Source organism: Bidens hawaiensis, unplaced genomic scaffold (assembly GCF_021521415.1).
Source record: "Bidens hawaiensis isolate Kalapana, Puna unplaced genomic scaffold, B.hawaiensis_p1.1 tig00004973_1, whole genome shotgun sequence".
NCBI classification, from domain to species: Eukaryota; Viridiplantae; Streptophyta; class Magnoliopsida; order Asterales; family Asteraceae; genus Bidens; species Bidens hawaiensis.
This window is the reverse complement of record NW_027491313.1, coordinates 493,100-556,242: the sequence shown is the minus strand read 5'-3', so window position 1 is coordinate 556,242 and position 63,143 is coordinate 493,100. Positions and strand designations below refer to the sequence as shown.

Here is a 63,143-nt window from a genome sequence, read left to right as displayed (position 1 = left end):
AACTTTAGATGCAGACCAGTTTTCAATAGCAAAAGCACACCATACAAAGTGGTTAGTTGATTGTAATTTCAATATGGTAGTGGTGCATATATGTAAGTCATTAGTATTGCTTATGTGTATTATATTAACAATGCATATATTTAATAGATTAGTAATACATATTATCGTGATACATGTTTGTTATAATGGTTGTTTTTTATTTGTTTACACAAATGCCATATTTTCTAATTATCTAAAATCGGTTGGACACCCGAAGGCGGAAGCTATGAGTCCAGCAAGGCCAAGAAAATTGAAGTTACCATGAGCAACAAAATATAATGTCATAGATTTTCGGACATCCGCGATGCTGCACATGTAACTGCTATTAAGAAGGCGACCAGGTTCATTGTGATTTCAGCATGGGTGATGTTGGGAAGGTTAAACAGATCAAGGTTCTTCAGGTGAAATATATAGCTCGCATATTGCTTTCGGGAGTAGACGTTGTTAAGAAGCATACGTTGGAAGATGCTAGGGAGTGGAAAAGAAAAACTAAATAAACGTTTATGGTTTAAAAAAGTCTCGTTTAAGGGTGTTCATGGATAATAGTTAATCAATATGAATGAAATAAATAACAGTTTTGTAAAAGCATAGGGCGTCAAGTCATTTATGATAATGTCAATTGGTTTGACATGAATGTTTGTTCGTTTGTTTGTTTCATACATGCACGTGAATGAAAATGGTTGAGCGATGTAGATGGAGTATGTTACGCGTTACTATGTATGTTTGTTTGATACATGCACGAGAATGTCAAAGGACTAAAACAAGTAACACGTGCCCGGTATGCGTGTTAACTATTTTATGCATTAATGGTGTATTGTTACATAAATTAGACGTGGATAATACATTAGATGTGCATGATGCGTAAGGTATAAACAGTAGACACGTATACGATGATCGACAATGTATGTAAAATACACAATGCATAAGTACAATACGAACATATAAAGGACGAGAATTTTACATTACATGGTACACTTTGATGTTTTAAAATGTAGATAAAACTCAAAAAATTGTATATATAAGCCACACAACATGTCTATAATATAAAAATATAACAATTTATACGTGGTTTGTAAACACGTATAATCATGTAGGACTGCACGCCTGCAACATTTGTATAAAACTGAACGACACATGTGTACAGTAGTGTGAACATGTATCTGTCAAAATGCGTGTAAATGATATATATCACATATGTAGTACGCACATATGATACTGAGTGGAGTTTGCATATGTATGCAGGCACATACACGGTGTTTAAAACGTGGGTATAACACTAAAATACACATTTGCATTACATTCATCAAGGTTTCAAGGGTCGATGTATCAATATTAATAACAATGTTCTCAAACAAAATATGCAACACACGTGAAAAACACACTTGTTTAATATTTGTAACAACGTGATGCGCATACACGTTGTAAAAGGAACAAAATCAGGTAGAAGCAATACGGGCCGATCGTCTAACATAACGGTCGACAACATGATCAGAAGATGACCCGGTCGTAGTGGCATTAGCTGCAGCAACATTGGCTTCTTTAGCAGTCAGGAACTTCTCGCAATTACAGGAGTCATGATCGGTTACATATTCGTGACATGCCTTGCTCTATCTTGATTAAGGAGTGCTTGAACATATCTTGACTTGTTTACAGCAGCTTTGCCCTCGTAAGAATCCAACACGAAACCTCATAATGCAAAAAAAAACATAATTAGTATAACAATAGTAAAATAATAGCTAGTAAAGCGCATAATTCAAGTAAAAGTTAAATAAACATGACAATAGTTAATTTAATTATTTACCTATCCAACCTCTTCACCATAGCAAATTAATAGCATCATTCAGGTGAAAACTGTTCATAGGTTTGTACCTGTGTTTTGCCGAGTGCATACCTAAACCAGATCGTTTCCCATTTATTACTGAAACCAGAATTTGAACCAGACTTGTTTCTAATACCGAAGATTCTAAACAGTTTTTGTAAACCAGGTTCACAAGTCTAACCCATAAGCTGCAATAGTTAATTCCATGTATAATGCATTATATTACATATATGTAGTACACAAAACATTATATTACATACATGCATTACATGGATCAAGATGTCACTTTGTTGTTCAACACAATCATATTGCAATAGATTTATGGTCGAGGTGCTAAAATTTGACTTTACATCTGCAAATGATCTTACATATATCAGGTTATTTATTTTTTAATTAACTATGTATTATTAATAATAATACATACACGTAATACTCAAAACTCGATATTAGACATATGTAATACCCTGTTACACACACACACACACACATATATATATATATCATACTGCATATTAGGGTATTTTTTTATTTATTATTATTGCTTATGTATAATACTAATAGTATTACACGTATGAAGTACTCTGTTTGACACATTATCACCCAGCTGTAATACTCAATTATCTCCTAAGAATCCATAACTCATGATTAATCACTTAAACTATCAAAGCAACACATGAAGCAAGCAAATTCTGTTTTTCCTTAGAGTAATAGCCGTTTTAACCTAGAATAAACAACTTTTGGTCTTTTTTTTACCTAGAATAACCAAATTCATATCGTTTTTGACCTAGAATCACAAATTATGGACTTACAGTATAATTATTGATTGTAGAGCTTGCAGATAAAACAATATCTAATCAATTTAACAGTCTAACAATGAGAATCAGTTGAAACACATATGAATAAGGAAGAGATACCTTCAATTGTCATGTTTAGTGGTTGAATCAAAGCTGGAGATACGGTTAAAGGTTGTATATGCATAATTACACACAATCAGATGATTGATATTCAATGATTTAGGGTTCTTAATCATCAACATGTGTTGATTCACGATCTGCAAGTCTTTTAGGGATAGTCCATCGCACTGAGGAAGGTTGTATAGAGAAAGGTCGTACAGGTAAAGCCGAATTATATTAAAACTATTGGAAAATCAAATTTACAATTATAGCCCTATAGTTAGGAGTTCTTCAAATTTACAATTATAGCCCTAAAAACTAACATTTACCCTACTCACAAAAAAACTATTCATCATTTTCTTAAATTTAAGCCACAAAATTTTTTATTTCTTTTTAATTCCTTTAAATTTGAGCCACAAAATTCTATTTATTTTAATATTGTTTTATCTCTATAAATATCTTTTACATATTTTGTTTTTCAATTAAAATTTTGAAATATATAATGTTTTCTTCAATATTATTTTTTTTGTTTTCATCAAGGAAACTTAATTTTTATAAAGACAAAATTTTTAACTTTATCTTTATTAATGTTCCCATCATAACACTTGGGTTTATGTTTATCAACGTTTCCGCTGCAATGCGCGGGAAAGTTTACTAGTTTGTTTTATTTCTTTTCCCCTTTTCTCAATGCCCTACGCCCCCTACGTACGCATTTTTTTCTTTTTTATTCTCTGTCTACATTTCTATCTAGCATAGTAGCATTTGTATTATAAAGGATTATTTTGTTATTACTTACACGATTGTGTGCTAAGACATAATTGTAAGAAAGTTACTAAATATATCTTAAACTTGGATTTTTTTATTAAGCAAATTACTTAAATGTTGTAGTTGGCCTAAAAAGATGTGTTTGGATTGTGTTTTAAGTTAACACACCACATTTTGTAAATGTGTCAAATACATTGAATAATTTTAAAGTTGTAATCGAATAAAGACAACGCAAAAGGCTCCTGATTTTTTACTTCGCTTTAGGCCTCGTAAATCATTGGGCCGCCACCGATGGGCTTACAGATAAAGTTAATTAGGACTTACCTTGTAAAGCCATAGCTAAATATACCACACTGTGAACGTACCCCCATGGTGCATATGCATCCTATTTAATGACGGATTCATAATTATTTTTTCTCTGAGGTCTCATTTTTTATGTTTAGATTTTTCATAAACAAATGTTTAAATTTTTGAATCGGTTGTCGATTTGGTCGCATCGTATGTTGTTCCTTGTATGTTTGAATTTTTTAAAGAGAACCCTCGTTTTCATTTAAATTAATAAGAAAATAAAAAAGATAAAAAAAAAAGTGGGAAGAGATTTGAACCAATGATCACTTTGCTTCGGTGATCGACATTGGGTGATGATGGAGGACTAGGCGTGTATGTGGCGTTCACTAGTTGAATCCTTGAATTGAACGAGTTTTACCTCACCGCACTATCGTGCCTTCGGGCGTGTTCATGGGCGTTGTTCTTAGGTGAGGATTTTCCCCGGATCAACATGCAAGTGTATCTCGATTTTGTGAATTTAGCTAGTAGCTGCTTTAGGTATAAATTTTAAGGATCCTGGCAGGCAGAATTCTTAAGGGAATCTTCGCAGTGTGTCAGGATCACAAACAAACGATATCCTCATTAAGTATTATTATAAACTACCATTATCCTTTTACAATTGACTTAGTCTTGCATGAAACTGTCAAACAATCAAATGCTTAGCTGAAGATTTGGTCAAATATTGAAGATTATAGACACTGGAGGTTGTTACAACGCGATTAAGACAAATATATGCAATCCATAAGACCATGAGTAGTCATAAAGCCCGTGATCAGGCATTATGCGCCACATGGCGCCCCGTCAGAGTTATGGCTTTATACAAAAACATGGTGTAGCTATAATGCGCCACGTGGCGCCCAGTCACTATTAATTTTATTTGTTTTTTAAATAATAATTCATTTAAATAATTAAATATATAATTAAAAAACTACATTAAAATTTAAAAAAATACATTAAACTCATAAATAAAAACAATCGGTTTCAACTGAGTGTCAAGACGGTGAGTCTATTCAACTCAACGGTTTCATTGCGGTACCGAAACTAAAAACAAAACAAAACAGAAGCAAATTTGGCATTCGATCGGTCTCTGACACGTTTGTTACGGTTTCAAAACAAAAACAAAATTGAAATTCGATCGGGTTTTCGTTAACCACCAAGACACCAACCCAACACCCACCAAGATACCAACCCAATATTTCTTTTTGTTAACATCACCTCTTCCATTTCATTCCAAAACCAAATCAGAAACCAAATGGCCAAGACACCTCCTCGTTATCACCTCCTCGTTATCACCTCTTCGTTGGCTCGTTATCCACCAAGACACCAGCCCAACACCCAAGACACCTCCTCCTCCTCCGCAGCCGCCTCCTCAGCCGCCGCAAGCTCGAAGCCAAATAAGAAAACAAGGTCTCCTTCCAACACCTCCTTCTCCGCCGCAGACGCTGCCGGAGTTACTCATCGGCGGTGAACGGTAACCCATCTCCAGAAACACTTCCACGGCTCCCTAGGGTAACCCCCACACCCAACGGATGGTTTTTTTGATATTTGAGCCAGATCTCGCGCTATAGTTCAAAAAAAAAACCCCAAAACGCGCGGGGGAGGGGGGGGGGGGGGTGTTCCCCTGGCGTTATGCTCCAAAACGCCGGCTATAAAGTGCCATTACGGATGGTCTAACGGTCCTAAGATCTTCGTCAAGACAATTAATGCCCATTACTACTAGTTATTACTGGTTATGACCATTATAACCATATATAGAAGATGTTTAGATCACATTAAGACACATGACACACACCATATGACACCCTCTTGTCATAGTAGCAATCGCACACTTCCCACACTTGTAATACTAATTTTTTTTATTAGGGAATATCCTCAAAATAGCCATTTTTGACCAAAGTTTTCCAATTCTAGCCCAAGACTAAACAAAATACCCAAACTAGCCAAAAAAAAATCCGTCGGATCCGACTAAAACCATTTCTGATTCGATTGAATTTTTTGACCTTTAAAATCGCGCCACGTGTCAACGTTTTGATGGATCCGACTGAATTTCTTAAAATTCTGTCGGATCCGACTGAATTTTAATGGGTCTAACTGAATTCTTCATCTTCTACCTCTCAAACCCTAAACCTCCATAACCAACCTCCATATTCATCTTTCAAATTTCTTTTCAAAATCAAGCAAATTAATACTGCAAATCGCTTAATTTTTCGAGGAGAACACAACCATATTGTTCAATTTTACTCTAGAACTCAAAATCAAAAACCTCCGAATAGAAAAATCTGGGGTTCATCAAACAAATTAAACAGTCGGATCCGACGGAAGCATGAACTTAACCGTCGGATCCGACTGTCTTCTACTCCGACGGTTCGTCCGGATAATCGGTCAGCCAGAAGCTTAAAGCGTCGGATCCTACGGAACATCTAGCCATGTGGCGCGTCGTGATAGGTTAAAAATTCAGTCAGAACAGTTACTGTTTTGGTCGGATCTGACGGAAGAATATGGCTAGTTTGGGCATTGTTTTGGTCTTGGGCTAGAATTGGAAAACCTTGGGAAAAAATGGCTATTTTGGGATTTTCCCCTTTTATTAAGATAATTGAGGCAGCGGGACTGTTTTCCCCTCCCGAGGTTTTTTGCGAGAGATCCTCTAAGGATTAAATGTATTTCCTCTCTAAATCGCTATGTCATGTTCATCATTTACTTACTATTTCAATTATATATATTCAAGCATCCTACCTCACATACAAAGATTGGTTACTTGATTATCCTTGTGTAATTTTTTACCAAAACAACAGTTTGATGCCCACCGTGAAACAAGCGGTGCTTCACACGCCCAAATTTTAGTTCTCTTGATTGATCACTAGCCTTTCATTCACGATTTCAATGTAATTTGAATAACAAGAATCCCATATTTATATAGATTGAAAGTTGTTTTTCCTTTTTTAACAACATTAAAACCTCAACATTATCGACTGAATATGTTCAATAAGGAAAATTACAAAATTTACAATATTCATTCCCCCGTCACATGTACTTTGTTGCTTCTATTTCACTTTTTAGATTTTGAATTCCTGTTGTTTATAAATTACATTACGAGCAACAATAGAGCTCTTTGAAGAACTTATATAGTTATATAATCCTCCTATTTTGATTGTGTACAAGAGTAGGCCTTGTTAACAATCTTTTCCCCAATGATTGGCCATCTTGAATCATTAAAACCACTTCCGACATGACTGGTCTTTGCGAAACAGGTGATTGGGTACACAACAACGCAATCTCAATGATCTTCATCACATGTTCTTGTTGATGCTGACTCAATTCCAATGTCTCATCGATGAACTTTATATGCGTCTTCTTCTCATACAATTTCCATGCCTGGGACCAACTCATAGTGAACGTCGTAATAGTTAAAACAGGAATAAGTAAAATAAGATAAAATTTCAACCTTCTTGTCTTTTATACTTTAAATAGATTATTTTATTTTGACTATGAAAAAAGTAGTTGATAACGTGCTAACAAATAAACTTTAGCATCTATTCTCAATTCTCATACTCCAATTTGCAAAGATATGCTGACAGGGTTGTTTGTAGGGGAACACTTACATATACTTTAATCACTAAGCCTTAATTAGAACTATTGATGGAGACGTTAAAAGATTTAGAGAAAAAAGGTGGTGACACTTTCATGACTATAAGCTTGAAAAGTCCATATATTATGTATGGCTTTTGTATATCTGGGTAAACTAGCAAGCACAAGATGCATGGGTGGCAGTATAAGATCTAGGTGTCGAAAAGTGACTAGATCTTATGGCATTGGTTGTAATGTATCAAAGTTGTTTAGGAGAAAGTGCTACTTACGCTAGCAGAGAAGTATTCAACAAATAAAGTGTGGGGACGCTCCAAACGATGCACGGTGCTGAACGCGGAAAGAAGCAAAGGTCCAAACATTGAGAAGTACCTCAACTTGATTTATATGAAGAACAAGTCTATTGGTGAGTTCAATAGGAGACTGAATACAATCATGGTCGGTATTGGCTCTGTTGGAGACAAATTTGATGTGACTACCAGGAAATTTCTTTGACTTGTCCTCATAAGATTCATACAGATTGTAACCTCAATCAGGCAATTTGTTGACCCAGGGAGCATGTCTATTCAAGAAATCATAACACGTCTAAATATTTACAAGGAAAGGCTTCGTGGTTTCCAACAACGAGAGGGTTTGTATGGTTTCCTGCTCAAACAAGTCACTCAAGTGGCTCACTCAAGATTACATGGCGAGAGAGATACTTCAAAGTGAAGTGGTGCAAGCCACACATGGAGAATATGTGGTTGAGGGCACGATAGAGGTCGAGATTATTACCATCTATAATATAATATGACTAGCTTTAAAGCTCATGTAATACACGGGATGATCTAAATAATTAAGTTACAAATAAATCAATACATAATGTATAAAGAAAAATGTATTACATTTATGTTTGTATCATTATACATAAATTGATTTTATTTATATCACAAAATGATTTTTTTCCAACAAAAAAAGAACTTAATAAATATATATAATGCATGTACAAAAACATACACCAAGAACACTCTGTCTATTGAAAATTTATTCTCGGTATCATGTATGTATAATTGAAAAAAATTTGGTTATGAACCAATTTCGGAGAATACTTCTCATAAAATAATAGTTTTGAGCCACACCATGAAAAAGATTTTGATAAGTTTGAGAGACTTCTCGACTTTGCTAATTGACAAAAAAAATAACATGTTAACTCGTTCAATTTTGTGAATGTTTTGCTTCATTTGAGCATAATTTTGTACGACATGTTTCACATACAGCATTTCGATCAATATTCAAGAAAAAATCAATGCTGACACAAATGTTTCTAATTTGATAAAAGTTAAAAGTATTGATAGGCCTGAATGTGGAATGTCAGAAGTGGTTGTCATTTTTTCTTAAATTTTAATAGTCATGTGAAAAATACTCAATATGCAAAATTCCGAATCTTTTGACTATTTCAAAAAATGTCATTAAAAACAAATACGAAACCCAATCACATTTAAAATTCTAACTTTCATTTGTTTTACATTTTCAAGTCAAAACTTTGAACCCGTAACAAGTTTGACGATAAATCTATTTGCATTCTCAAATTTTTAAATATATTCAGATTACCCCTTTTTACGCGTAACAAATTTGAGCCAGATGTCGTTAATTTATACCAAGCGATCTATTTATCAACTTTTAACCCGTAACTATCAAATTTAAGTTTCACAAAAAACCCGAAACAATCCATGATTAAAAAAACCTAAGAAACTAAATATGATAAACTTTATTATATTTGAAAGTGATTGGTATATAATATCCTTACAATTTAACACAAATATGTATAATCTACTAAATTAACTGAAAATATAAATAGATAGATTTAAATCATATTTTTATAATTTATAAATTTATATGACAATGTACAAAAAAACCAATAGATAAATGGATTTATTTTTAAATGAATGGATCAACTTTTAAGCATATAGTTAATGATTAAAAAATGACTTTGTAAATTGAAAGCATAATAGTGTTTTTTTATTATTAACAATTTTTAACAATATACATAGTATAATATGTTAATGATAACATTTAAAGTTATATTATTTTCAATATTTAATAAATATGGTTTGTTATTGATTTTTGGATTTCACCAAGTATGTTGAGAAATATATTCTAACAATGTATAATAGTATAATATGAATATTTATATTCATTTGTATAAATGTGTATTGTTATAATATAAATAGAGTTCAAAGAAAAGTGAATAGTTTAATTAGATATAATATAAATGGAGTGTAAAAGAAAAGTGAATAATTATTGATTTATGTCATATATTAATTTATAGGGAAAAACATTATGAGAATTAATCCCAAAATTGACGCGTGTCTACAATTATTTTACTTTATTAGAATAGGTAAATTCTAGTGGAAAGATATGCATATATAAGAAAAGGTAAAATGTTACTCTTGTGAAGATTTTGGTCATTTTACATCAGAATATCTAAATGAAAGGAAAATAAAGGAGGCGAAACTAGAATGAACTAGTAACAAGGATCAAGGAGGCTCCACTAATGATGAGGGAGAAGGTCATTCTAAATCTAATGTCTGGTTCTTTGACATTCAAGCAAGTGAATCTCCATCCTTGTATGCAACACATGAAGAAAATTAACTCGTCCAACCGTCTCCATGACATAGAAACGCTGAAAGAGTACAATATTCGGTATTTTGGAATAAATTCAGCATAATAATTATATCCGCATGATTTTTAAGGAAATAATCTGGTTGTCAACCTTGATCTATGAGAAAGAGAGCCGGAATTTGTCTGATGTTCGATGTTTTGACAATCAAGCAAATAACCAAATGAAAGGAACTAATACAAAGTTTCGTAACGTAACATAGAATATAACTTGGTTTGAAGAAAATTTAAAATAGAATGATATGCAAAGGCTTGACTTTGTTGGATTGCAAAATTAGAGAGAAAAAGATGTCAAGTGAGGTTTAGGTGGCTCTATTAAATGAGCAACACTTGTGGGCTAAAGGGTGGTTCAGTTTGATCTCAAAGGGGTGGTTTGGAGGAGATCATAACTAAAGGGACTTACAAGAAAACTAAGTCATACTTGGTGGATAAGTTTCCTTAATGGATAAGTCTTTTTAGTATCAATAATGGATAAGTATTTTTGTATGGATAAGTCTTGCTAGTAGATAAGTTTCTTTATTTTAATAGGATAAGAATTGGTGTAGGTTTCAGAATCTTACTAGCTAAGTTTCCTTACTCCTTAAGTTTTTGTTTGCCTATGTAAGGCTTGTAAGGTTTAGTTGTAGAAATATATCAAGTGCGTCTTGTATTGAATATAAGTTTGTCTTATATCTTTCTTTTCTTGTTTTCATATAATAAGAAAACGCTCGTGTGTTTGAGCAAATATTGTTAGATTGTGTATTGGGTCTTGAATTTCTTTATTGTTTCACTTGTTTAAAACGTAACAAGTGGTATCAGAGACAACCCATTAAACATGGCCGATTTTCAAGTTGTCGAAGGCGTGAAGAAATTGAACAATCAAAACTACAACACGTGGTAAACCTGTATGAGTTCGTATCTACAGGGTCAGGATTTGTGGGAAGTTGTTCAAGGGTCAGACACCACCCCACCGAGAATCGATACCAATGGGGCGATCAACAAGTGGAAAGTAAAGGTTGGAATAGCTATGTTCGCGTTGAAAACAACGGTCGAGGAAGAGCTTTTGGATCATGTCTGAGACCTAGCGACACCAAAAGAAGCATGGGATGCTTTGGCGACATTTTTCTCCAAGAAAAATGACGCGAAGCTTTAGCTTCTATCTCACGATTTCGCAATATTTTTGCAAGGTTAAGACCTTGTGTCGTGAGATTAGGGAGCTTGATCCGGAAGCAATAGTTGGAGATGTTAGACTAAAACGAATCATAATACACGGTTTAATAACCGAGTATCAAAGTTTCGTAGCTGCGGTTCAAGGATGGCCGAAACAACCATCTTTGGTCGAATTCGAGAATCTTCTCGCGAGCCAATAAGACTTGGCTAAACAGATCAGTGACATCTCGATTTCAAGCCCGAAGATCGAGACTGAAGCCTTGTATGCCGATCGGGGGAAGGGAAAATTTCGGCCAAGTGGGAATCAAGGACGAATGTGGAACGACCGATACAAGAAGTTGGATAACTACAAATCGGGACAAAGCTCAAATCAGCGAGAACCGATGAATGACACGAAGTCGGGAAAATCCGGTAAGCGATGTCCATATAAGTGTTATAATTGTGCAAAACGTGGACACATGTCCAAAGATTGCCCGTGGAAGTCGGCTAATGAAGGGAATGCGACCACAGTCCGAGAGGAAGCGGCTTAGGAAGCTGAAGCATGTGATGACCATAACCGCAAACACCGAAATCGAAGACAATTCTGTGGATGAATGGATTGTTGATTCCGGGTGTTCGAACCACATGACCAGAGAAAAAATGAAGCTAAGAAATCCAGTCAAATATGAAGGTAATCGGGTGATTGTAATAGCCTACAACTCGCGACACAAAATCGCCCACGTTGGTGACATACGATTCATACCAAATAAACAAGGGGAGTTTGTATTAAATGATGTATACCATGTTCCGGGTGTTAAAAAGAATTTACTATCGGTCCCTCAGATTACGTCTACGGGTCAGCATGTTGTATTTGGTCCAAATGATGTCAAGGTGTTCGATAAGTTTGAAACCTCGCCCAAAGCCATAATGTAAGGAAAGAAAAACGATACGGTGTGTTCTTTCCGCAGGAACGGCTTATGTGGAGAAAACCAAGACGGTCCAAAGTATCGGTCTTTGGTACCAATGTCTCGGTCACGTTGGGTACGATAGGCTTGTCTTAATGATCGAAAAGTTTCTTGTTGCCGGTATACCGAAGATGGATGTCCGGACAGGCGTGGTGTGCGCCGGTTTCCAATTTGGTAAAGCTCACCAACAACCGATCAAAAGCTCAAGTCATCGAGCCATGAAGCCCATGGAGCAAATTCATACCGATGTGTTCGGTCCGGTGAAACAAGCTTTAATAACGGGTATGAAGTACATGATTACGTTCATTGATGATTTTTCTAGATACCTTTGGGTATATTTTAGAAAGAAAAATCGAAAGCTTTTATGAAATTCAAAGAATTTAAAAGCATGGCGGAAAGGGAGACCAAGATCAATATTGAGTGCCTCCGATCCGACAACGGAGGTGAGTATACTTCAAAGGAGTTCGATGAATATCTCAAAGAGTGCAAGATTAAACGCCAATTAACTTGCTCAAATACTCCACAACAAAACGGAGCCTCCGAAAAAAGACCCGAACCTTACCGAGCTCTCAGGTAGTATGATTCACGACAAAAATGTACCAGGTCGGTTTTGGGCTGAAGTAATGCGAACCACATCCTATATATGTAACCGCTTACCACAACAAAACATGAAGAATATATCATCGTTTGAAAAGTTTTTCAAACTTAAACCGAAGGCTAGCCATATGAAGGTGTTCGGGTGTGTGTCCCGAGCCATCTTAGACACAAGATGGAAAAGAAAGCAACAAGGTGCATCTTTGTTGGGTATGATATAGAATGAAAAGTGTGGCGATCTTGCAACCCAGATACAGGGAGAATATATGTTTCTCGACATGTTGTTTTTGACGAGATGTCGTCATGGTGGTCCTGAAATCGAGAAATGTTACCGGATTCTGAAAAATTGAAAGAGAAGCTTGAAACCAAAGTAACTTTCAATCTTGGAGAAGTAGAATCAGAAAACGAGAAAGATGGGTCAGACCATGTCGAGAACATCGGGCCAGTCGAAACTAAAGATTCGACGAACTCTCCACCAAGCCGAAGTTCAAACCAAGGCCCATGGAAAACTGGCTGAAGTCCCTCGGCCCAACAATTCGAATCGTCGAGTTCCAAAGCGCATGGGTTAAGGCGATCGAGTCGTTAAAAAAAACAAATCCTCGGTATGCTAATGTGGCAACTGTGGAGAATGAAGAGGCCGAACCGGAATCTTTCGAAGAGGCAAAAGAAAACCGAAAGTAGATAGTGGCGATGGAAGAAGAAATCAAAGCCTTGGTGACGAACCAAACTTGGGAATTAGTTCCTCAAGTAGATAACGTAAACACGGTATCGTGCAAATGGGTGTTCAAAATCAAAAGAAAAGCGGACGGATCAGTCGAACGATACAAGGCACGTCTTGTAGGTTGCGGGTTTTCACAACAACACGGGCTCAATTATGACTAGAGACGTTTAGTCCGGTTGCAAAATTAACCACGGTTCGGGTATTACTTGCAATCGTAGCAAGTAAGGAATGAAGCATGTGGCAAATGGATGTGAGCAACGCTTTTCTATACGAAAACCTTGATCATGTAATTTACATGGATCAACCAAAAGGTTTTGAGAACAAAGAGTGCTCGGGTTATGTTTGCAAATTGAAGAAGGCGTTATACAACATAAAAAGTCAACAATTAAGGCATGGTTTAGGAAAATAGGAGAGTTCCTAGAACACAATGGTTTCGTGTCTACCGTAGCCGATACTAGCCTGCTCGTTCGGTCCAAGGAAGACAAAGTGGCGATTGTCCTATGTTGACGAATTGGATATCACGGGAAACTTGATTACCGTGATTGATCAGTTAAAAGAAAATTTTTGGACCCGGTTTCACATGAAAGACTTGGGAAGGTTAAGTCATTTTCTCGAATTGGAGTTAAAGTATGAATCGAATGGGGTTATGTTACACCAACACAATTATTCGGTTGAACTTTTAAGTAGTTTGGCATGGCGAGTTGCAAACCGACAATTACTCCAATGGAAACCAATTTACAACTTCGAGCGGATGAAGGAAATGAGTTGACGGATACAACTATGTATCAGAAATTGGCGGGGAGTCTTATTTACTTAGCACTTACTAGACCGGATATCACGTATGCGGTAGGAGTGTTAATTCGGTTCATGCAGAATCCATAGAAATCGCATCTTGATGCTATTAGAAGGGTGTTACGGTACGTTAAAGGAGCACCTAGCTTCGGATTCATGTTTAAGAGGAAGTCAAGAATCGAATTGGCCGGGTATTGCGATGCTGATTATGCCCGAGACTTGACTACCAGAAGGTCGACAACTGGGTATGTGTTTTTGATTGAGTCAGGAGCTGTAACGTGGAGTAGCAAAAGACAACCAACAGTTTCGTTATCCATAACTGAAGCCGAGTATAGAGCAACAACAATGGCTGCTCAAGAGTGTGTGTGGTTGGTACAACTATTAAAAGACCTATATCAAAGCGTTAGCCCGAGTGTGAAAATTAATTTATTGTGATAATATATCATCAATAATGCTAGCCGAGAATCCCACATTTCATGCAAGAACAAAACACATAGAAGTTCACTATCACTGCATTAGAGAAAAGGTACTCAAGGGTGAAATCGAGTTGGAGTATGTTGATACAAATGATCAAGAAGCCGATATGTTCACTAAACCGTTAACTAATGTGAAGATGGTGAAGTATGACGAACGCAAGTGTTGAGAGGGAGTGTTAATTGAGCAACACTTGTGGGCTGAAGGGTGGTTCGGTTTGATCTTAAAGGGGTGGTTTGGAGGAGATCATAACTAAAGGGACTTACAAGAAAACTAAATCATACTTGGTGGCTAAGTTTCCTTAATGGATAAGTCTTTTTAGTATCCATAATGGATAAGTCTTTTAGTATGGATAAGTCTTGCTAGTAGATAAGTTTCTTTATTTCAATAGGATAAGGATTAGTGTAAGTTTCAAATTCTTACTAGCTAAGTTTCCTTACTCCTTAAGTTTTTGTTTGCTTATATAAGGCTTATAAGGTTTAGTTGTAGAAATATATCAAGTGTGTCTTGTATTGAATATAAGTTTGTCGTATATAGTTGTAGAAATATATCAAGTGTGTCTTGTATTGAATATAAGTTTGTCGTATATCTTTCTTTTCTTGTTTTCAGATAATAAGAAAACACTCGTGTGTTTGAGCAAATATTGTTCGATCGTGTATTGGGTCTTGGATTTATTTATTGTTTCACTTGTTTAAAACGTAACAGGCTCAACTCCAATCAAGAGAAGCTCGACCTAGTCATTAATGTATTTTTGTGGTTTCCTGAATTTTAGCAAGTGGTTTAAGTCATGGAGTCATGGCTGAATCAATCACATCTTCTTGCTACCTTCCACTATTCAGTCCCCCTTTAATGATTTGTTAGTATAAATAGGCTATCATCTTAAATTCATAAATTAGATTAGTAGAAAAAGTAACCATGTATTTCCAATTATACAAGTTAAACTATAGTAATCGTTTTCAGCTTTTCCTGGCTAGTTTCGCCCTTCCTCCTCTAGCTTCATCATTCTACCTTCTCCGGGAAGGTACCTTTTCCAAAGGTTCATAAGAAACAATACAACAACCTATATTTGTACACCTTGAAAATGGATTTTCTTCTATCTTCATTTTCCAATATCCTTCAGGAGGTATCTTTCTTTTGTAATCAAAATTTAAATTTGTTGTTTTCTTTTACTTTTGGTTTTTCTCTTGTTGGCCTTTTGATGTAACCGTGTGGCCTTTATTGTTTTTTTTTAATTTGATATTTAAGTTTTTTTAAAGACGAGAATACAGAAGTAGGAAATAGTTTAAAGGTGGTGTCTCACCTGTAGAAGAAGGTATTCCATGGATGGCATATCAGAGTTCACGTCGTTACACCTTCTGCCACTAATGATTTCGAGAATCACGATACCAAAGCTGTATGTATCAACCTTATCTGATAAAACACCACGAAGTGCGTATTCGGGTGCAGCGTACCCCCTGTTGTTATGTTATATTGCATTGTAAAATAAGAAACATGATATGAAATAATAAGAGGTTATATCATATGTTAAATATAACAACTTACAATGTCCCCGCGAATTTGGTGTTAACATGAGTTTCGTCTTCTGGTTGAAGTCTTGCCAAACCAAAATCTGCTATTTTGGCTTTAAAATCATCACTAAGTAGAATGTTACTTGATTTGATATCTCTGTGAATAATTTTGATATGAAATTCATTATGTAGATGAGCAAGACCCTTAGCTATCCCAATTATTATTTCATGTCGTTGGTTCCAATCCAGCGTACCCCGTTTTGCACCTGCATCATGAGTATGATCATGTTATTATCATACCAACACTTTGCGAATGAAAAATTCAACTAAATGATAATCTGTAGTTGTGAAACTCCAACATACCCCATAAGTAACGATCAAGGCTTCCATTCGCCATGTATTCCAGGACTAGAAGTAGATCAGATCCTTCACTGGACCATCCAAGTAGACGTAGAAGATTCCGATGATGAATGTTACTTATCAGCTTAACTTCATTCTCAAATTCTTTTTTTGCTTTCGCGTCCTGTATTTGAAGTCTCTTCACCGCCACAACATTCGCATCATCAATGATCGCCTATTAAATCATATAACAAATTAGCATTCATTAAAAAACGTGCATGAAATAAGTTTGTTACTTGTATTGTGACTAATAATAAAACACTGTCTTGCTAGTATGCTTATAAGGTTGTACAAATAAAAAAGTACTGTTCTACGTACATTTTGTGCAAAACAAAATGGAGTTGGCTAAAATTTTCAAAAACTAGTTTTATATATATGTTGATCTAAGTCATAGTACCAAATATAGGAATCAATATTGGACAACACAAATACCAATATAGGTTAATGTGGTACTAGCCTAGTTGATAGAGTCACATGTCTGATTTTCTTATAGCTCAAACATGGGCAAAGTAGTGTAGTGGTAAAAAAACCCACAACTCTCATCCAATCATTACCTCTCTCTCTCTCAAAACGAATCATGTTGGGAGAGTTGTGGGCAAAACGCCGGCCAAAACCCCCCCACTACGGATGACCAATAAAAAATATCCAACACCCCGAGTGTTTAATCATGTCATCATGGAAAAAAAACTAAATTGAGCATGTCGTGAATCTAACAATCTTCTTTCATGAGTTGTTTTGTTAAGGAACACATTCATCAACCAATTATCCGATAAAAAATATCATTAGCGATCCAATATGAAGTTTCCTACTGAGTTACCTTGAATACTTCACCATAACCTCCTCTCCCTAGAATATTGTCTTCGCTGAAATTACTGGTTGCCTGCTGAAGATCTTTGTAATTGTAATTTAGTGTCCCTTTCAAATCCTCTGTGTTTAAGTGTTAACATGGTGCATATATAAAGTGGATTTGTGGTTGCCTGCTGAAGATCTTTGTAATTGTAATTTAGTGTCCCTTTCAAATCCTCTGTGTTTAAGTGTTAACATGGTGCATATATAAAGTGGATCAAATCAGTATTATGAAATTGAACAAATATATATGAAGAACAAGGAATCCAAATGTTTCCATGAGGTACAATATATATTAATTATTCTTGTAATCTCTAGTATAAATAGGTGATCCGTCTTCTGTTACAATTTGTAACGTTCTCAGAGTCACATTATCACAATGGGGCAAGAGCTATACACAAGCCAATGGAAATATAATCCATACTAGTTTCAACCAGTCACTTGAAGGTTAGGTCATGTGTCATAGCTCCCTACTTTTAAACGCTCGTTTGAGAATTAATCGTACGACCGTTTGAAGGTTAGAGCTTACACCATAGCCCCCTTACTTTTAAACGGCCATTTGAGTTTTGCGTCAAACAGCCGTTTAGTAGTCCTAATTTCAACACATATACAAGCAGATATTATTTTTTTTCGAATGGTATTACAAGCAGATAAGTAATCACCTTCATCCGTCTTCTTAGAACTCTTATGTAGTCGATACAGTAACAACATAACAAAGATAAGGAATAATATAACTACACCACCAATGGCTCCTGCAATTGTGGCTACCTTAGTACTCGAATGCTGGCCTATCAAATAGAAGTTATAAATTCAATGGCTATGAATTGAACTATTTATTACAAGACTGACATTGGAAGATGAAATTAATGGCCCCACCTTTTAGGATATTTGTGATATCTATTGTTTGGTTAGCATTGAAAAATGGAGTCTCCGAATACCTTGCAAAACAATCCATGTCGAAAAACCTTCCTTCGGTGCGTGGAAGGCATTCTTTTAATTTGCTGTATGCTGTACTCATGCAGATATCGCAAATGGCTGGGTTTATTTTTTCAGCACACTGTGCAATAGCATAGACTGATGCATTTTCACTTGCGATTTGCCTGATGTTTGCTACATACAAATCAGATGTTTTTGGAGTAGCATCTCTAATATATTGTAAGAACTCATCTACACTTTGTGTATAACTTGTTAATGACTGAGATGCTGACTCGTTACCACAAGACGAAATTTGAGTGCTAGCACCATCCGATGTTGAATTTGGGAGGTTATAAAAGTCATCAAACGTTTCGTACCTAAAGATCATTGAGCGTGGAATATTAGGACTTATATCCCTAAGCTTCAAGAAAATTGAAAGAAATATTTGATCAATAACCAAGAATTTTGCTCCAACATGATATTTTTGAGCGAGAGATTAGTTTTTATTTATCATTAACCAAGGTCGAAAATCAAGTACATTTCATGAATACATGCATATTATTTAATCTTCGAACACTTATTCATCTAACGATACATAAACGAAGTAGTATACAATAATAAAATGCCCATATTAATATATCATAGGAGTTGACGATCATATGCTTTTACATTGACATGTAATGAAACGCATAAAAAGGGTGACGTTGAACGTACGTACCCATCTCTCACAAACATGAAGATGGTCTCCGCCATTAAATTATATATATATATATATTAAAAAGCATCATATGGTTCACTCACTATTCATCAAAGTTTTAATAAGAGCCGTTGATTTTTTTTCTTATCATTATGTGGAATCATCTGCCCCTCCTTTCCTATCCTGCTCTTCCAAAGATATGCTTCACCTCTTCCAAACCCTAAATCGTAATCACCACCACAGTCGTGATGGTTCAAGACGGTTACGTTAATGACAGTGCTCGCCAACCTCAGTGTCTTCGTCTCCCACCTCCTCTTCCACCTCGAGCTTAGAGGTAACGCTTATTTTGTTTGGCGATTTTGCTAATTGATTGCTTAATTTCATCTCACTTTGTCTATCTAAGTTTGACCTAATTTACTTTTTCGGATGATATCAACACATGTAACTAGCCCTAATTCTCCAGTTGTGCACATCAGTACACTGTACCGATTTCTTAAAATTAGTGGTATGTAATTGATTAGAACACATTTTTTGGGTATTAGGTTCCTAATATTGAGTGATTTGATACCCATTAGTGATCAGAAGAGAGATGCAACATAAAATTCGCTTGAGGTAAATCAACTAAATAATATAAGGATACTCAGATTTTGATGCAACATAAAATTCGCTTGAGCAAACCGATGTATATTCTAGCAGGTTTTAGAATGTGTTCAGTATTTGCATGGAAGAGTACAAGAATTTGAATGCTCTCAAGGGTAATGCCCTGGGTAACACAAAAACCATTAACCTCTTGGAAAATAATTTTCATTTTAATAAGATTTATCCATACCCATTTAAAGGACTGCTTTTAGAAATCCATTGGACATTTGGTTTTATAAACAAGTGTATTGTGGGCAAAAATGTGACTAATTGCTTCCTTTGTTAAGTTAGGACTTTCATAAGATGATGAGTAATTTGCATGCAAAGTCAAAGGTATGTTGGCATTGAACTTTTTAGTCAACAAAAGATTATCTTGAATTAGAAGAATAGAGACCAGTTGTTATATTAAGCTTTATTTTTGTGCAAATAAACAGCAAAGTCATCAAGACTTTGACATTTAAAGTTACACTAATGGCAAACTTTCACAAAGGGCCTCTGCTGCTTCAGTTGTTAGGTTAGGTTTGCTTGAAGGTGTTTTGAAGTTCAAGTCTTTGGAGTCAATAGAGACGGCTCATACTTGCGAGCCGATAAATACGTTAAGTCGTCTAATATTTTATATATTATATGATATACATCTTTGTATCAAAGTGGCAGTGTCACCTTTTTGCCTTCCACTCATTATAGTATCCTTTACATTCTCATTAACTTTGATTTATGTATTTAGTCTTTACAAATGAAGATTATGTTTTATGTTATGCTTTAAGCATAATGCTTTAAAAACTTATTATATCATGAATTTTTAATGTAAGATATATGTTTTCTTTTTCTTGTTGTCACTTCCCTATGCTAACTTTGGGTTTATATGTAGTATTTTTTGTATTGATTATGTATTCTTATCTAGGGTTGGTCAGTGTAGATTTAATTTGTAACTTTTCTCTGTTGTTTTTTAGGTGTTAACACAGCTTTCAAAGGCCCAACAAAAGTTATTAGCTGTCGGTGAAGAAACTGCCTTTGTAAATAAATTTGTGCAGGTAATAGAAGCAACTCTTCAGGCCGCATCGGTTGAAATATAGAAAACTGAAAACGAGTAAAGGTAAAAGGCAAGAGGAGTCGAAGAAAAAAGAAACTCTTTTCCAAGATGATTTTGTTAATTGGCTGCATGCAATTTTGTTATCGATTTTAATCATGTCTTACGAACTAAAGAACTAACGATATATCCCCATTTTACCAAAGACTGTCTTTAACGTTTCAACGAGAGTGTCATAGAGTTTCAAAGTTGGTTGTTTTCTCACGAGTTTACGCCTCCGTGGCAACGCACGGGTCAAAAAACTTGTTATAGTTAAAAATCTTTTCTAACATACACAATAGTTTTATATAAAATTATAAACTATAAAGATACTCATCTAGTGTCTTGCTAAGACTTGTGTAGGAAGGTGTATTAGGACGACTTATTATGGCCCGTGTAGGAAGGTGTATAAGAACGACTAATTATTTGGACTGGGGTGAGTTTATTATATTTTTTTATTTTTTTTCTTTAATCTAATTTGGGATGCATCCAAGACTTGTACACATATTTTAATGACATGTAAACAGTCTCTATTATTAATTTAAACCATTTTAAAATTTAAATGACGTAGCAGTCGGGTACAACATTGTAAACAGTACCAACAATATGTAAACGTTTTATATTTGAAAACATTAATTTTTCAATTTTTAACAATATTTTGATTTCTTTTATACAATGGTAGATTTAATATACATAAATTATTTTACTAACAAAGTGTTGTTTTATATAAACAAGTTATCTTTGGTATTAGATCATGAAAAGAAATGAATAAGGCATAAAATGTTAAAGGTAAGATTTTATAGAGACAAGAAATAAGGGTCTTTTTAGTATCGGACAAAGAATGAATGAGGGAATCGGACAAAGAATGAATGAGGGAATAAAATAGTCGCGTTAATGAAAAATGAACAATGAAATGAAATTGAAGCCATACCAAACTTGAGTAAATATCTGAAACTTCAACTTATTGGAGTGATTATAATTTCTTTTTTGAGGTTTTGAGTTGGAGGTACACTCTAATGTGTTCATAAGAAAAAGTTATAAGCGAGATGGTTAAGGATTAGCCAGAGGCAAGAACACAATTAGAACGGAACCCTACACAACCATTTCTAAGAGGATTCACAACTCTTATTACTTGGCAGCGTTAGCGTCTGAAATTTTCAAACCCAACCAAATTAAAGTGGCGTTGTGGTGGTGACGTTTGGAATTTAGGTACGGGATTCAAAACCTGCTAGCTACAAACGGATGTGTGGGCTTCACACACAAACAATCACATTTTAATATTTTCTATATAAAAATTGGGCAATTGAAATAGGAGGTAGCGTTGTAGAAAATTAGTGTTTTTGAAGAACGTTAAAATCTGATCTGACAGCTGAACTGACGCATTTGATGTTTGACAACTAAATAAGATTAAATGAATTAGTACAAGAAAACGTTACCTGACATAACATTCATCAAGAAAGACATAAGCACCGTTGCCGGCTGTGCATTTGACCATTTCATAAACGCCAACATCAAAGCAAGCAACACACTGATCAACGGAGAGGTAGTTCCGGCACTGGGCTGCTGCGTAAACCGAGTCCCCGCCACTTAAATCTTGGGCTCTTGCATAAAGTACTCTATTGCTCAACAATAGCTTTCTGATCTCAGCAAAGGTAGAGTTGCGATTCTTGATAAAATTCGGCGTTGGAGCGCTACCGCGGCAGTGATTGGAAATGTTAGTATAATTATAATTTGACTGCGAAATTGTTGGCTCAGTCAACAATAACACTAGCAACACCACCAGGACAGTCATCAGTAGCACAAATTCAGAAGCGAAAAGTGGGATTGGATGGTTGCCTAACTATAGCTGATTAAAGTGACAGAATTGTGGTTTTTCCAAGTTTTTGAGATGGAATATTTGGAATTTAAACTCAAATTCTACAGTATATATGGCAGCTGTATCGGTCAGACAAATAATCTGTCCAAGCTGTGTGGAAATGATGTCGAAAAAGTCCAACAAAAATGCTGACTACTATGTCTTTTAATTGTGACTAGCCAACAACCTCAAATTACATGTACCATGTTTTTCCACCAATACTTACATTAACGCCCTGTGGATATGGGCTTTAAACATAAAAGTAATTCTCTACTGGATGATTCCACACGTCAATGTCAACATCGACATTCATATACTACAGATTTATAGTCAATAGTTTGAAAAGTCTTACACTGAGGGGTGTGGAGGCTTCAACGGGGGCGCTAGAGCCCCTCTGCTCGCGCCCCCAGGCGCTAACACCACACCACCAGGGGCGCTAGCGGGGCGCTAGAGGGCAAATAGAGGCAGGCGTGAGCTTGGTAGCCGGAGAAGAGAGAGAGGAAGTCACCTTGTTTTTAGCAAAAAGAGCCGTTGGCTCGTATTAAATTAAAAAAAAAAATTTTATTAATCTTTTAATATATACCTTTATAAAATATACTCCATTTCACAATTATACACCTTTTCTCCTAAAATCCTCTCAAAATTAACAAAAAAAAAATGTCGTGGTTCTCGTCTGATTCCGACTCCTCCGAAGAGGATGATTTGCTTCTTCAAGTAGGGAGAGTTTTGACCGCAACCGTGGTGGATCTTTTGCAAAATCAAGCCCAGCAACCTCGAGTCCCGAGAGTTAGAGCACCACCTCGTGATCGTGATCGATCGGGTGCTAACGATACTTTGATTAGGCATTATTTTAGCCCTCAACCGGTATACGAGGAGTCGGATTTTCGAACTCGTTTCCGAATGAGCAGACAATTTTTCATGCGTATAGCAAGTGATTTAGAGGCACGGTATCCCTTTTTTCAACAAAGGGAGGATGCTAGGGGTTTTCCCGGTTTTACCTCTCTTCAAAAATGCACGGCTGCTATCCGTCAATTAGCGTACGGCATTTCGTCGGACGCTTTGGATGAGTATTTACAGATGTCGAAAAGGGTTGCACGTGAATCCCTTCATTTTTTCTGCCAAGATAAAAAACATTAATTTTAGTTTTTATTAATTATGGTGAATTGCTACTAATAAAATTCATAAATGCATTCAACGACTCTTTTAACGTTTAATCAAAATATCAAATGGCAAGACTTTTGACTCCCACTAATTCACTAGATCACGCTAAAAGAAAAATTTCTAAAAATAACTTATTTTGACAATGATTTTTCAGAAATAGTCCAAGACTAAATAAAAACCCAAACTAGCCTTAAAATCTAGTCGGATCCAACGGAAATCGTTTCTAATTCGACGGATTAATGACCCTATCAGGACGCACCACAACCAATCTAGTCGGATACAACGGTTTACCGTTTTGTCCGACGGATTAAAGAAACAAACCGACGTAATAATAAACAGTCGGATCTGACGGTTCAATTCATGCTTCCGTATCCGAATGTTTAATTTGTCCAACGAACCCTAGATTTTTCAATTCGGAAGGTTTTTGATTTTGAGTTATGGGGTGAAATTGAACACTAGTAGTGTTCTTCTCGGAAAATTAAGTGATTTGCATTATTGATTTGCTTGATTTTGTGGAGAAATAAGAAAGATGGAGGTGAGGGTTTAGGGTTTGAGAGGATGAAGATGATGAATTCTGTCGTATCCACTAAAATTACGTTGAATCCAGCAGTTTTTTTTTTAAATTCCGTTAGATCTATTAATACGTTAACATTTGGCGCAATTTTTGAAGGTTCAAAAATTCCGTTGGGCGGTGCTGAAATTGATCCATTGGATCCGACGAGATTCTTAGGCTAGATTGAGAATTTTTTTGGTCTTTGCTATTTGTAGAAAAGTTTGATCAAAATAGGCTAGTTTGGGAAATAACCCACGGTAAAATTGTTTTGTTTCCTAGCTCAAATATAAAATCAAAACTGCTTTTTATAATTAGAATTTTAAAGGAAAAAGAATACCAATATAAGCATGTTTGACAAAAATATGTATATATAAAAAAGAATTTCAAACCAAAATTAGGCATAGCTAATCACATGTTGACACATAACTCTTGTAGGAGACACGTTATATCATGCAGAACTGAGTTGGTAAATGTGTCACGATGGGACTATAGGTGAGGATAGACTCATTTGGTCCCACAAGCTTACAGTAGGGCACTCTTTTAGCCTTCTCAGTTTCCATAGACACCTAAAAAAGAATGCTTTTAGGCACTGTTGTTTGTAGCTCATTCATCGTCGTTTACCCACCACTGTAGCCCGATTGTATGTCATAATATAGTTTAGCCAACTATATATGTTTTACATGATATTTCCTATTGGCCCCTTTGGTGCCTAATGTGTCAACGTGTAATTAGTCATGTCTATTTTGGTTACCAAATTTTCTATGCCTATTTCTAGCATATTGTGGTTAAGCATGCTTATTTTGGTGATGATCAAGCCACTATATCATGATTTTGTGTAAAAACATCTAAATACACCACAGTAGAGCGTTGGTTCAGGAGAGTAATGCTCTCCCATAGTCTTAATGAAAGAATATCAATAAAATAAGTAATGAAAATGTAAAAATTAGACGAAATTGTACAGTTGAGGTTTAGACCACTCTAATAATTGAATCCCTCACATCTACTTTGTTGTAATGTTGTCTGCCTTAAGTGAGTGTGGTTGTTGAGTTGCTTGTATTTCCTTTGGTCTTGAAGAGCCTATATTAATATGAATCCTCCTATCTTGATTGTTTACGAAACTAGGTCGGGTTAGCTATCTTTTTCCCAATGATCGACCTTCCTGAAGCATCAAAACCACCTCGGACATGGTAGGTCTATTCGAAGCTGGTGATTGGGTGCACAACAAGGCAATCTCAATGATCTTCATCACATGTTCTTGTTCGTATTGATTCAAGTTTAATGTTTCATCGACGACCTTTATATGTATATTTCTCTAATACAATTTCCACGTCTATCACCAAAGCATTGTATAACAAAACTAGAGTTAAAAAAACTACAGAACAAACAAGCTAAAATGTGATATAATAAAAGCAACCTTCATGTATATCATATGATTCAAGTATTTTTCGCTATGTTTTACCAAACAAAAGTCGTTGACACCATCTATATTATAATATTATCCCTCCTAAAGCATTCACAACTTATCCATCATCCCATCTATGGCTGTAACTGATGCGAATGAGACCTTGTTCATGTCGTTTGTTTAGCATTCAATTTGTTCATGCACTACAAGAAACTGGTCTTTTTGCGAAGAAACCTATCCCGACGACAAGATGTTGTCGGGACTCCCAACTCTATCCCGATGACATGTTTTCAGGATAGAAAATCCCAAAATTCTTTACACGTGTCAATTGTTAATATGCGAGACAAACTTTGACTAAACCAACCTTTGACTCGATACTTTTCCTTTTTGTTTATTAAATCATTTTCTTTTTATAATTGAATAAATGATTTTTATAAAAATATATTTTGTAGTATCTATCCTGACAACACGTCGTCAAGAAAGATTTTTCTTTTTCTGTCTAGACAAAGCAATGCCACAACACTTATCCTGACAACTTTTCGTCGGAACAAGATTTTTAAAGTTATACCGACGACATGTCGTCGGGAAAACATAAAAAATCATTGTCTGGATAGGCAACAAATGTTGTAGTGATGGACGCTAACTAAACGGAAAATCTTGTTTGTGTATGTTCGTTAAATTTATAACTTTATTGATTTTGTAACTTCGTTTAGTTAATGATTTATTTTATAAAATTTTGCTTGAAATTACAACATATTGGATATTTTTCAGTCGTTTTGGAACCTACAGTTGGTACAAGAGTAGGGATGGCAATGAAACCCGAACCCGATGGGAAAACCCGAAATCCGACATGAATGGTACGGGTAATACCCGACCCATTAGGGTTTGGGAATAGTTTTGAAATTTTTTGCGGGTTTGGGACGGGTTTGGGATTTCTAATATACCCGATTACCCGACCCGATTACCCGATAAACCCATTTACCCGATTATATACCCGATGTACCCGATATAGCTTATTATATTATATATATACTTTATTCCAAATATATTATTTGTCGAAACTTGTTTATGTCAATTATTTAAGACATTTTATCTCTATGGTAACCATCTTTGTAATCTATTAGTTATATTTTGTCAAAACTCGGTAGAAACCTTGCGGGTATTGAGCAAAGTATACCCGATGGGTATTTTATCAAAACCCGATAAGAAACCCGAAACCCGACAGGTCATTACCCGATTAAAACCCGATGGGTTTGGGACGGGTTTGGGACGGACTTTCATAACCGGGTATGGGTTTGGGAATACCTAAACCCGACCCATTGCCATCCCTATATCAGAGCGGGTCGAATTTTATGATTCAACTTTGCTCTTGATATTCGGGTTCTATTTCCGCTATTACTGAACCGAGACATTAAAGACCCGTTGAAGTTTTGAAAATAAAGTTAGAAATTGGAAACAAAGTTTGAAGATCTTGGAAATAAAGTGGGAAATAAGCGTGTCTGATGCATTCTCCTTATGTTCGGGATCTACAAGTTCCTGATCAGGGCGTTTCGGGAACCGTTTCGCCATACGCCGAAAATCTTGCGACCCTATAGTTCATCCCGGGGACGAGTTCGAAGTTGAAGATGTAAAATATCAAACTCTGGTGCGCGAGTGTCGGTTATTTCGGGTCATAGAAACTATCGGATAAAGACGTGACCGACGGGTTTGCCGGTAACTGTTGGCGGTGGTATATGGTGGTTATCCGGGTTTCAAGTTATCAAAAAAAAAATCATTTTTTCCGGAGTTACACTTTCCCGGCAAAGAAAAAAGATGGTGGCTGTGGCAGCGGCCGGTTTCCGGCGTAATCCTTCTTCCGGTTATGGATGGTGGTCGTAACCCGTTGTAGGAGTGGCCGGAGGTAGAGTGAGAAAGAAAACAACGGTGGCGAATGACGTGTGGCCGGAATCGTTAAGGCGGTAGAGATCCGGCGGCGGCGTTCAATGGTTTTCCGGCGTTGTGGCTGGAAATTTGTTTTCCAACAGCCCTTTCTTTTGGCCGCGATGTTGGTGGTGGTGACAACGGCTCTAAAACTCTTGAGTGGCATTGAAGAATGGACGAGATGGAGTGGAGAGTGACGGCGGAAGTGGCCGCAAGTCGGTTTTCTGGCGGCTCCGGCTAGCTTTTCCGTCGGCCGGTCGCCGGAATCGGTTTTCCCGCGCCGGTTGGCCTTGGTGGCGGCTGCTTCACTTTTGTTCGCCAAAATGTTATATTTGTCTTGTGCCCTAAAACTATATGAAGAAATGGGCAGGTTCTTTAAATGGGCCAAGACCATGCCTAACTTGTCTAATTATTTTAATATATGGGCTGCCATATTATATCATATCTGGGCTTGTTTTATATGGCTGTTGGAATATTAATTGGGTCTGGTCACACAAAAGTTAATTCAACTTCAAAATTTATGAACCGAGCCACATGTTTACAAGATGTTCAAGCCGAGAAATAATTATTTGTTCGGGGTTGACCAACTGAAGAAAGTCAAAATTTCTCAGGTTTTTGTCATTATTGGACTGTGTTCAAAGTATGTTATTTCTATATTATTTTCTAGGCGTTCGAGAAGTTATGAATCTTTGAACAAATTGGATACGAATTTGGACTTGAAGAGGAAATAACAAGCTTTGTTCATTTGATCGTTGTCCCCGGTATATCATACCTTTAGGGGGTGATTGAAGAGGCTTCGGCTTTATCGGATGGATTCGTGAAGATGCTAGACACGGTTCGACGATGTTTTGATATCACAAGCCAAGGGGGTGATTGTAAGGCCAATATTTGTGACTTGAGATATCAAATTACGAAACCCATTATATATTTACGGTCAAGTTAATAATTTATGCTGACGAGAAAACCGGACACGAAACTAGAGCTTCAGTACGCGTGTTTAGCTTCAACGGGATAAGGCTTCTAGATAATTATTATTTAGCTATAAATATGGACTTGTGCTGTTCTTATTTGTTTGTGTTTGTATGGTGTAAACAACCACCCAAGGGGAGCTCACCTTGGGTGGGATCGGTTAGATAAATGTTATGAATCTTTTATTATTACAGATTACAGAGTCATTCAATATTATCTTTATATTATTTGTTCGATTGTTTATGCCGCACCAGTCTCGACATGTTTATCAAGTGCAAAATCCGTTCGGATGGTCGTTTTGGGACCTACAGTAGGGATGACAACCTCTTGAATAACATGCATATCATACAGTTCGGTCCCGGGAAATTCAAGAGTTGATGGGCCGATTTGAATTCATATCTTCGGTCCCAATAAATTTTTGAAATTAGTTTATTCCCAACTAATATTAAGAGCAGAGTTTTGAGGAGTACCGATGGAAAGAGAATAAAGGGGAAGCCTCCTGATTGAGGTTTTAGGAGCAAGTCCGACTGAAGACTCATCTTTAAACTTAGCACTTTCCAAGATGAAACCTGGCATTATCTTTTATTTTTATTTTGGTTTTCTCTTTGCTATGCCAGGTTTTCTTCTCTTGCTTGCAGGTTGTTCCGGGGTTAGTTGATGTCGGTTGATGAGCTAGGGTTTGAAGCAAGTGTGAGGATGCTAACTGCTTCATGATTTTCTGTAACGTTGTAGAATTGTTGATTGGCTGAGAGCAATATGCGTTCGTGAGTAACAGCTTGGTACAAAGCACTTGAGTTTGAGATTTGCATTTGATTAGAAGGGAACAGAACATGAATCATGACTTGACCACTGCAATATAGCAGAGGAGTCTGTTCCAATTTATTAGTTTATTTGTATTTGTCATTTCCTTTTTCTCATATTGAGGACAATGTTAAATTTAAGTATGGGATGAGAAACTAGCGTGTTTAAGCAAAAATAAAAATTATGAAAAAAATAGGTTGAAAACAAAAAGAGTTGAAAATTTTCCCAAGAATTTAACTAAATTTTCGCAAATAATGAAAAATGATAGGAAAATTTGAGATTGATCTTTTAAGACTACTATTATATATGAGATTATATAAAAGATAACGCACTAACTTTGGAATGTGTCAATATGTCCAACTAGCTTTGAAAGTTTCCTTTGATTATTATTAATATACCTAATAATCATAAAACTTGTGGGTTCTCATTTTGAGGGGGATAGTGAAGCTGAAAATTCAATAATGCATATGGAGTATTATCGTAATCTGACTACCTTGAGGTGGTGAGAATTACGTGCACTTAAAATTAGCATACCACTGTTTTATGAAAGAAAATAACGAGTAGTGGCGTCACGCAAAGTCCACTTTTTATGTGAGCTTAGTCATTAGTTATATATTTTAGGGTGAAGAAGCCTAAGAGCACAATACAAAAAAAAGCATGTTTTGAAAGTGTATTTTAAAAAGTTTGTCCGAAAAGCAAATGAATGAGAATATATGTATTGTAAAAATGCCAAAGAAGTATTTTTCAATAATAAAAAAAGAGGCCAAAGTGCACATACTAGACGAGACTGAGAGTTTACGTGTTACAAAGGGGATGGTGACTCTTAGGATACACTACTGGGGCTCGAGGTTTTTAGTCAATAAATATTTTCTTAAGGAATACTTAGGACAAAGTCTAATAGTACTTGAGGCATGTTCGTACGGCCTCATTTGGCCTTTCATCCATCTATTTTCCACCTAAGTGCATTTTCTTCTTACCATTAAAGGTCTTTAGCTTACGGTGATAGGTTGAACCAGTCTGTTTCAACCTGGTTTAGATTGTCTTGATTATGCTTGAGATGGAGGTAAGCAGATCTGTAGCTCTAAAGGTGTGAGGCCCATAGATTTATTAATATCACTTGAACTTAATCGTTAAATATGACAGGGGACTTGATAGGCTAGTGGTTGGGCTTAATTGGACAACAATATCGGCAATCACGGTTTTTGCGTTTATCTATGATTAAAAATTAACCTATATGTTTTAAAAATCACTTTCAGATTCTGATTCCATTTCAAATAGCTTTTCAGGGACAAAAAGGTTTAAGTATGAGAATATTTGATGTGGTCTAAAACATACATCTTATTATATTAATATTTTCTACACTTTTACCAATTTTTGGGTATGATTTTATAGAATATAACACTTAATTGGTTCATACTAAAATTTTAAAGATTGTAAAAGTGAAAGTGAGCTAAAACGAGTAAATCACCTCTAATAAGTTTATTGTATTTACTCATATTTTATTTGATGAGTTTTATACATGCTATTGAATATTAATTACATTTACATAATACAAGCATCAATTTCAATATAAAAGGTTTAACAGTTTAGTTGTTCTCTAATTTGTTTAGAGAAAAAAAAAAGAAGAATCTATAAAATAAAAAATAAAAACTCCTAAGTAAGTTTGAAAGGTAACATGCAAGTATGTATGAATATGATAATTGAGATATATGATGGAATTAATTTTGAGTTATAAATCATATTATAACTAATAGATTTATGGTTCAGGAACATCACGTGCAAAAATTAGATTTATGATATTGACCCGTTAATATAAGAGTTGCGTTAAAAAAGGACTGTTTGGTGAATACTTGACCGGAAGAGAACTTATATTCGCCCGGCTACCCGACTAGGCGGAGGGCGACGTGTAAAGCTCCAACGTCAACTCCATATGAGAAGCTATATGTATAAGGAACACACTTTCATTATTTTCTGACATTTATATATGCCTAGATACTAAACAAATAATCCGACATCACTAATCTTAGACTTCTTTATCGTTTGCTCTTTGAACTCTTAAATTGTCCCTTCAATAGAACGTATAGCAATTAAGGGGTTATTCGATAGCCTCTTAAGCATTAAGAAGCTATGAACTATTAGAAGGCAGCCTCTTAATAACCATTGAGAGGCTACCAAACATCCTCTAAGTCAACAATATAAATTCCATTTATCTTCAAGCGTGTATCTAATTTGATATTTCAAGTTATCTCTTAGCTCGTAGAAGTCTTTAAATATCTTGGGTATCTCACAAATTATTCATGGGAATAGTTTCTTTGAAATTGCTAACCTCTTGATCTTGAACAACCACTTCATTTTTATGGGCTTACGACCATGAGGTAGGTCAGTCAACTAGCCTAGCTTCCAGGTATAATATAAAGATCGAGCTTCACTTGTTCCTTTGTCAAAGTACCATATATTAACAAGTGTCTGATTCTCTTCGTCTCGAAGATTTTAACAAATGATTTATCTTCATCATGTATTGCATGTAGAGGCAAAGCTTTAATCGAGATAGCCATTATCAATGTTAGGGGAGGATTCACATTGAAGGTAGGGGTTGCACTGAAACCCTGAGTTTAGAAATTTTAGTGTAATGCTATATATAAAATATGGAGTGAGCCCCGTATAAAGTTGGAGTGCACCTCAAAAGGAAACTACAGAAGTGGTGGATTTGCTAAAGCGTTGGTTATTAACTCGGACTTCTAGCGATAGAGTCTTGTTGTTGGATGGTTTTTTAATTCTTATAACATGGTCTCATCTAGTTCACATTATCTGGGATATTAGAAATTTAGAATTAAGGTTAAAATGTCTATTTATGCTAAACTGTATAAATTTAGATAATCGAACCGAGTGGTCACAAGGAGTTTGTTGCATCTGTTGATGTTCCTTTTAATGTTGATGGTTCAAAATTTCAAAAAAAAGTTTTGACCATGTAAACAATAATGTGGTTCTTTCTTATTAATTAGTATTTTTAGTTTTGACAAGCTTTTCATTTTATTTCTTTTGAAATAACCAAGATATGTATATGTACATACGTGGTCCCATATACGACCTACGCTTATTATTGTATCATTTTTTTTATTATGTGATGAAACCCATCTTTTTCAACCGTTCTCATTACAAACGAAAGTGGCTATGTTCGTTTATCTTATAATTCAGCAACACCGTGTCAACTTGACTCAACTAACCCATTAAACTATTGACTAGACTAATGTTAACTATAAAGACTTACCCTGATAACTTAATATAATAATGGTCAAACACTGACACTACCCCAAATCCATAAATGGTGTGGCCTATGTGGTGCATTTTAACATATTATGTACTGATCAGATTTGTAAACTCCGTGATATATATAAAGCATTATATTTGAGTTATAGACGATTACAATATGGAAAGGGGAAAGTGTTATCTATAGTAAGTTGTATTTTGGGTTTATCAGTACATTTGATTAATTGTTTGTTTTCTAATTAAGTTTTATCCAACATTTTTTCAGGTTGGAGACATGTTTCTTATTAGTATCTTATTTATCATGTTCATCTTTGTCTTATGATGTGTACTTCCGTGCATTCATTGTAGTTAGTTACTTGATATTATTATTACATAAAAGCACCAACAAGGTTGGGAGAGATAGTACCAACAACCCTATGGCCCTTAGCCCCTTACTGAGTGGTGCAGGGTATGTGAATTTGCTATTCAAAAGTTATAAAAAAAAGAAGAATTAAAAAAAAAACTAGGAGAGTATGAATGCGGAATCTCACATTTTCCAGGAGGTAATCGGTGGATTGACTACCAGAGCCCACATCTGTACTCCTTTTGCCACTAATAATTTCAAGAATCACAATTCCAAAGCTGTAGGTGTCAACCTTCTCCGATATAACACCATGAAGTGCATATTCTGGTGCTGTGTATCCCCTAACATAGTATTATGTTGTAAAAATAAAAGAATGTGTGACTCATAAGAGAGGACATAATTAAGTACAATTTTGTAGTTAAAAAAACTTACAATGTACCAGCAAACTTGGTGCTAACATGAGTTTGGTCCTCCGGTTGAAACCTTGCCAACCCAAAATCTGCTATTTTGGGTTTAAAATCATCACTAAGAAGGATATTGCTTGATTTGATATCTCTGTGAACGATTTTGATATGGAATTCATCATGTAAATGAGCTAGACCCCTAGCTATCCCAAATATTATTTCATAACGTTGGTTCCAGTTCAGAGTCCCTCTTTTTGAACCTCCATTTTGAACATATTTGTTAGCACATATACACACTGAATAAGATGAGGATTTTATCTAAAAAATAATCACTAGTATTATGACCATTCCAACTTACCCCATAAGAAATGGTCTAGACTTCCATTCGGCATATATTCCAGGACTAGAAGTAAATAAGTTCCTTCGATTGACCATCCAAGGATGATGAATGTTACTTATAAGCTTAACTTCATTCTCAAACTCTTCTTTTGCTCCAGCATGCTGTACTAGAACTTTTTTCACTGCCACCACATTATTGTCCTCAAGAACTGCCTATTAACCATCCAGTAATTTCTTAAAAAAAAATATAAAACACTTTTCTAAGTGGTTTGTACTTCCTTGAATTACTATTTATTACCTTAAACACTTCACCAAAGCCTCCTTTTCCTAGAATATTTCCTTCACTGAAATTATCAGTTGCTAGCTGCAAGTCTTTGTAATTGTCATGTACCGCCCCCTCAAAATCCGCTGTTGATGGCAAAACATGGGCCATGTATATATACATTTGAATTCTATCAGTATTATGAAATTATTGATAATATTGGAATATAAATACATTTTGAAAATAACAATATATGAGAAAGCCCACCCCAATAACCTCCTTATATACACAACCCCATCAACTGTGTGGTAGACTTATCTATTGGAATAGGTTAAAGGCATCTCATACACAAAATATATATATAAACAATCACCTTCTTCAGTCTCCTTGGACTTATTCCATGATCGATATAATAACCACGAAAGAAGGATGAGGAAAATAAGAACTACGCCACCAACGGCTGCAGCAATTATGGCTACTTACTTGAATTTCCTATCATATAGAAGTTACAATTAAATGCATCAGTTATCACATTCTATTGGATAGTGTTGTTAACAATATATATCAAGTACGTAATGAAAAGAAGCGGCGGCCTCACCTTTTGAGACATTTTTAATATCTGTTGTCTGGTTGACATTGAAAAATGGAGTCTCGGAATACCTTGCAAAACAACCCATGTCGGAGAACCTTCCTTCAGTATTTGGAAGGCAATCATCTATTTTGTCATACGCTCTATCCATGCAGGTTTGGCAAGTCGCCTGATTTATATTTCCAGCACACTGTGCGGTCACATACACTGTTTTATTTTCACCAGTGATTTGTCTCGTGGATGCTACGTAGAGTTTAGAGGTTTTAGGAGTAGCATCTCTGATATCTGATAACAACCCATCCACAACTTGATTGAAAGCTGTTGGCTGAGAAGCAGATTGAGTGCCACATAGCACCGCTGGAGTACCATTCGCATCCTCCGTGATATCAGGGTTATTGTAGAAATCAGAAAAGTCTTCATACCTTATAATTATAAAAAAGAATTTAAATAATTTTGGACTTTTGTTTCTAGCTTTATAATATTCAAAATAAATTTTTAAGAATTACAGTTTAAGCAAAACAAACAAGACAACAGATTGTATAGACCAACCAGAAGATATTACACAAGGATATAGAAGCTTGTATACTATATTTGAATGTGCATCCTCATTTACTTGGAATATTAAAAACTAATTGATAAACACAAAATGAAAACGCACACAAACACGAAAATTGGATAACTCCAAATATTAATAATATTACGTAGAGTAATTATAGAGCAAAAATCTCTAATACACATAACTCCTTAACTAGTAAACAAAAGAAAGCCGTACCTGAGAAAGCAGTTATCCAAACTAACAGAACCACCGTTAAATGTGCAGTTGTCCAGTTTAGAAACCGCGGTATCAAAACAAGCCACACACTGATCAACAGAGAGGTAGTCCCGGCACTGGGCTGCTGCAAAGACAGAGTCCCCTGCACTCAAGGTCTGCGCTCTTGCATAAAGAACCCGTTGATTCAGTAGTTGCATTCTAAGATCATTAAAAGTGGAGTTGCGATCATTGATAAAATTTGGCAGACTTATCACCGTGTTTCTACCACAAAACACTGCGATCGTGAGATCAGTACTGTTGTTATCACGATCGTTCGACTGTGAAAATCCTTGCTTCGTTAATAATAATACAAGCAACACAACCAGGAAAGACATGATGATAGAGGAATTATTTGTGAAACCTTGCTGCCGTCATTCTCATTCAAACCAATATATAATTGTTACAAGGATATCTCTATTTACGTACAATCAAACTAATAATATTCTATAATATATGCCAAAGATATCTCTATATCTATTACACCCCCGCAGTCGAAGCAGGAGGTAACCAAATGCTAAGACTGGATCGGAAATCTTCAAATAAAGCACGAGGCAGACCTTTAGTGAAGATGTCTGCAATCTGATATGAAGACGGCACATAAAGAATACGAACTTGACCCCGCTGAACCTGTTCACGGACGAAATGGATGTCGAGCTCAATGTGTTTCGTACGCTGATGATTAACAGGATTCCCGGAGAGATATATGGCACTCACGTTATCACAATACACAAGTGTAGCACGAGTTAATGGATGATGAAGTTCTAGAAGCAAGTTGCGAAGCCAACAAATTTCAGCAACCACATTTGCAACCCCTCGATATTCAGCTTCGGCGCTAGATCGGGATATAGTCGGTTGCCGTTTGGAAGACCAGGAAATAAGATTAGGCCCATAGTAAACACAATACCCAGACGTAGATCGACGGGTGTCAGGACAACCCGCCCAGTCGGCATCTGTATAAGCAAGCAATGATGGAGCATCGGAATTGCCGAGAGTGAGACCAAACATAGCCGTACCTTGAATGTAGCGTAAGATGCGTTTCAAAGCATCCCAATGTGTGGATCTAGGAGCATGCATGTGCATGCAAACCTGTTGAACAGCATAGCTAATGTCGGGTCGAGTGAAGGTGAGGTATTGTAAAGCGCCAGCCATGCTACGATAGAGAGTCGAATCCTCAAATGGGGTACCCGAATCAACACCAAGTTTACCATTTGTATCAACTGGAGTTGGTGCGGGTTTGCATGTTTGCATTCCAACGCGTTTAATGATGTCAAGGGCAAAGGAAGTTTGAGATAAAAACATAGTATCCCCGGTTCGAGTGACAGAAATTCCAAGAAAATAACTTAGCTGCCCGAGATCTTTCATTGCGAATTCATCAGCCAAACTTGACAACAAATGTTGGCGAAGCGCCTCAGAAGATGACGTAAGAAGAATATCATCTACATATATTAATAAATACGCGGTGTGATGCCCAGAATGTAGAATAATCAAAGAATTATCACATTGACTTTGCTGAAAACCCAAGTGTATAACATAGTCCGTGAACCGTTGATACCATGCAAGCGGTGCCTGTTTAAGTCCATATAAAGATTTTTTAGGTCGACACACATAATCCGGATGAGTCTTGCTACGAAACCCCATAGGCTGATACATGTAGACCATTTCATTTAGTTTGCCATGCAAAAACGCGTTGGTGACATCAAGTTGATGTAACGTCCAAGATCTGGATAAGGCAATAGATAAGAAGGTTCTAATCGTAGCCGGTTTCACCACGGGGCTGAATGTCTCTCCACAATCAATATCAACCTGTTGAGATCGCCCATCACAAACTAACCGTGTTTTATACCGCTCTAAGGTGCCATTAGAGTGAAATTTATGCTTAAACAACCTTATACTTCGGATTACATTCATTTGTGGGTGACGAGGAACTAACTCCCAAGTCTCATTTTTAATAAGTGCGCTGTACTCATCATTCATGGCATTATGCCATTCCGGGGTGGACAAGGCGTGGGATGGGTTTTTGGGAATATGAGCAATTGTGGTGCTAGATAGATTAAGGAATTTCTTTGGTTTAGTGATTCCGTCCATGCCACGTGTGCGCATGGAACGAGTGGGAGGAGGTGGTGGTGGGGTTACTATTGAATTTATGAGAGGGGAGTGTTGGGAAGCTACAGTGGGCAAGGGAGTTGTTGGATGGGGCGGTGAGTGTGGAAGTGGGGTAGGAGACATAGGAAATGTGAGTTTATGAGAAGATGGGTGGGCTGTAGATGTAGGTTGGGCCGAGATGGGTGGGTTGGGAGTGGAATGTGGTGTGGAATTTAAGGGAATGGGAGGTGTATTTAGTGTCGGATGTGGGGAGTTAGGTGTAGGAATTGTTGTAGTAGATATAGGGGAATTGTGTTGACTCTGTGTAGATGGGGCAGGGGTGGAAGATTTTGTATTGGAGAATTGAGTCCAAAGATGAGGGTGGGGTGGGGTGTTAAGGAAGTCATAGGAATCTGAGAGGGAGAGTTGAGGCTGGGTTGGGTTGGTGGCAAAAGGATAAACAGTTTCGTCAAAAACCACATGACGAGATATGGTAATTTGGTGTGTGTTAAGGTTAAGGCATTTATATCCTCGATGGTTTGGTGGATACCCCAAAAATACACATGGATGAGATCGATGAGCGAGTTTATGAATGAGTGAAGATGGATGCAGGGGATAACATAATGAACCAAAAACGCGAAGATGGTCATATGCTGGATACCGGTTATATAGGAGTTCGGTAGGTATTTTGAAGTTGTGATTTTTATTAGGAAGGATGTTGAGAATGTAAGTGGCCATCTCGAGAGCTTGATGCCAAAAATTAGATGGAAGCGAGGAATGCGCAAGAAGAGTGCGAATAATATTATTAATGGAGCGGATTTTGCGTTCCGCTTTCCCATTTTGAGAGGATGTGTGGGGGCATGATAAGCGAAATATCATGCCATTGAGATCACATAATTGTTTGAAGGAAGAGTTTATGTATTCGGTGCCATTATCACATTGTAAGTTTTTAATTTTTCGTTCAAATTGGGTTTCTATTTGTTTGGAAAAGGTAGAAAATGTGGCATGGACGTGCGACTTTTTGGCCAAAGGATATGTCCATAAAAAGTCTGTGTGGTCGTCCAAGAAAAGAATATAATAACGGTGTCTGCCAGTACTGACAATTGGAGACGTCCAAAGATCGCTATGAATAATATCAAATGGTAAAAAAGTACGATTTAAAGAAGGCATAAAAGGTTGTCTAATACTTTTCCCCAAAACACAAGATTCACACACATGTTTATTAATCTTATTAAATGAAATAACATTGGAACGTCTCAAAAAGTTTAATAAAGTAGGTCCGGGGTGGCCCAGACGTTGATGCCAAAGCTAGTTTGAAATAGCTTCAAAGGTGGATGGAGAAGTGTACTGGGTAGACTCCGGTGGAAGAAGTGGGTAAAGATCACCACTGCTGTTGCATCGAAGGATAGGGATCCGGGTCTTGAAATCCTTCACAAGAAAACCAAAGGGATCAAATTCGATAGAAATCCAATTGTCAGTGGTGAGGCGACGGACAGAAATAAGATTTTTAATTAATTTTGGGGCATATAGGACGTTTTTTAATTTAAGGGGAGGGTAAGGAGGGGGTAAGTGTTGGTGTCCGTGTCCATTTACCGGAATGGTGGTGCCATCACCGACAATGATATTATGTAAAACGCCATTATTAAAAAAAGATTGGAAATTACCCGGGTTATTCGTCATGTGAGAGGTAGCCCCGGTGTCCATATGCCATTGATTCGGCGGGTTGAGGGACATGGTGTATAAAGCTTGCTCGATATTGGTTGGAGCATACGCGGCCGTGAAAGCTTGATTGGGCCTTGGCCCAAGTATTCCATTAGTGTTTCGATTTGAGTTGGGCCGTGGTTGAGTTGGGTAGGGGCAGGGTGGGTTGGGCCATGAATTTTGAGGAAACTGATTGGGCTGAGGCATCCAAGGAGTTTGAGAGGCCCAGTTGTTTGTGTGGTTGTACTGTTGTGGCCTAGATTGATAGAAGCCATTGTATCCAATATTGTTTGGAGTTTGTGAGAACTGATTGCTGTTGTGCCCAGACCCACGGCCACGACCCCAAGAAGATCTTCCACGTCCATGTCCACGAAACCGACCGCGACCGCGACCCCGTTCAGAGGAAGAGTCAGACCTGTATTCGGAAGGTGCAGATTGATTTGGTTTTGTAGTTGTAGCATGTAGGGCTGTTCCAGTAGACGACGCGGCTAGCGCGGCTTGGTGACTTTTCTTTTTTTCTTCCATAGTAACCTTCGACCGAGCTGCATGGAAAGAAGGAAGCGGTTCGTTGTTTTGGATTATTGCGCCTATGCCTTCGTACTGTTCATTGAGGCCAGTAACCAACTGAATGAACATATCGTTATCAGTAACCGGAGCATCAACATTGGCTAACTGATCTGCCAGGACCTTGAGTTCTTGGCAATATGCATGCATGTTTGGAAAGTTTTCGAGCCTGATGTTGACAAACTTGGTTTTAAGATAGATAGCTCGAGTAGCTTTGCTATCATTGAAAAGGTCGGCAAGGGTCGTCCATGCATCATGGGCTGTTGTATCTTTCTTTAGGATGGTATTTAACAGATCACGTGAGATGGTGCCATAGATCCATTGAAGGACTATGGCATCAATCCGTTCCCAAGAGTCAAGCGCCGGTGGTGTTTTCGGGTCGGCATCCTTGGTTTTTGTTGAAGATGATTGTGTCTGTGGTGTGGGGGAGGTTAGATGGTCATAAACCAGAAAAGCTCGACAATGAATTTTAAACAATTCTGACCATGCCGTATAGGGATCAGATTCAGATTCTAGAGTTATCGGTACAAAATTTTGATATTAGTGACAGTAAGAGCGGGGTGTAGTTTGGTTTCCATGAGTATTAGTGATGAGAAGACAATGGAATGAAGCAGAGGATCGAATGAGAGAAGCCGTGAAGAAGATGAGACGGCTAGGGTTAGGCTATTGATACCATGTTAGAGGAATTATTTGTGAAACCTTGCTGTCGTCATTCTCATTCGAACCAATATATAATTGTTACAAGGATATCTCTATAATTGAAGATAAGATTACGTACAATCAAACTAATAATATTCTATAATATATGCCAAAGATATCTCTATATCTATTACATGATCAGCCACTTTGAGAATCAAGAACAAATTCAGAAGAACAAGAAGAAAGCTTGCCTAACTTGTGGTTATTAAAAGAATTTTTAAATTTGGGTTGTTTCCAATATTTTATTGAATGTTACATTTTGTCGACTCAGAGATCTAATGGTGTGGTCAACCATAGTAGTCTGGAATATTGGTGTAATAAGTCACCAGTGGTCCATATATATTTCATAATTAGTAGGGAATAATGATGCATTATTAAATTCCGGCTTTCTAGCACATCGTTTATAGTTAATTAGTTATACAGATCATAAAAAAGTTTCATACAACATTTGGCCAATAAGAATATGCAATATACTTTGGTTAGTTAAGGGTTACATCATTCTTACATAGGTGTCTGCCTTCACGATGATAAAATATTCTTTTTTATTTCTAATTAAAGGAAGCAGTTTATTTTATCTCTCCAAAAGTGACGGGTTAGTTTAATCCTTGTAAGTGCGAGATTAAAGAGATTTCAAGTGAAATTTTGCTCTTAAAAAACATGCATAATTTTTGGGGAACTCTATTGGTATGTTACAATGTTTGGAAACTTTGTTCATATAAATACTAAGGCATAAATATGCCTTTTTTAACGGCGTTTAGATCCATAATATATGAGTGGATCTTCTTAAGAAGGAATGTCAATCGTCCATACTCATTTTTTAATCTATAACATGTTTTGACAAATCAATTTGCTTTCTTAAAACAACCTTAGGCCGGGGGGGGGGGTACCCACTTTTTCCTCACGAGTGAGGTGAGTTGGCAAAGGAGTCGTGTCACATGGCGTCCTACATGGAAGGGGTCACGTGCCTGACACCCCTGGACCCCCCCTCCCCCCCCCCCCCGCCCTCCATTTTTAATCATGATTGATTTGAGGATAGTGACCACAGTCACTGTCGTCGCTCACTCTCTTCCTCTCTTTGTATTAAATAAAAGAAAATAAAAAATGGAGAACGATGGAGATTGTGGAGAATGATGTAACTTGTGGTTTAAGGTTGAGGTTGAATGATGTAAGGAAAACAGACGTGGCATAGACATGACGAGCGAAGTGAATGTTGAGGGAAAATGATAAAAAAGAACACTCAGGGCCCAACGAATAAATTGAGTCATTTTCATATGGGGTAGGTCCGGTCTAAAAATATATATTGTTTGATAGTTTGGGTAAAAAAAGATATTTAAATGCCATATTGTTACCATATTAGCATTTCATACCAAATTATTAGTTTGAACATTCGTTTTCTGAAATGTGATAGTCATCTTAAAGGTTTTTAAATGCGTAGGTAAAGTTAAAATAAAAGGGTGACAAAAATAAAAAAAGTGTGAGAAGAATTTGTAGTAAAAAAAACATCTCAAAAAAATTCAAAAATAATATCATAACTCAATACACAAATAAAAAACAAAAAATAAAAATAAAAAACCAAAATGTTTCCCCCGGCATTCTCGTTCCAAAAAAAACGAAAAGTCACAATGTCAACAATGAACAAACGACACAATGATAAACAAAAAAAGACACAACAGATCGCAAAATATAACACAATGTTGCGTACACAATATCAAGAAAAAAAAGGTACAATGTAAAGAAAAAAAACACAATTAATGATGAAAATAAACACAACACCATTATAAACAAAAACACACAATGATCTTTTTCACTCAACACTGTGTCTTTTTCTGGGTATTTTTAAGAACAAGGAAGACGGTGGAAACATATTGTGTTTTTACATTTTTCGTTTTTTTTTGTTAAAATTTGAGTTATGATTTTTTTATTATTTTTTTATTTTTAGGGTTTTTTTTGCTACAAATCATTCTCATCCTTCTCATTTTTGTTCCCCTTTGTAGAATAAGTTGACCCTTAAATGCACATTAAGTTTTTAGGTTTTAGTTAAAGTACAAAGTATACAAAATATGAGAAGTGTGAGAAATAATCTAATTCATTGATTTTAGATTTTATATTTTTATTTTTGTAAATTCCGTCGTGACGTTTCGATATGCAAAACAAGTCGTCCTTTTTGAGTAGATATCATCTTTGTCATATTAAGACTTTATTTTGTGGGTTTCTCTTTCAATTTCTATAGCAGACCATACCGGTACCATGATGAACCAAACCGATATATATTGACCGAATTCAAATGTATTGCGGCTTGAATCCCGGTAGTTATTTATTAATTTTATTTAGAGTGGCGGTATTTTATTCCATGGTTCTAAATGTAATAATGTACTCTATTTATATTGTAATTCCTTGATCGATAGTAATGCATTTTTTACCACAGTTACACAATGATTATTATGGTATCAAAGCCAGCATCATAACCCTATTGCTGCCACATTTTTTTTGATCCAGTTTTTCCTCTTTCTTTTCTTTTTGTTCCGGTTGTTCAGTCAATCCAACCATGGCGTTGCTTTCTGCCTTCACCATAGAGATGAAAACAAGTCGCAACTCTCACATATTTGGTTTTAAACTCAACCCTACAAACTATGGTTATTGGAAAACAATGATTAAACCATTCCTTGTAACCAACAATTTGTTTGGCTATATCGATGCCATTTCTTGCCCCTCACCATCTTCGTCTTCCGACAAAGACGCAACAACTTTAACTTCACAACCAAACCCTGATCACTCTGTTTGGCTTTCTAACGATTCACATGTTCGCATGCTACTACTTTCCACAATATCAAAAGCCTCATTCAACCAGGTACAAGGAGATACTTATCATGATTTATGGCTTGCTTTAGAGCGTGCTTATGCCCCCAAACACCTCTTCATGTGAGTTTACTCTCAAAACTCAATTGTTAAAGATCGAGATGAAGCCAGATGAGACATGTGCTGCCTACTTCCCAGGAGCCCCCGAATGTGCAGATTCCTTGGCCAATATTGGTGAACCAATTTAAAGAAAAACATCTTATGTTATTAGTCATCTCGGGCCTTTGAAACGAGTACAATGGGTTAATTTTACCATGTTAACCAGGCAGTTTCCTACCGCGGTCATAGAGCTTCATGGACTACTCTCTAAACATGATTTTATGATCAAAAAGTAAGATCTTTTCGTTGCCCCTACTTCTGCCGCCCCTGCTCAATCCTTCCTGGCCATCAAGAATAGTCATGCACCTGCTCCCACCAATGCTCTATAGATTCCCTCTGAAATGTTGCAATCATTGGAGCAGCTGATGTCACAAATGGGTCTTCAATTTCAACCAACTCAACAACATAATGAAGCTAATTATGCTAATCGTGGATCATACAACCGCAACCGTGGTTTCTCAAGTCGACGTGGTCATGGAAACTACAATAACCGCAATTCTAGAAAACAACACAGGTAATAGAAATCAATTTGCTTGCGCTTCTAACCAGAACACAGTCTATGGTACTTGTAGCAGGTGTGGCATTGGACATATTCCATCAGAATGTCCTAACCACGATCCCACAACTATTCGCCCACCAAGACAGCCATCACAAGAAAACTATGCAGACTATCTCAAACATCAACTTCATGGCTGCCGAACACGGGTGCTAATAGTCATGTTGCGCCATCTCAACAGCCTCGACAATTTTGAGCCTTATTATGGGGAGGATGCACTTCATGTTGAAAATAGTATAGGTTTACTTATTCTTCATATTGGTTCCACAAATTTTTACTCTAACCACAAAACTCTTTCTATTAATGATATTCTTCACGTTCCACAAATCAAACAAAAACTTCTTTCAGTACAAAAATTTTGTCATGATAATAATGTATTCTTTGAGTTTCACTCTACCTTTTTTTATGTGAAGGACAAGTTTACCCTCAATACCCACCTCACAGGTCCAAGTACGTATGGGCTTTACTCCTTTCGCTCGCCTTAACTTAATTCCATCTCCAAGGTTGCTTTCTCCACAATTCGTGCTTCTCCAACAATCTGGCATCAAAGATTTGGATATCCTCACCCTCAGCTTTTACATTTTTTGCTTTCACATTATTCACTTCATGTTTTTAACAAGACATTTGTTTTTTTTTGTAATTCTTGTCAACTTGGGAAATCTTCCAAACTGCATCTATCATCATCATATTATAAAAGTACTCATGTTTTGGATTTAGTGTTTTGTGATGTTTGGGACCGGCTCCTAATATTACAGTTTATGGACATCGTTATTTTTACTTTGTGTTGACCAATACTCTAGATACATGTGGTTGTTTCCCTTAAAACAAAAATATGATGTATTGATGTGTTTTTAAAGGGTGTTTCTTTCTATGGAGCTCACAACTAAGCTTTAAATTTATAAAACAGATTTTCCTAACTAAGCTCAAAACTACACACAACCGGCAAGTGTACCGATCGTAAGTACTATAAAACTAAGGAAGTCAGAGTATCGAACACGAGGACACGTGAAAACGTCTATGATCACTAACCCTAGACAAGACCTTCCTAAGAATAATATATTTTAAATGATTTTTAATAATTAACTACTCGACCTAACTTACTTTAACTAAATTAAAAGACTTAACTTAATAAGACTTAACGGAACTTTACGAATGAGACTAACAATGGAGAAAACGTCTACCTAGGTAAGAATCCTATTGAAGGTCTTATAAGTTAATGGAATGAATAATCTCACGACACCGGTATCTAAGGATGACACAACTAAGGTTCGCTCAAGAAAGCTAGATCACCTCTCGGTCTCACTAACAATGATGTTTCTGCTATGTTTTCATAGGTTAAGGCATACATGGAGCAGCAGAACATAACCAACCAGAGGATCCTACGTGAAATTGAAGATCTCAAGAAAAGAAAGAGGCAGCGGAGGATCAGACTCCCTTGATGCCTAGGGTGCTAGATTCTCTACTCCAGGATCCATGGCTCAACATGCTCAAGGATCCTCCATCCTTCAGCAAGGATCAATCATCCTTCAACCAGGGTCCGTGGGTCAGCATACTCAAGGATCCTCGATCTTCCAGCAAGGATCATCCATCCTTCAACCAGGGTTCGTGGGTCAGCATACTCAAGGATCCTCAATCTTCCAGCAAGGATCATCTATCCTTCAACCAGGGTCTGTGTGTCAGCATACTCAAGGATCCTCGTTTCTTCAACAAGGATCGTCCATCCTTCAACTAGGATCCTCTCGATTTTATCATCCAGGATCCTTCAACTCCCACCCTTAAGGATCCTTATTCCAGAATCAAGGATCCTCCGGAATTCAACATCAAAGGTCTTCAGAGGTCCATGAAGGAGATATTATCCCCATGCAGACCATTGCCTCTGGAGGACCAACTCCTGTAGTCGACGCTTCTTACCTCAGCTATTCTTCTGGAATGCCGACATTTAAGCAACAAAGAGGTAACATATATAATCCTATATCCTTAGATGCTAATCGTGGTTCCGTGCAGGATGCAGGTATCAACCAAGCTATGGCTAAGGAACTGATGAAACTTAAGGATATGATATCCAGCGTACCAGGGGTGGTCCGACCGATCCCTGAAATAGCAGAAGGAAGCCACAGGTTGTCCAGATTTGCTCCACCTATTTGTGATGCTGAAGTCTCAAAATGATTTCAGACACCCAACATGAAGGTGTATGATGGGACAACTGATCCCGAAGAGCATGTGGCTCAATATAGGGAGAGGATGGAAATAAATCCAATTCCTGAAAGACTCAAAGAGGCTTGTCTATGCAAGGGTTTCAGATCCATACTAACAGGATCTGCATTAAAATGGCTGCTAAGTCTTCCTCCTTTTTCTGTTACTTCCTTTTCACATTTAGTTAACTTGTTCAACAACCAATTTTCTTATAGTAGGAAATTTGAAAAGTTAACTAGTGACTTATATAGAGTTGTCCAACCATATGATGAATCCCTTAGGGATTTTGTTACGAGGTTTGGTAGGGAGGCCCTAGAAGTCCCTAATCTTGATATGGCTACGGCTGTTGAAGCTTTCAAGATGGGACTAAATAGGGGCTCCCATTTTTATGATGATCTTGTGATGACTCCTTGCAGGACTTTAGATGAAGTAAGGAATCTGGCAGTAAGATTCATACGGCTGGAGGATGACAAGAGGATCCAATAACGGTTAGGGGCCCAAAAGAAACAAGAATCTCCTGACAAGAAACAAGGATCCTCATTTAGGAACAACAACTCGAATCCTTGCTCCAAATTCAATAATCAAAATGTCTGAGCAGTCGAAGAAGGAGATGATGATGATGAAGATTACCCAAGCATTTCTGAATATTGCTTCTCTGTGGATACTCATGGTTTAAATTGTGCCATGAAGGATCTTGGAGAAAAAGCAAGGTGGCCTCAGAGAAATGAGAAAACGACATCCTTCAAAGACAAGTCCAAATGGTGTGCATTCCATGAGGATTTCGTCCATCAGACTGATGATTGTATTGGTTTAAGGAGAGAAATTGGATACCTCCTAAGCAAAGGACATTTCAAGGAGCTCTTGGGAAGAAAGAAATCCAGGATCCAGGATCCTGAAGAGGTTCCTAAAAAAGAAAATCCACCCCCACTAGATACTCAAGTGATCAACTTCATTTTCGGAGGCTCAAACATATGTGGAACCTCCTTCTCCGCAGCTAAGAGGTTGGCTAAGGAGACCAAGTTGGATAACTGGGAATGACCGGTTATCTCCACCACTTTGACAACTGACAAAAGGATCTTCTTCGATGAAGAAGATAAATCAAACATCCAGGATCCCCGTTATGACGGTTTGATTGTTACTTTGTTTATTGCTAACCATTATGTACGCATGATCCTAGTAGATGGTGGGAGCTCGGTCAATATCTTCCAGCACGATGTGCTTCAGAAGATGAACATCCCAGACTTGGAGATCATTCCGAGGACGTTGGTGTTAGTTGGTTTCAGGGGATATACCAAGAAAACATTGGGGGACATCAACCTCCCAATCTATATTGAAGGGTTAAACTCTTATAAAAAATTTTGTGTTATTGACAATCTGTCTTGTTGCAATGTTATTTTGGGCAGGCCTTGGCTACATGATCATACAAGAAGAAGCTGAAAAACTTCTTAAGGCCGGTATGATCAGAGAGGTTAAGTATCCTTGATGGTTAGCTAATGTGGTTGTTGTTTCTAAAAAGAATGGAAAGTGGAGGGTGTGTGTCGATTTTATTTATTTAAACAAGGCATGCCCCAAGGATCCTTTCCCGTTACCACATATAGACCCCATGGTGGATGCAATGACAGGACATGAGATGCTTACCTTTATGGATGCTTCCTCTGGATTTCAACAAATTCAGATGGAACCATCTGATCAAGAGGATACATCATTCATGACTCCTACCGGCATATACTGTTATATTGCTATGCCATTCGGACTAAGAAATGCAGGGGCAACATATCAAAGATTAGTCAACATGATGTTCAAGGATCAGTTAGGAAAGACTATGGAGGTCTACATAGATGACATGGTGGTGAAGTCAAAGAGAGCTGAGGATCACCTCAGAGATCTTGAAGAAGCCTTCAATATCCTCGACCAGTATAATATGAAACTGAACCCGTCAAAATGCCATTTTGGTGTTATGGCTGGAAAGTTTCTAGGATACATGGTGACTAAAAGAGGGATAGAAGCAAGCCCCGAGCAAATAGAAGCCATCATCAATCTAAAATCCCCTGTGAATGCTAAGGATGTCTAGAGGCTGACGGGAAGAATAGCTTCTCTCAACAGATTTATTTCCAGACCCTCAGAGTAGTGCAAAGACTTTTATGACATCCTCAGGAAGAATAAGAATTTCGAATGGACAGAGAAGCATGAAGTCACCCTAAAAGCCTTAAAGGATTACTTATCCTCAGCACCAGCTTTGATGAAGCCTGTGGATGGAGAATCCTTATATCTATATCTAGCTGTTTCAGGTAATGCAGTAAGTGCCGTCCTCGTTAAGGATCATGAAGGTGAACAGCACCCGGTATATTATGTAAGTAAAAGCCTCTTAGACGCAGAGGTCAGGTATTCTCACCTTGAAAAATTATTTCTTGCACTTATTATGGCTTCTACTAAATTGAGACATTACTTCGAAACCTATACTATTATTTTGAGAACTAACTATCCTGTTAAGAATGTCCTTAGAAAGCCAGAATTGTCAGGAAGAATGGCCAAGTGGGCTGTGAAATTGAGTGCATATGATATTCAATATAAGCCCAAAACAACCATCAAGTTACAAGCACTCACAGACTTTGTGGCTGATTTTAGCAGTGATATGCAAAAGGAAGCTGATCTAGAGGTTCAACAACTAGAAGAGACCAAGGATCCTTGGATACTCTTCACTGATGGAGCTTCCAACGTAAGAGGAGTGGGATTAGGTATCCTACTGAAATCGACACAGGGGGACATATTACCCCAGTCTATAACCTGTGAATTTCAAGCAACAAATAATGAGGCAGAGTATGAAGCTCTGATCGCAGGTTTACAATTAGCTAAGTGCATGAGGATCAGGTACCAAGAGAAGAAAATGCTGGGGCAGATGCCATAGCAAATTTAGCCTCATCCTTGAAAATTCCAGAAGATACAAAGATCCCAATCATCCATATACTCTCTCCAGTAATAGGAGAACAAGAAGTTGGAGAGATAACAACTAACAAACAGATCGTACTTTGGGATCCATTATCCTCAGCTAGCCAAGGATCCTTGATCCTCCCAATTAATAGATACATTCAAACTGGAGAGATTCTAGTCACGGAGAATCCCAAATCTTTCAAACTCAAGGTATCACAATATATTTTGTTAGATGATATGCTATACAGAAAATCTCTTGCAGGTCCATACTTGAGGTGCATCGAGGATCCTGAAATACAAGAGGTTCTCAAAGACTTTCACGAAGGTGATTGTGGCAACCACACAGGGGGAAGAGCACTATTCTCCAGGATACTAATGACTGGATACTTCTGGCAAACAATGAAGAAGGATGCAATGGAGTATTCAAAGAAATGTGATGCTTGTCAAAGACATGCAAACATCCTTCATCAGCCAACAGAACCTATGTATCCTATATCCTCTTCATGGCCTTTCATGAAATGGGGTATGGATATTGTAGGCAAGCTAACAAAGGCACCAGGCGGAAAGGTCTTTATGCTTGCTATGACTGACTACTTCTTTAAATGGATTGAAGCAGAAGCATTCGTGCAAGTCCGAGAAAGAGAAGTTATATCCTTTATTAAACGAAATATTATAACTAGATTTGGCATTCCTTCTGAAACTGTTTGTGACAATGGTTCCCAGTTTATCGGGAAAAGAACCACTAACTTTTGTGACAGCTGGGGAATCAAGATGATCACCTCTACTCCAGTACATCCTCAAGCTAATGGTTAAGCAGAGTCTAGCAATAAGATCATCATCAACAACCTGAAAAAGAAACTAGGATCCAAGAAAGGAAAGTGGGCCGAAGAACTACCTTATGTTCTTTGGGCTGACAGGACCACACCCAAGAATGCAACAGGCCAAACACCATTCTCGTTAGTGTTTGGGTCAGAAGCTGTAATCCCTACAGAGATGGTGGTCCCTACAGCCAGAACAAGCATCTGTGATCCTGAGGCCAATCAAGAAATCCTTCTTGAAGACTTAGATACTGTTGAAGAGCTCAGAGACTTAGCCAAAATCAAAATGGTGGCATATCAACACAGGGTAGCTGGGGCATACAACAAGAGTATCAGAATCAGAAGGTTTCAAGAAGGAGATCTAGTTTTGAGGAAAGCCTTCCAAAACACAACCAATCCGCCAGATGGGAAGCTTGCACCCAAGTGGCAAGGTCCTTATTTGATTGAATCGGAGGCAGAAAATGGGGCATATCATTTGCTCACTATGGAAAGCGACAGGTTACCAAGAGCATGGAATGTTATCCACCTCTAAAAATACTTTTTCTGATCAGGATCAAGTATCCTCTAAGGATCAAGTATCCTAAAATCGTTTTAAGTAACAATGCAGGATATTAATGAGATATTCAAATGTCTAAAGAGGTTGGCCACCTCTCCTTTACATTTAAGGTACAATACTATTTCCCTTGGCCTAGCCCACGATTGGATATAACCCCCGATGGTCATATCCCCTAAGGTTTAAAGGTTTTCACCTTTCTTATAAATTAGAGTTTCTACACTCTCGCCTGGAGCGCACGCTTTCCAACGTTTAGTCCGGGGCAGCGGGACCAGTACACGTTTAGTGGCTGACAATTTCGTTGTCTTCGGTTATATGAAGGATCCTACGATTTATGGTAGACGTACCATACCACCGGTTTATAACGTTTTCACATTATCTCAAGACAAAGGTTTCTAACATTTTCATGTTAGCTAAGGTTTTGGAGTTTTCACGTCACTCATGTTTGGGCTAAAGCCCGGTTTGGGCGAGTCCCCAGTTAACATCCGTATCCTTGGGCCAGTCCCCAGGTTTTAGGCTTGTCCCCAGTTTAACACCAGTTTGGGCTTGTCCCCAGTTGAACGGGCTTGTCCCCAGTTGCACGGACTTGTCCCCAGTTTATTTTGGGATTGTCCCCAGTTTGTTGGGTTTAATCCCAGTTAATATCATTAGTGGTTTGCATCTAGTATCCTAAGTTCGATTACAAAGATCACAGAAGGATCAACATCTATGGATTCAAGATCCTTAAATTATTTTTACAAGAATTACAGAAGATTCAATACTTATGGTAGCTTAGATCTAATTAGATCTTATGGTGTGACTTCTACTTATCAATTTACATTTACTTGTCTAAAATCTTTATAAACTCTTTTATGTAAGGATTCAAGATCCTTAAATTAATTTTTACAAGGATATCATATCCTTAAAGCTTTTTCCCAAAGTTATTTCTTAGAACAATTTATGGATTTAAACTATAACGAATATGATTTAGAATAATAAAACAACACATAAATAGTTAAAAGCTTAAATTATTATTATTAAGTCACCCGGACTTCCAAGATCCTTAACCCAGATTTCACCATTCAAAAGATGGACCATCCACCCGGGTTAAACAGGTGTTACTAGTTGTTCATGATTTGCAGGGAGAAGGATATACAAGCGCAAGGGAAGTTCCCAAGGAAACTCCATTGATATATGACAATTATATCCAGCTTGTCAAATCTCATATGTTTTTGCAGGAGGTTTGAATTCAAAGGCAAAATGACAGCTGTGATCTTATCACAACCGCCATTTTGGGGGCAATTGTTAGCACACAGAAATTTGACACTGTGGATACATTATCCTGGAATATGTTCTTGGATCAGTTATCCTAAGTCAGATCCCGTCAGGATCAAGGATGCTCAGTACTTATTATTTACTAACGATTGTTTCCTGTGTATAACATTATATTTTACAGATGTAACGGCTAAGAGACCTGGACTACCCCCTATTTCGCAGCCTGAGTGATGGAGCACGTGGTCAAAGTGGCTGTTACGTTTATATTGAAGACAATGGCGAAATTTTAGGGATTATTAGTTAATTGTATTTATTATTAATAACTCCATTGAGTTATGATTATTAGTGCACGAAAATTTGACACTGTGGATACGTTATCCTGACATATGTCTGAATCAGTTATCCTTAGCATGTATTCTAGATCGTATCAGGATCAAGGATCCTCAATACTTATTACTAATTAACGGTTGTTCTAATGTGTAGTCTTATTTAGCAGGTATAACGGTTAGAAGACTCAGTCTATCCACTAACTTGCAGTCAAGAAGATATTGACGTGTCTGGATCAATTATCTTTCTGAAGAGTTCCAGAGTTATGTCAGGATCATGGATCCTCAATATTTGGTGCTATTAACGGTTGTTTCTTATATGAAGGCTGATATTTATCAAGTGTAACTGCTCCAAGACCTGGTCTACCTCCTATTTCGCAGCCTGAGTGATGGAGCACGTGGTCAAAGTGGCAGTTACGATTATATTGAAGGCAATGACGGATTTTTAGGGATTATTAGTTAATAGTCTTTATTATTCATAACTCCATTGATTTATTATCTTTGATGTATAAATAGAGGCTATGATCAGTTAGGAAAACACACAACAACATACTCTGCTCACTACGAATTCAACAACATACACACACAACACACACATAGCTTTCGTTGTAACACTGATCATATTCTCCAAACCTTGTGTCCTCATTTTTTATATTAATAAAGTGGTGATAGACAATTGTCATCACCCGGGGTTTTTGTGCCGGCGATCCGACCCAGATCAAGGGCTTTTCCCCGTAACAAATCCGTGTGTTTGTTTTTGCAATCGATACATACTTGTTTTCATCATCATAGCACTAATCCTCACTAAACGAATTTGGATACATTATCCTCGGTAGATTTTTGTCCAAAACAATTTGGCACCCACCGTGGGGCAATTGGTGCTATAATCAGTATTATTCCTATCAATCCTCAATTTTTCATATCCATATCACTATCAATGGCCTCTCAATAAACCTCTGCTTCATCAACCATGCCGTCATCAGTCCCTCTCTCATCGAGAACTTTACCACCGATGCCTCCGCCAATCACGGGAGCACAACGACCTGCTGCTGCTGGAAGCAAGACGCAATTACCAGTCTTCCAGAGCTTGAAAGCCGTTGTTGCTGCGTCGGTGGTTAGTACTAACAGTGATGTTTCATCTATGTTTTCGCAGGTTAAAGCATACATGGAGCAACAGAACAAGACCAATCAGAGGATCCTTCGTGAGATAGAAGATCTCAAGAAGACTAAGAGGCCAGCGGAGGATCGCACTCTCCTGATACCCAGGATGCTGGATTTCACCAGTCCAGGATCGATGGCTCAGTTTACTCAAGGATCATCTATCGTTCAGCAAGGATCAATGGGTCAACAGACTCAAGGATCTTCACTGTTTCAGCAAGGATCATCTATCTTTCAACAAGGATCCATGGGTCAACAAACTCAAGGATCCTCATACCTTCAGCAAGGATCATCTATCCTTCAACCAGGGTCCATGGGTCAACTAGCTCAAGGATCCTTAGCTTTCCCACAAGGATCATCCATCCTTCAACCAGGATTATCTGGGTTGTATCACCAAGGATCCTATAATTCCCAACCCCAAGGATCCTTCTTTCAGAATCAAGGATCCTCAGGAATTCAGTATCAGTCTTCCTCCGAAGATCATGAAGGAGATATAATCCCCATGCAAACCATAGCTTCTGGAGGGCCAACACCTATTGCAGACTCCTCTAATCCCAGCTACTCATCCGGGATGCCTACCTTCACCCAAAAAAGAGGTAACCCATATGATCCTATATCCTTTAACGCTAACCGTGGTCCCGTGTAGGATGCAGGTATTAACCAAGCTATGGCCAAGGAGCTACAGAAGCTCAAGGATATGATATCCAGTGTTCCCGGGGTGATACGACCAATCCCCGAGATACCTGAGGGAAGTCACAAGTTATCCATATTTTCTCCACCTATCTGTGATGCTGAAATCCCGAAGCTGTTTCAGACCCCCAATATGAAGACTTATGATGGGACCACCGATCCTGAAGAGCACGTTGCACAATATAGGGAGTGTATGGAGATCAACCCTATCCCAGAGAGACTCAAGGAAGCTTGCTTGTGCAAAGGCTTCGGATCCACACTCACAGGATCCGCCTTAAAATGGCTGCTAAGTCTTCCTCCCTTTTCAGTTACTTCTTTTTCACATTTAGTTAACTTGTTCAACAACCAATTTTCCTGTAGTAGAAAATTTGAGAAGTTAACTAGTGATTTATACCGAGTCGTCCAACCTAGTGATGAATCCCTTAGGGATTTTGTTACGAGGTTCGGCAGGGAAGCTCTAGAAATTCCTAATCTTGACATGGCTACTGCTGTTGAGGCCTTCAAGATGAGACTTCAGAGGGGCTCCCCCTTTTATGATGATCTTGTGATGACTCCTTGCAGGTCTCTAGATGAAGTAAGAAACAGAGCACTCCGGTTCATACGATTGGAAGATGACAAGAGGATCCAGGATCGTCTGGGGGCTCGAACAAAACAGGAATCCCCTGACAAGAATAAAGGATCCTCATACAGGAACAACAACTCGAAGCCGTACACCAAATTCAATATCAAAACGTACGAGCCGTCGAAGAAGGAGATGATGATGAAGACTATCCCTGCATCTCCGAGTATTGTTTCTCCGTAGATACCCATGGCTTGATCTTTGCCATGAAGGATCTAGGGGAGAAAGCAAGGTGGCCCCGTAAGAATGAGAATACGACCACCTTCAAAGACAAATCCAAGTGGTGTGCCTTCCACGAAGATTTTGGCCACATGACAGACGAATGCATTGGCTTAAAGAGGGAAATTGGATACCTCCTGAGCAAGGGTCACTTTAAAGAACTCTTGGGAAGGAAAAAATCCAAGATCCAGGATCCTGAAGATCTTTCACAAAAAGCAACGCCACCACCACCGGATGCTCACGTGATCAACTTCGTCTCCAAAGACTATGATATGTTCCAAACACCTTATCGTGAAGAAGAATTCAAGTTGGACGATGAAAGAAGACCGCTTATCCCCACTACTCGAGTGACTGATCAAAGAATCTTCTTCGACTTGAGGATCCAGGATCCTCACAAGGATGAGTTGGATGTGCGAATGGTCAATTTCATCTCCGGGGGTTCAGACATATGTGGAACTTCCTTATCTGCAGCAAAAAGGCTCGCTAAAGAGATCAAGTTGGATAACGGGGACCGACCAATAGTATCCACCACTTTGACGACAGACAAAAGGATCTTCTTCGATGAGGAAGACAAACTAAACATCCAGGATCCTCACTATGACGGTTTGATTATTAATTTATTTATCGCTAACCATTATGTACGCAGGATCCTAGTTGATGGTGGGAGCTCGGTCAACATTATCCAGCATGATGTCCTTAAGAAGATGAACTATTCCGAGATCGTCCCTAGAACATCAGTGCTAGTCGGTATCAGTGGAGAAACCAAGAAGACATTGGGGGACATCAACCTTCCAATTTATATTGAAGGGTTAAATTCATATAAAAAATTTTGTGTTATTGATAACCTTTCTTGTTGCAATGTTATTCTAGGCAGGCCCTGGCTGCATGGAATGAAGGCGGTGGCCTCAACTTATCACCAATGCATCAAACTACCTACTCCGTGGGGAGTTGTGAGGATAGACGGTGACCAGGTGGAGGCAAAGAATTATTATTCCTCATCAATGAAGCCAACAGCCAAGCAAACTATAGCATAGCAACCACAACAACATCCTAGGGATGTGCTAGAAGCTCGGGAGAAAGACTTAAAGGAACTATCCTTGGACCCGGTATCCCCGATGTAAAGGTGTTCCTAGGAGTATCCCCGATGAGATTGAGGAGGATATGATATCCTTCTTAAAACGAAGAAAATCCACGTTTGCCTTCAAACATTCAGACATGACAGGTATTTCGAAGGAGGTAATTACTCATAAATTGGGCCTTGATCATTCTATTAAACCTGTACATCAGAAGCGAAGGAAATTCGCTCCTGAGAGGAACGCGATCATACAAGAAGAAGTTGAAAAACTTCTTAAGGCCGATATGATCAGAGAGGTTAAGTATCCTCGATGGTTGGCTAATGTGGTTGTTGTTTCAAAAAAAGAATGGAAAGTGGAGGGTGTGTGTTGATTTTACTGATTTAAACAAGGCATGTCCCAAGGATCCTTTCCCATTACCACATATAGACTCCATGGTGGATGCAACGGCAGGACATGAAATGCTTACCTTTATGGATGCTTCCTCTAGATTTCAAAAAATTCAGATGGAACCATCTGATCAGGAGGATACCGCATTCATGACTCCTACCGGCATATATTGTTATATTGCTATGCCATTTGGACTAAGAAACGCAGGGGCAACATACCAAAGACTAGTCAACATGATGTTCAAGGATCGGTTGGGCAAGACTATGGAGGTATACATAGACGATATGGTGGTAAAGTCGAAGAAAGCTGAGGATCACCTTAGAGACCTCGAGGAAGCATTCAATATCCTTGACCAATATAACATGAAATTGAATCCGTCAAAATGCCACTTTGGTGTTAAGGCTGGAAAAGTTTTGGGATATATGGTAACTAAAAGAGGAATTGAAGCAAGTCCCGAGCAGATTGAAGCCATCCTCAATTTGAAGTCTCCTGCAAATGCCAAGGATGTCCAAAGGCTCACGGGAAGAATAGCTGATCTCAATAGGTTCATCTCAAGATCCTCCAAGAAATGCAAAGACTTCTACGACATTCTAAGAAAAAATAAGAAGTTTGAATGGACGGAAAAGCATGAGGCTGCGCTCAAAGCCTTAAAGGATTACTTATCCTTGGCTCCAGCTCTAATGAAGCCTGTGGATGGAGAATCCTTATATTTATATCTATCAGTTTTAGGTAATGCAATAAGTGCCGTCGTAGTCAAGGATCATGAAGGTGAACAACACCCCGTTTACTATGTAAGTAAGAGTCTTTTAGATGCAGAAGCCAGGTATTCTCAATTAGAAAAGTTAATTCTTGCACTCATTATGGCTTCTACTAAATTAAGACATTATTTTGAAACTCATACTATTATTTTGAGAACTAATTATCCTGTTAAGAATGTTCTTAGAAAGCCAGAGTTGTCAGGAAGGATGGCTAAGTGGGCTGTGAAGCTGAGTGCATATGACATTCAGTATGAGCCTAGAACAGCTATCAAATCACAGGCACTCGCAAACTTTGTGGCTGATTTCAACAGTGATATGCAAAAGGAAGCCGACCTAGAGGTTCGAAAACTAGAAGAAACCAGGATCCTTGGATCCTCTTCACAGATGGAGCATCCAAAGTAAGAGGAACGGGATTGGGCATACTACTGAAATCGCCACAGGGGGACATAATACCCCAGTCCATTGCATGAGCATTCCAAGCCACCAACAATGAGGCAGAATACGAAGCACTCATCGCAGGTTTACTTTTAGCCAAACAAATGAGGATCAGGTATCTTCAAGTTTATGGAGATTCTTTACTTATAACTAACCACTTTAGCGGCTCTTATACCGTGAAAGGCGAGAATATGATCAAGTATTTAGAAATTGTGAAGGAATTAGCAAAATCCTTCGAGTTGTTTAGTATCACGCAGGTACCAAGAGAAGAAAATGCTGGGGCAGATGCCTTAGCAAACTTAGCATCATCATTGAAAATCCCAGATGATGTAAAGATACCTATCATTCATATATTGTCTCTAGCAATTGGAAAACAGGAAGCTATGGAGGAAACAGTGGATTGCATATAAGAACTTAAGGATCCTTCATCCTCTCAAAAAGCAGGGTCTTGGATCCTTCCAATTAGGAAGTTCCTTCAAGATGGAGAAATCCATACAGGGGAAAATCCTAAAGCTTTCAGATTGAAGGTATCAAAATTCATTATTTTACAAGATATTATATATAGAAAATCTCTTGCAGGTCCCTATTTGAGATGCATTGAGGATCCTGAAATACAAGAGGTACTCCAAGACTTCCACGAGGGCAATTGCAACAACCACACAGGGGGGAAGAACATTATTCTCCAGAATACTTAGGACTGGATACTTCTGGCCAATAATGAAGAAGGATGCAATGGAGTATTCAAAGAAGTGTGATGCTTGCCAAAGGCATGGAAACATCCTACACCAACCAGCAGAACCTATGTATCCTATATCCTCATCATGGCCTTTCATGAAGTGGGGCATGGATATTGTAGGCAAGCTAACAAAGGCACCAGGCGGAAAGGTCTTTATGCTTGCTATGACTGACTACTTCTTTAAATGGATTGAAGCAGAAGCATTCATGCAAGTCCGAGAAAGAGAAGTTATATCCTTTATTAAACGAAATATTATAACTAGATTTGGCATTCCTTCTGAAACTGTTTGTGACAATAGTTCCCAGTTTATCGGGAAAAGAACCACTAACTTTTGTGACAGCTGGGGAATCAAGATGATCACCTCTACTCCAGTACATCCTCAAGCTAATGGTTAAGCAGAGTCAAGCAACAAAATCATCATCAACAACCTGAAAAAAAGCTAGGATCCAAGAAAGGCAAGTGGGCCGAAGAGCTACCTTATGTTCTTTGGGCTGATAGAACAAAACCCAAGAATGCAACAAGCCAAACACCCTTCTCACTGGTGTTTGGATCAGAAGCAGTTATCCCTTCAGAAATGGTGGTTCCTACGGCCAGAACAAGCATCCGTGATCCTGAGGCCAATAAAGAAATCCTTCTCGAAAACTTGGATACTATGGAAGAACTCAGAGACTTAGCCAAGATCAGAATGGCAGCTTATCACCAAAGGGTAGTTGGGGCATACAACAAGAGTGTAAGGATCAGAAGATTTCAAGAAGGAGATCTGGTATTGAGGAAAGCCTTCCAAAATACAACCAATCCGGCAGATGGAAAGCTAGCACCAAAGTGGGAAGGTCCTTGTCTTATCGAGTTGGAGGCAGGAAAGGGGGCATATCATTTTCTCACTATGGAAGGCAATAGGTTACTAAGAGCATGGAATGCTATCCATCTCAAAAAGTACTTTTTCTAATCAGGATCAAGTATCCTCACATAATCGAGTATCCTTAAAGGATCAAGGATTCTAAAATTGGTAATATCTTTCTGATCATATATTCATTTCATATTCTTTTTATTATCTTAAGGACAATGTATTCCAAACGTATATTCTAAGTAACAATGCAGATTTCAATAAAAGATTCAGTGACTAAGAGGTTGGCTGTAACACCCCGGCTAAAGCGGAAACGGCTGAGTGTGACGTACAGATTGCCCAAAACACATGTGACACTATTAAGTGACAATATTATCATTAATTCATTCCAAAGCATCAAGTACACAAGTTATTTCAAATGAACAAACACAAGGGAAAAGGAACAAAACAAACATCTTCTTGTTTATTATGTAGATAACCTAACTGCTAGTATCCTCTTCATTTCATCCTCTAACGAAAGTACCTGTAGCATATATATAAAATAAAGTCAACTAATTGAATAGTTGGTGAGTTCACACAGTTTAAATACTACATAAAAACCATACAATTCCATGAAAACTTGTAAAAAACACATAAGGGTTCTTTATACTAGAAACAATGGTCCATGAGTGTAAAGAATAAATGAAGGTCTTTTCCAGTTGGGATCGTGCACCAACGTACTCAGATCGAAGTCCCTTTTCCACCAGAAACAAATGGCCCATGGGTGCAAAGGGGGGCGTATGATCATACTTATCAAAGAAATCCATGCACGTAATAATTGAGCAAGTAACAAATAAACACACAAGTCCATGTAACGAATTGTAGTTTGTAAATAATAAGAAAACAAAATTGTAATGTTGATAGGATATATATGCTACCCCCAAAATGTGTAAAAGCTTTAAAAAGGGGGTGTGACAAACTCACCTTGAAGTTGAAGACAAACTTGAAATAAAACCGAAAGTGCGTAAATGAAACCGAAGCAATTGAACGTCACGAACTAGAATTACAAGTACAAGATTAATTATTGCTAGCGACTTTAAAAGGTAAATAAATCGGGTTGTCAAGCATTAGAAGTGTTAAATGTATATTTTATTATTTTATGAAGTTGATATTATAATATTATATTCTAACACATTATAAACGATTTATTAATTTAATATTATTTAAATTACGAGGTTAATGTTAAGTTGTTACGGAAATATTGGTGTTTAACGATATATTTTATTTTGAAAATGAAAGTGTTAACGAATTATAACGTCTAACGAATGAAACATAATATATATAATCTAAATGAGTTTAATACGAGTTTGTCGAGTTTAAAAGATTGATTTTCAGGTGACAAAATGATAAATATATATTATAACTAATTTTATTTAACATAATATAACTTTATTTGATTTATATAATTTTTATAAATTTTATTTGGTTTAATATATAATAGAAAAATTGTTTAAAAAGAAAATAAAAAGCAAAAACGGTGTGACCCGGATTTGAATCCGGGTCCTTGTGCCCACATTCTCATGAATTAACCAGTAGGCCAAACTGTTTATTGTTAATAGATCAGAAACAAAAAACCATTTAAATTAATTAACCTTCATGTTCATCTTCTTCACCAAACCCTAGGATTTCAATTCCTTTAATGCGTTCCATGTTTTTCCAATCTTTGATAGGGGTTTTGATTTATGGATAAAACGACCATAATGAATATAAATATTACCCGTAACAACGTTTAATTGGTGGTGAACGGCGAGACGACCGGGATCGGGTTTTTGACGAATGATTATGAGGTTTAGAGAGTATATTATATGTATTTGATGTTTGGGACGAGTTTATATGATGATTAGCATACTATTTATACTACTAATTGGAGCGTAGGGACTTGATTGCTCATTAACAGGTTTTATTATTTTCCGGCCGTTTACGGGCTTTAAATCGAGCATAATTGAGTGTTTTAACGAGTCATCATTATTGATTATTGTTTGTCGTTATGGTCTACGTGTATTATGGCTTTTAATTGGATTAAACACGAGTTTTTATAAGACTTTGGGGCTCGCCGGAGTTCGTTGCGATCGCCGAAATCTGGCAGGCCGGAAATACGTACAGGGGGAAACAGATGGGGGGTTGGGCTGCTGGGATGTTGTTGTTATTTTTATTATTATTATATTATATATTTAATTTCATACTTACACTTAAGACCCCGCATCTTTCATTTTATATTTAAAACATAAATAAACTATAATTACCATTTGAACCTTATACTTTTAGATATCATATAAATGTAATAAAATGTTATGGATTTTTTTATATTAAACCCGGCTAATTTGCGAATCGTTAAATGTTGACGTTAAATATCGGAGATTCGTTATCTGAACAAAAGACTAGTAACGAACGGATAATAACATAAACCAAACGAAATGTTATATTCATGGTAAACAAATGATAATAATACGTTGAAACAATAAACATGTCAATTTAACAAGTACAATTATATAAAAACGACGTATGTCACATAAGATGAATGAAATGAAAATTAATTAACATATTTATATATATAATATATATGAACGAAAACCGAAAATTTAAAATGGGTCGGATTTTCGGGTTTGAGAAGTAACGAATGTTACAGGACTTACAACTTTTGGAAATTTCGTCCCGAAATTAAAATAGAAATTTTAAAAGAGAACAACTAATATACGGAGTTTTTAGAAATTTTAACCATTTTATACATATATAATTAAAATATAATAACATCGATCTTTGATTGACCCGAAAGAACGCCACAAATAGGAAATACGACAAGGACACTTATATATAGGATGTACCAACGGCGTATCCACCTTGCCCTTATCATATTGCACTTGCCCCGTTCTCCAAAAATCATTCCAAGTTCCGAGTTATTTCACACAACTGGACTTATTATATTTTTCATGCGAGGACTTTGATAATTACGTGTCGACCCATAATTACCTCTATCGTCGGATGGTCCATATAACTTGCTTAATTGTGTGGTTTTAAGGCATTGACTTTAAATAAATAAATAAAATTCTCATATATAACGTTGAAAATAAAAATAATGAATTAATAGGATAAAAACATTACAAAACAAATTGATAAACCATTCAAGTCAAGGACAACGCGTAAACACTAAGTCAAGTAAATGAAATCATCGTGTCTAAACCAAGTAAACAATGTTAAAAAAAACGAAATAAACGTGGTAATGAAGTTAAAGAATGAAGCATTTAGAATTATGAACATCATAACATGTAATTGGAATAATGGGATCGAGAATAACGTGGTAAGTAAATGTAGCATTTAACCAACGAAATATGAACATGTAAATTTGATAACGCATTGGGTTCGAGAATAGATTAGATAAACGAAACTCTCATATAACAAAATATCAAAAAAAGTTTAACAAATGTAAATCTCTGAATAAATTTCAACGTAACTAGCGGCAACATTGAGATGAATAAACAACTACCTCTTACAAACGTTTAAATTTATAATAAAATGAGACGAGTAAACAAAGTTTTACTCTCAAAATTGGTTAAGTCTGATAAATAAGAAAATTTCTAGTAGTAACCTTGAGTTTATCAAAGTAGACAATTAAAATTTCGAAATCAAAATAATGCATTTGTCTCATATTGATGAAATCAAGAACAAACAAATGGTTCAAATAAAACATTGCGTGGAAGGGGAGTAAACGAATAACCAAAACAATTTGTGTGAAAATAACATAACATAACTCAACATGTACATGGGAAACAGTCCCGGTTCTAAGTAAACGAATACGTTTGGAGAGAACCGGTTATCGATAGTCAAAGGTAGAAATAGAATGGAAATACGGTTTCTATTAGGTAACTATGTACACCTACATGTTCATAGTCCCAATTTCCATTTAATGATTACGTTGATGGGAAATTGGTCATAGACCCTGAGATAACAAACGTAAACCGATTTAATAAAATGCGACTAAGAATGATGTACGAATTTGCGTTTCGTAAAATACAAACGAATATGGATCAATGTTTAATTAACAATCGAAATAAA

General features: G+C 37.1%; 2 protein-coding genes and 1 pseudogene across 3 annotated transcripts; all 3 read right to left on the bottom strand.

The window, feature by feature from the left end:
* Window positions 1–6,915: 6,915 nt before the first annotated feature.
* Window positions 6,916–22,704, bottom strand: LOC143628428 (cysteine-rich receptor-like protein kinase 2). The gene is made up of 8 exons (XM_077098031.1): window positions 22,264–22,704; window positions 18,387–18,802; window positions 18,173–18,298; window positions 17,482–17,591; window positions 16,629–16,839; window positions 16,300–16,531; window positions 16,058–16,211; window positions 6,916–7,215 (listed from the first exon to the last, which is right to left on the bottom strand). The coding sequence occupies exons 1-8, from the start codon at window positions 22,617–22,619 to the stop codon at window positions 6,970–6,972; spliced, it is 1,851 nt and encodes a 616-aa protein (XP_076954146.1). The 5' UTR covers window positions 22,620–22,704; the 3' UTR covers window positions 6,916–6,969.
* A 2,537-nt stretch (window positions 22,705–25,241) lies between these two features.
* LOC143628429 (cysteine-rich receptor-like protein kinase 2) lies at window positions 25,242–35,841 on the bottom strand (annotated as a pseudogene). The gene is made up of 8 exons (XR_013152742.1): window positions 35,465–35,841; window positions 34,691–35,114; window positions 34,477–34,585; window positions 34,140–34,249; window positions 33,861–34,054; window positions 33,531–33,762; window positions 33,286–33,439; window positions 25,242–25,726 (listed from the first exon to the last, which is right to left on the bottom strand). The product of XR_013152742.1 is annotated as a cysteine-rich receptor-like protein kinase 2 (transcript).
* A 3,052-nt stretch (window positions 35,842–38,893) lies between these two features.
* LOC143628445 (uncharacterized) lies at window positions 38,894–40,000 on the bottom strand. Its single transcript, XM_077098045.1, has one exon. It carries the CDS (start codon window positions 39,998–40,000, stop codon window positions 38,894–38,896), a length of 1,107 nt encoding a protein of 368 aa, XP_076954160.1.
* Between the last annotated feature and the right edge of the window lie 23,143 nt (window positions 40,001–63,143).

Coding starts and splice junctions, on each gene's coding strand:
- LOC143628428 (XM_077098031.1), bottom strand. CDS start 22,619: ATGACTGTCCTGGTGGTGTTGCTAGTGTTATTGTTGACTGAGCCAACA. Junction 17,592..18,172: donor TTCTAAGAAGACGGATGAAG/GTGATTACTTAT, acceptor ACTTAAACACAG/AGGATTTGAAAGGGACACTA. Junction 16,840..17,481: donor GTTATGGTGAAGTATTCAAG/GTAACTCAGTAG, acceptor ATGATTTAATAG/GCGATCATTGATGATGCGAA.
- LOC143628445 (XM_077098045.1), bottom strand. CDS start 40,000: ATGCATGCATATTGCCAAGAACTCAAGGTCCTGGCAGATCAGTTAGCC.